Below are 60032 nucleotides of genomic sequence, written 5' to 3'. Positions count from 1 at the left end.
AAACAGTATTGTACTTTTATCGTAATGACTGTGACTAAATCATTTTAATAATGTAGATAATTCACTAAAAGATTATTCCTTTTATGAGTTATTATGAAAGCGAGTTATTTTTTCATTGATTGGAGGAAAGATCATAAACACACAAACATTTGTCCTGTCGACATTCGTGAATTTGTTTACATGATGGAAACGTTGTTTAAAAAGGAATTAGTCACAAAAGAAGTTTACCGACCCCTCAGACCTCTTTTTAGTGGTCTGAGACGACCCCACGTTGGAAGGTTAGGAATCGTATATGTACATAGGTCGTAAGTTAGTACAACTTTAGCTCTGGAATATGCGATCATGATCAGCGCTCCGTCACGTATTCGTCAATGGACTGATGATAGCTTATGCGTCTGATGAGATCTGAAGTAGCGAAGTCTTTGTACCTCAGTATATACTAGGATTTTTACGTATTCTTTTGTAACATCTCTGGCAACTTTTTCCAACAATTAATATTTTTGTCGCAAATAAATATGAATCATACACAAGACACAAGGAAAAGATTGCAATGTCACATGGATGGATGTATGTATGTATGTATGTATGTATGTATGTATGTAATGTAAGGGAGTGTCCATATTTTACTTCCAGGGGGTCCGGAGGATTTTCGGGGGGGGGGGGCATCACTGAATTTTTCACAGGAAAAATAGAGGGTGTCTAAAAAAAATTCACATTTTTTTAGGCGGGGTCATGGAAAAAACCCCCGATTATTTAATGTAATATCAATCGATCTGCAATTCTGGCACTTCTCAAAGTAACTTGTCCCTGAGGATGTGCAAGACTTGTTTCATCACAATCACTATCAGTGTTATCATCAGTACATGAATTTTCTGAGCTATCAGTATCACAATTGTCTCCACCACTGCCTAGAACATGCATTACAGAAGTGTCACTTTCAGTCTCAGAGTCACAACTATCTGTTTCACTCATACCCATGATATTAGTTTTAATTTTATTAGTTTTCATTTGCAGTCATTTTTTTAGATCTAAATTCTGGTGTTCCTATTATGTGAATGGATATTATGTCTAATTTTTCTCTTTTTAATTTTCTGTGTTTTGGTAATCAATGCTCATCAAGATATTTATTTAACGCTTTCACTTTCATTTTTTCATGAGTTCCATTCAAGAACAACTTCAACCAGTCATAGTCATTATATTTCTTGTTTTCTCATTTTTTTTGTTGCTGTTCCCAATGTTTTGATCTGATATTTTGCCAAGTGAAATCCCCTAATACTCGAAATAGAAATAAAACTTGTCTATCAAAGTATAACAACTAGCACAATACATGCATGCATGCATGCATGCATGCATACATGCATACATACATGTACACACACACACACACACACACACACACACACACACACACACACACACACTCAAGGACTTGGAAATCCTCCAGCGTCCCCCTGGAAGTAAAATCTGGACACTCCCTAAATATCAACCCATGCGAGCCAGGTGGAAAGTCTCTAGAAGTAATTAATTCTAAACTTTGCACGGAAGCCACACAAGCAATAATTATTCAAATAATGTCAAGAAAGTGGATGGTTGAGAGGATGTGGGGGCGGAAATCTACTTAATTAATGTCACTTTATAAGTGACATTGCCATTGTAATACATCTATCTCTGATTGTGTGATTTGAGTAATATAAGAATTGAATTTTCATTTTCAATTCATATCCTACTCCCAATATTCCTAACCTTCCAACTTGGACGGGTCGGTAAACTTCTTTCGAGAGTAGTTCCTTTTTAAACAACGTTTCCATCATGTAAACAAATTCAACACACGACGACAAATGTCGACAGGACAAATGTTTGTGTGTTTATGATCTTTCCTCCAATCAATGAAAAAATAACTTGCTTTCATAAAAACTCATTAAAGGAATCACCTTTTAGTGAATTGTCTACATTATTAAAATGATTTAGTCATAGTCATTACGATAAAAGTACAATACTGTTTATTAACATTTACAATTTAAAAGTTGTTTTCGAAATTTGAACTGAAAAAGGTCAGTTGCGGTCAGTTACCCGAATACGTTTACGTTTACGTTTTTGAATGTGTTTTCCAATTCGTTTTTGCAGACAACTTCAGCATCGTGTGCAGAGATAACAACAGGGATGTGTAGGATACCACTTGCTAAGACAGAATAATATCCGACCGATCAAACCCCTTGAAAAGGCATAATTTCTTCGTTCAGCCAAGGAATTTCAAAATGAATACGAGTGACCTATGAGTCGCTAGACGAGTAGTAACAACCCTTAGGTCACGAGCATTTTCCGGCTGATTGAAGAAAAACATTGGAGAATAACATAGTTATGCCATAGCTTTAACTATGTACTCTTCGGGACAATTAATACTCAACTCAACATCGCCAGAGAGACAGTAGTAAAGTGCATACCAGCGACTTACTGACAGAAAAGACGAAGTATAGTCTGGCAAATTTGACATTCCAGTGGAAACACATGCATCCGATTGAAGGGTGTATTTGTCGAGTTTGAGTACGTGTATCAATAATTATACCAGCACCAGTAGTGTCAAAGAAAATTGATGTAATGGCAATTGTGAACGTTTTGACTCACATTTCGAACACAGCAGAACCAGTGACGTAGACACGCGTTGTCATGACATAGAACGACCAGAGTATATATTCCATATTTTTGTTTGTTTAAAACTTGGATTGTGCATGGTAATTATTGTTCAAACTCTAAAGTTGTTCTACAACACCATTAGTGCTATTTATGTAATTATGTGCGTTAAAAGCACAGGACTGATCTGTGACCGTTTGTTATTTGAAGTAGAAAACATACAGTGCATAGATAGTAGTTGTTTTAATAATTCAAAATACGAAATAAATACCAAATTCTCATCAACCTGACTCTGTGAACTGATTGTATGAAATGATAAAGTAACCGGTGGAATATATGGCGGAACCGGTGGAATATATGGCGGAGCAGAGAACATAGGGTGGCCACAAAATAAATTGGAAGTGCAAAGTTTGTCATTGGACCTCTGATGGTCTGAAAGGGCCGGGAGAAATGAATTAGGCATGTACTCTTGGCTTGGTATGTGACTCTTTGACCCAAATTTCACCCTAGGGCCGGTCGTTTGATATACTAGTATTTACAACATTCATGTGGTTTTGTCGAATTAATGTACACTTATATTGTGCTCTGAATGACCCATACATGTCCTTATACAATTTTCAATTCACAACCTCCCCTAAGCAATGCTCAGTGAGGGAGGGGGGGGGGGCGGCTACGGAAGTTATGAAGTTCATTTAATTTGAGGGGACATTGACATTGCTTTAGAGCTTCGAAAATACAGTGTTATCACTTAGGGAAATATCAGTGTCAGATTTCTCACCAGGCATCTGCTTTTCTTTAATCAAGAACTACATTCTGACGTCCTCATAGATCAACAGATCGACACCTGATATTCTTCATCTTCTTCATACTCCGTCAGGACTCTCTTTAATACATATATATAGAGTGAACGGTAAAGATAGAACCATACATGATTGTTTTTGAGGACGCCAAAGGAAATTAACATTGTCAGACGGTTTTTCATGCTCCATCTAAAGAGATCTTCAGATTCAAACCCAACGGATTGTCTCTGAATTTATTTTTATTTTTTGAATTTATTTATTTTCACCAGAAACTTAAGATAATAACAATACAAAAGAAAATATCACTAATAAGAAATTTTTCTGGTGAGGACCATGGAAATAGTTCACCTGAAACTAATGTACTCCATGGTCCTGGCAAATATTGGAAATAACTAAATACAAGGTGTACATATCAATGATAAATAAATATTCAAATACACATACTTATTTACATTTGTATACATAACATAACAAATGAACAATACTAAACAAGAAACAAGATAGCAACAAGTTATCAAATCACACACAAAAAAGATATTTACATATTGACAGCAATGGGCAGGACGAGGATTTAGGAAATTTAAATACGATGTCACTCTCATTTTCATTTGTTTCATGTTCACTCTAATGGAAACAATATTTTAACATTTGGTCTATCCTTGAACAACCCCTTTCCATTGAAATCCATGTGGATTACAACCACATTGTTGTTTTCCTGAAACTGGCACAATCTGAAATCAAAGATCAAACTTTACTCTAATTGAAAATAATAAATGTAAACGGAAGTCTTCCGTAACACAATGTTGAAATTGATATGACCTCAGTGCCTAAAGTAAGGACAAAATACTTTTGACTTGTTACAATATTGTTTCAGAATGTGAACTTCAAAGTGAATGCCATGTACATTGTATACATAATTCTTTAATTTCAATCGTTATGCAAATGACTACAGACTAACTCAATACCACAACAAACTTCCATAGGACATTCTCCTGAATGGCTGTCCATGTATGTACAAAATCATCTTACGTTTGAAGCTAGTGTCACAGATGACATATTCATAATTTTAGTAATTTCAATATTTTAACTACAACGCTTATCCCACTTAGACTGAAAGGTCACCAGACTCTCTCAAGGATATCGGATTCAGACCACACAAGATTCCAAGCGTACTCGAGTACATGAGACGACAGTCTGCATTTCATAAATAACTAGGATTCATAGTGATCATTTATCAATGTTTTGAGAATAGTCTTTAGGGCATGGTAACATCTCTTGAAGACTTTAATATGGTTTGCATTAATTATTTGGCCATATATATACACATGCGTTGGGTAAATTTAGACCAAACGAGGCATATCCTAAGGGGTAGACCATTTGATATCCTGGAGGGGGCCTTGGAAGATTGTTGGAGAGTCATTATTTTTCCCACCTGTTTGCCTGTGAATTATTTTTTTCCTCCTTCGCCTATGCGGGCAACTTTTTTTCTTTCCTTCTTTGAGATGTCCGGATTTGTTTTATGTCAATGGTGAACTTGTGATGCCACAACTTTCTGTTTGGTTTTCGCACAGGGTAATACAGAGAGTAAAAAGATGCTGTTCTATCACACACAGATTATATTTAGAAAACTACATATTTCAATACATGTTTGATTTTTAATTAAATAAACATCATTGACAGTTTTTATGCCATGGTATGATGACACACTGAAAATGCAAATCGGAAACTTGATTGGTTAGCTCAAACATTCTGACAGACCGGTCAGTAATTATTGTTGAAATGTAGGCAGACATGATGCATATATGAATTAAGGAAGTAAATTCTTGAAATACTGTTGCCGTTTATTGATACTGCCACACTATACTGTACATGTATGTGTATACAAGTACATGTACCTTTGAATGTTAACTTTTGAGATTAACAGATTATACACTGCTTGCTATTGTGCACAATGTTAACTTGCAAGATATAAATGAGATGGCGAAAAGTAGTGATGCATGTTGGACCATGGAGGTGAATGTACAGTTGTCTATCTGTGTAATAACATCTTGTGATGCATAATTTACATAATTAATGATTTTTCGATAATTAGGATGCCTTCAAATTTCATATACATACTAGTAATTAACGATTTTCAAATTAAGGGCCACATCATTATGATAGCTATAGCTCAGAATTTTTAAGAAAAAAAACATGGAAAATCTATGGTTTGGCCTAGCGGGAAGGCATCAGTTCATTCTAGTTCATGCATGTTTTACTCATCATATTATGTGCAATAATCCTATTTTGATCATATTTATTCAAGAGGTGGGTGGTGGGTGGGGGGATGTTGGGTTTTACCGACTGCGTTCACTAATGCATTCATACTCGGAGTTTCGCTAAAGTATAAATATAGTATTGATTAACATGTGGAACTCGTAGGCTTTGAGAGAAATGAAACATTTTTACAGTAGAAGAAGACAGTACTAATAACTTGCCTGCTATTGTTTCCACCATTTAGAAAAATAACTGACTAAGGGAACTGGCGACTGCTTTCGTTCATTTGTTCACCGATTCGTTGCACTTTTAAAGTGTGTTTCTATTTGCACAATTTGCTAAACAAATGTGTACAATTATAGGTGAGATTAACTCAAAGGTATGGGTAAACAAAAAGTGGATCTTTGGTTATGCGAAACCGGATGCGAATGTATGGACATACATGTGTTGTCTTTCTTCATCAGAGTGTGACCGATTACCTCACTATCGACTACCGCATACTATATGTCATTTTGTACCCCTGATCAGGTATCACGCACGTATGACTATGTACAGCATACGATGGTGAAATACTTCACGTGATCAACTTTAAGTGTGACATGCATTACTAATGTGTCAGGAGTATTGTAAACAGGTAGTATATAAAGACGTACTGTGTATATCTCTCAGTACTTTTGTGGCCTGCAACAGTAACTCAAACTCAGTTCGGTGTCTATGAAGAACACAATCAACAGGTAAGTTCGACTGTTTTAATCAATCATTATTATTATATTATTCTTATATTAACATTATTATTATATTATCATTATATTAAAATATAACACTTGTACTTAAATTTTCTGAAGCCAGACAATTAAACTAGCAATGTAAGATTATTGTTGAGTCTGACCACGTTCCTGTTACTATTTTAATTGTATGAACAGCAGACACTGATAGCTCACAGACCTGTTATTGGTACATTATATCATGATTTGAACAGTAACGGCACTGTCCGCAATTCAACAAGTTACTGTGGTGGTTTATTTGTATCTATAATAAGGTAATTTGTGTCAGGTGTGTGTGTGTGTGTGTGTGTGTGTGTGTGTGTACGAACATACGTGTGCATGTAGGCAGGTATTTATTTAGGCATGTATGTGCGTGTGGCGTCTATAGTTTGTGTAAACAACTTTTCAGACATGTAGCATGATGTACTTGCTAGAGCAAGTTTTAACTAATAGTACATGAAATGATGAACTCATTATATGTCGTGGGTGAAGGGTGTGTGTGTGTGTGTGTGTGGTTGTATTTGGCAAGCTGCTTTACCCATCCTTAATGATTAAATGTTGCGTCTTGACAAGGAAAGCAAAGTAATCGCGACATCACGCATTATGTTTTTAACATAAAAAGCACTTCGTTCGGACGGAGTCAGGAGGGCCTCAGGAAACCTCAGAGGTGTCCTAATGTCAGGGCGGTTCAGGACATTTCAACGAGTTTACGTCTACACTGGCCTCCACTCTCCTACCTTAGTATAGGTAGGAGTTCTTTTGGTGCCGTCCAGTTAGGGCTGCTGATGACATACCAATCTTATGACACTATGCTTTATATAAAACGCCCATACAAGTTTCGTTTCCTGTTCTTGAGTCACGAGCTTGACTGCAGGTAAGCAAGTACATGATAAATCTGTTATCAGTCCAGCAAAGTCAGAAACCATATGCCTGAACATTGAAGTATAAGGGAAGCCTCCATGGTCTGAACTTGGAATAAGTATAATTACTCCAAGGTCTAAAGAATGAAATGCAAGTGTACGGCCGGCCCGGACCAAAAAAGTTTGCCGAAATTACGACGAGAACTTAATTACGGCAAAAAAATAGTTGTGGCGAGTAGTATCAAAAATACCGCCAATATAGCGTTGTAGCACAACTGTAGTTTTTAAAAATGTTATCCATATGGTAGTCCATGCTAACAATAAGTTGCCTATCCAACCATGTTGCTATCTTTGCGATATATGCTATCATTTGGCTGTTGCTATGAGCAAGGTCATGTTGTTAGATATATTTGCATACAATTTTTTGTATGTTTTTGTTCACTTCTGTATGAATTCCTGATATTATCTTTGCAATATACGTGATCATTTGGCTGTTGCTATGGGCGTGGTCTTGTTGCTAGGCATATTTACATACATTTTTTGAATGTTTATTCAATTGTCTATTAATCCCCGTTGTTATCTTCGCAATATATGTGATTATTTGGCTGTTGCTATGGGCGTGGTCTTGTTGCTAGGCAAATTTACATACATTTTTGAATGTTTACTCAATTGTCTATTAATCCCCATTGTTATCTTTGCAATATATGTGATAATTTGGCTGTTGCTATGGGCGTGGTCTTGTTGCTAGGCACATTTGCATACATTTTTCGAATGTTTACTCATTTGTCTTTCTATTCCTGTTGTCATCTTTGCAATATACGTGATTATTTGGCTGTTGCTATGGGCGTGGTCTTGTTGCTAGGCAAATTTACATACATTTTTTGAATGTATATTCAATTGTCTATCAATCCCTGTTGTTATCTTTGTGAAATCCACGACCGTTTGGCTGTTGCTATGGGCGTGGTCATGGTTGCTAGTGTATTTGCATACATTTTTTGAATGTTTACTCATTTGCCTACCAGATGATGTTGTTATTTGACCAAAATATACTGCCATTTGGTTGTTGCTAAGGGCTTGGTCATGGTCGCTAGGGCCAATTTTGTCAAAATGTTTTGAAGAAAATGTGCAGAATAACACTTTCATAAACAACTCACCAAGTTTCAGACTCGGTGACCAAGCAGTTTTTGAGATATAAGTTTTTGACCAAAAATGAACATTTTTACACCTAATTTGCATATCACTCATGGAATCATTGTATGCTTAATATTTCTTCATCCATACATCCCTAGATGCATTCCAATTAAATTTCAGCCCAATCTGCTTAGTAGTTTTGGAATTATAGCTTTTCAACCAAAAAGAAACATTTTTAGCCCTAATTTGCATATCACTGATGGAATCATCATGTCATGAACAAATCTTACTTTACATCCCCTTAAGAATGTTCCCACCAAATTTCGCACCAATCTGCCCAGTAGTTTCTGAGTTTAAGTTTTTTGACCAAAAATCACATTTTTTACCCAAATCCCACACCTGTGATGCAATCATTTTGATTTGAACAATTTCCCAACTAGACATCCAAGGTAATGGACCCACCAAATATCATGGCAATCGGTTCAGCGGTTTTTGACTTTAAGTTGTTTACACACACACACACACACACACACACACACACACACACACACACACACACACACACACACACACACACACACACACAGTCAGACAGACAGACACCGGGCGATCCCAATAGCACTACTGAACAGTTGTGCTAAAAATGGCCGAGTCTGCTGACAGGCGCCTGTCACCAGAACGTCGTGCTGGAACCCAGCGACGTGCTGGTGACAGGCGTGACCTTTGACCCAGGCTTTTGACGTCCTTTAGGGAGCGATCAGTTTTTTACGGCCGGGGGTGGGCCGGTGACTTTTTGTTCTTGTTGTCCTTAAAAATAGTGACCCCCCTGCAATTCATCCACAAAACAATCCAACCCCCCTCTCTGACAAATAAAAGAAACGCAATGACCCATCTGTTGACAAGAAACACTCTTTTTGTTCGTGCAAAAGACACTCTATTCTCAAAGCATAAACTGCACACTGCATAGTTCATTTTACATGTTACATTTTCAGTAATTTTAAGTGTATCTGGTAAATTGCTATCCCAAATCCATTGTTTCACATGTATAAAGCTCTTTAGATAGGAACCCTATGAGAAGTATGATTGTCTGTTCGATTCACTGACATACAAAATATTCATGTTTTAGTAACCAAAAGTTCTAGGATATCTCTTAGATTGAGTGAACTATTAATATTGATTAATTCAGCTAATTATCAAGTACAATATTATAAATGGAGATAACATACTTGTAAACCCATGTCAACTGTCACACATAATGTACTTGCATCATATAATGAATTGTTTACATCATATAAAGATATGTTCACATCATATTAGTCAATGTATTGTTTTCTTTAGACTTAACTCAACTGCGGCTTTCCATAAATGTACACGTTTGCACTCCTCAAGGCACTGGTTTGTCCTGTTCATAATTGGCACTGACTCAAAACCCCACCCACCCTTTCATTGACCACACTGCTAATTTTAACCAAAATAGTTTTGAAAGGTTTTGAATAATGAAATGTGATAAATGTCATTGGTTTCAAAATAGAAATTAAAAAATGTCATAAAAATGTTTTCTGTACTACAGCAGTTTCTAACTAGATTACTAATTTAATTCACTTACTATTGGCTATGTTGTCCAGTATATTGCTGATGATAGCCTTGAAAATAAATACATTCTAATACCAAGGAAATGTAATATTATGATCTGCTGACAAAATTGTACTTGCAGTATACAGTCACTCAATGTGGATACTAGATATTCCAGGGGAGATGTAAAATCTAATTTTCCTCATAACTTTGCACCATGTCAGTACTATAGAAGTCCTGGCTACTAGATCATCATCAAACAAATCTGTGTTTATAACTTTGTTTATCAGTCATTCACATAATATATATTCTCCGAGAATCCAATTAATATTGTGTTTACCTTGGAATTTCTTTCTTTCTTGGTAGTTTATGGTGTGAAAAACAAACACTGAAAAGACATTTTTGATAAGATATGTAGTTCGTACTATAGCTATGCAAAGTAACAGTTCAATAGTTTGTACATGTATGATAAATCAACACATTAGGGGTGAGGTCAGTAGGTAAAAAAACTAATTCTTTTTGTAAGGCCTCAGAACCACTTCCCCATCCCCTTCTAACTAAATTGGTAAAATTGTTTCACACAGCACAATCAATTTCAAATCAGTATGTAGTATTATGCAGTGCTATGAATACAAAGCCAGTATGTAGTAAGGAAAATATGCTCTTTTATTGGCCCAATAAATGTATTTTAGTGCCATGTATAACAATTTTTTTGCCATTTTTCAATCTGACATTTTTAGAATTGTTTGTGTTGGGCACAAAACAGATTTCATTATAAAAGACCTCCTCTCACCCCCACCCCACACAAAAAGAATTTAGTTTTTACCCTACATTGAACTATTAATCTCAACCATAAATCAATTTGGGACTACTAATGGAGATGATTGTAGTTATCATACTTTAGATGTACAAAAATATATAGGAACTAGACTAACTATATACATGGACATTGAATATCCAATATCTAGACACAGGCTGGGTCAGGCACTTTCAGTCACAGTGTTTGCCACATATTATTTCAAAGTGTCTTAAATTGGTTATGTTTGTGCACAATTCCACATGTTCAGGTCAATGAAGGAACAGATTTTAGAGCCAGTAAATCTTAAGGTATTTCATTTCTTATGTGCTACATGTACAGCTACACATGCAAGTTTTTCTACCACAAGATGACACAATGCAACTCATGGCATGCAATAGCGAGAAGTCATTTCTAACAAATAACTGTTGCTTAAAGGTGGCCATGGTGCAGTGTTGTGATGCCATACCATATGTATTGGATGTATCAAGAGACAGAGTTTTTGTTATATTTATTATTTATATGTATATCTATAGCTATTTGTCCCCAGTTTATTTTATGCACATACATTTTTTGTTTAACAGCTCGCACAGTGCCTGCAAGCTTCAGCATAGCGGCTCAACATGCGTGTCCTATATACTTTGCAATGTTTTTTGGTGGTTTTACCCAAGGATGCATTGCGGTACAATGACTACGCATGCACGTTCTATGTATGAAGTGCAATCTCCACACTGAGAGCGCTATCTATGATATCGTGAGGCAGCCGCTCACAAAAATGAATCTACCCAGCTGTGCGAGCTTAGGGGCTTTGGCCTAGTTATGATATCAAATGTAGGAGCGTGGCTCATGATTTTGTTTAGTTGAAAACATGGTGACTCCCCCCCCCTTTATTCACTTCGTAAAAATGATGACCCCCCCCTTCTTTGAGTCCCAAATTAAGGTGACCCCCCCCCCTCTGATTTGCCGGCCGTAAAAACTGATCGCTCCCTTAGGGACCGGTCAGTTTCTTCGGCCTGGGGGGTCACTCTGTTTTTGAAATTGGCAGTAGGGGGGGGGGTCATGTTGTTTTCAGAATTGTGGATAGGGGGGTCATTGTGTTTTGGATTGTGATGGAAGAAAAAATCCTTTTTCTACAATGGCATATAGCCTTGTCTGAAATGTGGTACATGTCAATATTTGTTCTTCTCCCTGTTTCTTACATGAATTCTTTAATATTACTTATTAGTTCAAGCATAACTATAAATATACATATACATGTATTACCGAGCTACCACACCACATGGACCCCCCCCCCCCACATGAGGTGGACATATCCCAGTCTCAAGTTCTTCCCCTCTTACTGTCAAGATGCTATCAACGTATATTTCAAAGGTATTTCAACCCTGTGTAGTTGTTTTTTACATGTTGATGCTGTCTTGTAAAGCTTGGAAATTATTGTCTGAAAGGGTCTGAATAGTCTCAAAATTGACTTTTCATAGTTAAAAACCTCCAGGACTTCTAGGGGGACACCCCCTAGGACCCCCACTACATGAGGTGTACACATCCCAGTTTCAAGTTCTTCCCCCTACCTCTTATTGTCAAGATGCTATCAAACTTAATATTTCAAAAATATTTTTCATTTTACATGTTGTTGCTGTCTTGTAAAGCTTGGAAATTATTCTCTGAAAGGGCTTGAATAGTCTCAAAATTGACTTTTCAGATTAAAAAACCTCCAGGGCTTCTAGGGGGAGACCCTAGGACCCCCCATAAGAGACATACATATTCCCTGCCCAAGCTTTCCTATACCTTTTACTGTCAAGATGCTATTAAACTCCTTTTGGAATATATTTACCTTGTGTAGTCAATAATTATAATTATGATAGTGCTAACCCGGGATCTTATAAAGTAGATGCAAGACAGTCAAGCAGTCCACACTGAGTCATGATCAAAACATACCTGTCATGTGAATATTATATATATGGGGGGGGGGGGGGTCATCATGTTTTAGAATTAAGTGATAGGGGGAGGTCAGCCTGTTTTTGGTTTTACAGATAGGGGGGGGTCAGTGACTTTTTGTCTGCCCAATTTAAGAATCCACCGCACCCCCCAGGCTGAAGAAACTGACCGGTCCCTTACGACGTGTTTCGGCGTCAAATACACGTTCTTATTACCCTTGAACAAAAATAAGTCATACCATGAATGGAGTAGCGACTGTACAGTAAGGCTTGAAGGAAGGAGGGCACAACTGTTACCATTCAAAAGAATTTTAGACAGGTATTGATATGAGCTACACTATAAGACACGTCTCGTTGTTCAACCCTATCAGGGCTTGTGAATGTTGCATGGCTTATTTGTTTTGCCGTGAACAATGCATGCTGTGTGTGTCCACATCCGAATGTGTACACTTTGATCTCAGTAATATCATCACCTAGCCTGGCAAGGGGTGAGGCAGTGGAGTGTATTGTGCGGGTTGCGGGCCGTTGCGGGTCACTTTGTTCAGGTTGCGGGCTGTTGCGGGTCACATTAATTTGTTCAGGTTGCAGGCTGCTGCGGGTCGCTGCAGGCCTGTAACTTGTGTGGGTTGCGGGCCGCTGCGGATTACTGTGGGGAAGTGAGTGTAACTATTGTGCGGGCTGTAGGTTGCTATTATTACTCACTTTTCAAAATCAAAGAAACTTGTTGGCTGGCCACTGGGGGTAACTTATTGTGCAGGTCACATGCGACATGCACTGTATTATTCGTTAGAACCTATGTGCTGGGCTAATTGAACACATAATTTTGTGTATTATACCCCCACCCCTAAACGTGGTGGCTATTTTTTTTAAATGATCATAGTTAGCATAGCACTGACCTCAGAAAATATCCCAATTCCACTATTACAATGTACTTTAAATGATTACATAACATTAACTATTTACTGTAACAGAGATGACAGTGGACCAACTTATCTCTGAAACAACTCTTACTGATAACAGGAAGTGGTCCTGTTGTTTAAAAAAAACATCAAGTAAAGATTATGGCTGAAATCTATCTTATACAATCAAATTAGTCTGACTAGTTACACAATGGCTTCCACACACTACCCTGACCACAGTAAGATGACAACCAGTAGTTAGGCCATAGTCACATCACTTAGGAACAGAAAGGAATAGTGGAGCGGCCACAATCTTGAAAGTGAATAATGAATAATTGAATAATCAGTACATCCAGTAATTTTGTCTCTATTATTGTCACAATAGAGCTCCCTGTACTGTATTCTATCCATGTCATTACTATAATACTAAAAGATGTAATCATCATCATAGTGAGGTTGATCACCATTGACGGAATACTTATGTACTTATATGGATTATTTGCGTGTATATGTATTCATTTGTCATTATTTTTGTAAACATATATATTTGGTTGATTTTATACAGATAATTGTCGTTTTGAACAACCCGCAAATTAACCTGCAAATTGACCCGCAGATCGACCCGCAGTTAGGCCTGTCGACCTGCAAAATAACGATACTGGAGGCAGTGAGTACTTTATTAGTATCTAAATCTAGTCTAGCCAGAGTGAGATCGACTAATCCTGCTATCCTGTGAACTTGTCGGGCATACCTACAATAGACACCGGTGGAAAGATAAACAACAATGTATGTATGTATGTATGTATGTATGTATGTATGTATGTATGTATGTATGTATGTATGTGCGCGCGCGTGTATGTAAAATTAGCCCCATTTGTTTATAAATAACACATTATATATTCACAGACTGAAGAACTATGAAAATGTATCAAATGGTGACAGATGGCCAAAAGGAGAAGGCCAAGTTCAAACGAGCTCGATTTTTTCTCGTAAGTGATCTGTCTGATTCCGAAATTGATGACGCAAAAGCCCATTACCATGAAGCAATAACAGAGGGACATATTGAGTCTGATAGAATCAACGTCGCAATACTTGGAGATACCGGTTCTGGTAAAAGAGCTCTATGGAAGAATCTGACTGGACAAAGTGTAGATGCTCTTGAGGAGACGAATAAATGTGATACAAACGTTCACCGGGCTGAGGTGGACACAAACTTTCGTGTTGTCCCAGAACGCTACTGTAAATACGAAGATAGACTAATAAAGTATGTGGCGAAGCAAATAGCAGATACCAGAGCTAAGGAAGATTTAGAACTGCAAGGCTTAAATAACTGGGAACTGAAGTATTATCTTGGTATATTTAGCTTATGTTTAATTGTATGGTTAATGTACCTTAGTGATCGGAATGTCTTCAACAGAAATATTGCTGCATTGGTTTGCCTGACTGGTTTATTTGTTGGAACGTTTATATACGGTCCAGTCGGGACATATATAATATCCGGCTGTCTTTCCATGTACCTGGTTACAATGGACCCAATATTACTTGTTAGTCACAAAATCTTCCTAAATGGTGATGCAGCAAGCCCGAGCACGTATATTTTGTTTATTCTGTTTCTCATGTCATTTGGGTTCATAAATGGAGTATTCTCAAAGTCAAGTCTTCATTATGGAGTAGTCATTGCGTTTTGCGGTATGCTAGCTCCCAAGATATCACATGAAAATGTCGACGACACATGCAGTGCATGTATACAGATGTCCGCGTGTTCATTGTGTCAACAGATAGTTGTAATGTTTGGGGCAATCCTAGGTGGTATGACAAACATTATCTTCCAAATAGGGACAGCTACGTGGCAAACTAAGCATAAGTTGATGGCGGCACTTAGTCTTCTGTTCTTCCCCATAATACACTACTGGAATGTTGATGCCCTCAATATTGGAGATCTAGGAACACTTTTGGTAGCCGGTTTCGTGCCTGGTTTCATCACTGGCATAACCCTACCATGTGGTGCCAGAGTGAACATTATCTGGCACTTTTCCGGTCTTCGTTATCTCCCATTAACGATCGCTGTTGGTGGATACTTTGGGCACTTGATCGGCTGGCAGTTGCCAACAAATTACTGTATCCAATCAGCTGTTGCTATAATAACATTTCTGATCATGCTCGTGGTCGAACTTTATCGACAACTGATTTTCAATAAGTCAATGCCCGTCGATGAAATTGCAAAGCATGTCACAATGTATCACAAAATGGGCAGAGAGCCTTTTCCTGTAACTCTGATGTTGACTTATTTCAGTGGGGGCGACCTACACTACCATACACATCGGGTGTTAATATCGACTTATGGTATATACCTCTTGACATTTGATCTCAGAAAATTCCAAAACGTAGGTGATAGAGATGGAGCACTGGATAGATTGATATTCTGGATGCATTCAATTTTGATGCACAGTCCAAATCCAAGTTCATTAATTTTCCTTGTTGGAACACACAGAGATAATGTCCCACATTGCGTTATTGATAGCATCTCCCAGTATCTCATGAAGAAACTGCATGGTGCAAACTCCACGTTTGACATTGGCTCCATTTATTGTCACAGACTAGCCATGAACTCGAAAACCGACACCCCGTTATTTGTTATTGATAGATTGAAATGTGAAAAACGATCCCATGATGTAGATAATCTACTGACGACGTTGAAGAGTAAGGTGCTGTCTTTAAGGAAAAGGATGCCCAGATCTCCTATTAGATGGTACAGCGTTTACGATCAGTTCTTGCGAGACAAACACAGATCAAGTGAAGGAACTTTGAGGAACATACGTAACCCTGACCCGATGAGGAAAGATGACCACACATCCCTTATCCTGCCCTTGGAAAGCGTACTTGAAACCTGTTTGAAAGTTGGTCATGTTTTGGAACGACAAGATGCATTAAACATGCTGGATTATCTAGACCAATGCGGCGAGGTGATTCACAGGACAAATCATCCTGTTCTCTCAAAATATGTCATATTGAATCCATTACTTCTGATCAAGGCTTTCGAAGCCATCCTGGCTATTCTAACGTCAATTGAGTGTGAACCTCATCTCGTCGACATGTCCAACCGTTTTAAATCACATGGCATCATCCACCATACCCTCCTAATCAGTGTACTTCAAAACCTATCAGGTGGCTATGTTGACGTACTGGTAGAACTCATGAAGGAGTATAGCCTTATTGTCCCGATTGAAAAACCTCAATCAAATAATGACGAGTATTTTGTCCCAGCAGCAAGACCCTTCTATCATCGATCAACAGAGTCTCTTTGTCCAAAAAGTCCATACCAAACATTTTATTTTGACTTTGGTTTCTCCAAGGCTGACATTATTCTCCACAAGCTGATGGCATGCTGTCTTGAAGTGTGCCAGTACTTCCGACTCTACCGTAATGTCGGCGCGTTCGTGATAGATGGCCAATTCTCATGTAGAATCGAAGTTGTTGATCATTTACCCGAACAGCACCTGATAAAATTATCAATGAAACCAACGAATAACACAAATCCGTTCTACTTCCTGGCAGAGCTTTGTGGTTACGTAGAAGAGTTTCGGACAAATAAACTTCCCACCTTACAATATACCTGTGGAATTCTGTGTAATTTACAGACACCCCCTCTCCATAACATTTGTCACAACGAAAAGATGTATCACATCCTTCCTTTGGCCTCTCCAAATATGGGCATTGAGTTTCCAATATGGAAAATAGGTTCAGAGGTCACCAAGCATTGTGGTGGATCCGAACAAGTCATCCTTCTCAAGTGAAAATTACACGCGGAAAAAAGATAGGTGTATAATAATCGTCAAGCATCTGACGTCTATCAATATATATACACTAAAGGTCAGAAAGGGTCATGTATCCATATATCTTTATTTACATTGGATGCCCCCCCTCAAGGGGCCCCGTGACAAGTGTGGCCCACAGGACGCCATGACACGCCAAAAAGGAGCTATGACGGAAATTTCACAAAAGAAGTTAGTTTTGAAAATGTATATTAACGTGAAGAGATGACTGAAGAAGTGAGAATTTGTGTATTGTGTTCTGTTGAAATATTCGACGTTTTAGAAGATTTCATAACTGAAGAATGCCAAAAACATTCAGCCATATCTGAAATGGACAAAAAAATAAGCGCTGACGAAAATGATGAAAATCCGGCAGAGAACGAAGTATTATTGTTCGAGATTGCGCCCTTTGTAAGCTCCAAGAGATGGCATGACTGTATACCAAATCGCTTCTTAAGTTACATATGCGAGAATAATGTATCCAGTATGGAATAAATTTATGGTCTATTATTTTAGGATAGCAGTGATGGTATCCTTCTTGTTCTTTGTATTTTTTGTGGTTAGGTCATTCGACATAAGGCCCATCACTGAAACATTCGTTGAAACGTTGTTGTTGTTGGGGGGGGGGGGGTTGAACCACACTTAACGCTTGAGCAAGGGGATTGGCAACACTGGGATTGTAGTACGTAATACGGTCCCTGTCAGAACCTAGACTACAGGAAGCCATTCTCTGTCAATCAGCGATAAAATCATTAATTCAGTTTTAGAGTATAAGCATAACCAAAATTAAAAGTCTAATAAATGATTACGTCACAGATACAGTGAGAAAAGAAAGTAACGATGCAAGCAGTAGTGTGAGTAATGTTACAAGCAATATGCACTGGCGTCCAATAACTGTTTCGACAGCAGTACTAGTAGGCTGCATATAGGATAATACTAAAGTAATTCACATGATTATAACTGCAACTGTAAGACAGAGAAGCACATATACCATGTGTAAGCTAAGTCTACACAATAAAATATCTCTATTGCCCACATGCCATAGGTGTCTAGACAGTAAGTATCACCTTACTACAGAAATCGAAATACCTTATACATTTTACTTGGCATTAGAAGTAATTGGATATAAGATCCTTATCAAATGCAAAGCTGGTCAGTTATCCTGAGTAACACAGTAGCAACACACACACAGTGTCACACAGTCTGGCAAATGTACTAAGATATACGCAGAGCAACTGAAGTATTAATGAAGCCACAGAACTTTACTCAACTTCGACATTTTCAGGTCAAAGTAGCAAATTTAAAGAAATGCCCAAAAAAAAACTTTCACTACAAAACACAGCTCAACTTCCTAGCTTATAGAAACAGTAAATTTATTACAAACCAATACTTTAATGTTTACTCCAAATCAAAACTTTAGTGCAACAACAAAATAGAAACTGTAAGTTCTAAACGAAAGAAAACGTTGATGTTTGTCACAAAATAAAAAAAAACAAATATAGAAACCATAACTTTAGAACGAACCAAAACTTTAATGTTTGTATCAAAATCAAAGCTTATTACGCTGACAAGTAGAGCTTTGATTTCGAGTAAACTTTATAGTTTTGGATTCTAACTTCTGTAGTTTTACATAAGTTAGAAATCAAAACTTTTAACATTTCAAATCAAAGCTCTACTTGTCAGGGTAATTTAGTCTGGCACAGTTACACTTGTAAACCATTGAACTTAAATATGTAAGCAAAAATTCGATCTAAAAATAAAGAATTTTGTAGTCACACAAAAGGCGTATTGATTTGTTTTTGTAAATTGTTTGTGAGTACGGTAGCAAACAAGCACACATGCTCAGGAGACTACTGGTAATCTCTGATTGACTGTAACGGCAAGATAAAGTGAAGACAAACGAAACGTTGCTAATTTCTCAAAGTAGAATTTTATTGTTGCAGCATTGAACAAAGAAAAGTGTCTCATCCAAGTAAAATAAATAAGGTATTAAATTCATTACATCACTCGCATAAAATCTGCTATTATAATATTACAATTAAATTTCCGATACATACAAAATGGGAAAAATCATCCATATATACATATTATTATTAAATTATAGAAAAGAATGAATTATACACTGTTATATATTACAAGAATTCTATACATGCAAAGACTCTGCACTCATTTCCCGAACGGACACTCGTATACGGTAAGTAATTTACATAATATACAAGGACAAACAGCAACAAATTTCACAATAAAATGAGATTAAAACCCTGTTATACTTCTTTCCATTGTATATATATATAGAGACATCAGGTATATGTTCATTTCTAAAATATTGAAATATACACATTTGTCAGCCTATGCTATCTTAATAACTATCAAAATACAGAAATACAGAGCAGCAATATGTAAAACTTACAGATTGTTCAAATCTTCGATTTCCAAATATATATAAAATTACTACATCCGTAACTTACAATAAAGGCAAAACAATTTCATGTACCCACATTGCGTTTTACTAGTACTGTTTGAATTATTTGTCTACTGGTCAGCTTTGTCAGCCAAGTCTTTGTTTGATTCTAAAATACAATCTTTAGGTTCTGTTTTGTCAGCAGCTACACCAATATATGATGGAAATCGGGGCGTTCCGCTGTTACTATACTCTTGGAATTTGTATACAATGATTGTACCCTTCTTGGGTGGATGTCTTCTGTCGGCGTTGTTGAGCCTTTGGTGAAAACGAAAGAATTTATAGTTATTACCACAGGATATATGCATCGTTGGTGAAAACGAAAGAATTTATAGTTATTAACACTGGATATAACACAAGGTTGGTGGAAACAAAAGAAAATTATTACCACTGGACATAACACATGGTTGGTGAAAACGAAAGAATTTACAGTTGCTACCACAGAACGTACCACACGATGTTGAAAACAAAAGATGAAGTTTACCACCACATATATAAATGTTATAACTCACGAAGTTCAGATTTTGTTCAAAACGTGTCAATCTGACTAAAATGTTGTTTTTATCTTTTAGTAACCTAGTGCCAACGCTTTTGATGAGTCACTTCCAAGACAGTTTCTATATTTCATTTGTTGATACCCGAACTTGCTAACAATGACAAGAGAGGAAAGTACTCATTCACTATCTCTAGTTTCAGGTCTAAAGAGTGCCAGAAAAAAACTGTTGTTGCTTTAAACGCTAAAATCTGATAAAGGGAAGTATATGTACATATGCATCATCTCTACTTACCCCGAACCAACTGCAAACACTTTTCCATTGGCCATCTGAACCATCAGGGCACCAGTAACGCCTGTGTTGTTACCTTTACCAGGCTTATAACCAACAACTCTTGCCTACAGAAGGGATCATACAATGTGGCATGTTATTTAACTTTTCAAAGAAAATTATATAGAGGGGGAAAAGACAACGATGGAAAAGTTGCTGTCGACAATTTTACCATGACATTTTATACAGAACCATGGTAACGACTAAATATGTAAACCATCCTTTAACGTTGTAGACGCAAACTCACCTCAGCATCGTGGAATGTTTTGATCTTGAGAAGTGTCTTCGATCGACAGTTTTCGTACTTTGATTTGGGTTCTCTGATCATAACACCCTCTCCACCTGCCTCGTTTATTCTCTTCAATTCAGCCATCAGATGATCTTTGCCTTTACATTTAGTTTGATCAACGACCTTCACTGTTGATACCCTGATAAAAGTGAAATTATTTTGTTAATATTAAAGACGAGCAGCTGCAGGAAGAAAGATTACGACCAAGAATTTTTAAAACTATGAATTGCATCACTGTTTTTCAAACTCCGATCACAGAGTTCAAATCCAATCCAATCCAATCAAATCCAAACAAATCAAATCAAAGATTTATTTTATCAAAGTTGTGTGTCGGTTTCAGTGTATACTCACTTGTGTTCATTGAAATAGTCCTCTAATTCTTCAATTCGTTTTTCAAATCCAAGAGTTTTCAGATTCGGTGCATCAAAAACATGAAAGGTAATTTTCTTCCATCGTTCGTCTGTTTCTGAAGACTTCACAATACTGACCGTAGACTGGAACATTCCCCTTCCTCCGAACAGTTCACCGTCTAATTCCATTTCAGTGGGAAAATCCTGGAAATAAAAATTGAAATAAATTCAAGGAATTGTGTCATAGTTTTATTTTCAAGGTTTTTATTTAATCAATAACATCGCTGTCGTATATTAACTGTCTCAAAACGACAGGCATGTATATATTTTTATTTCAACGCCATTCTGTCTTTCATGTGGGGGGGGGGGTTGTCACTGTTCTACGGGAAAATCGGTGTTCTCTTCATGTCACCATCCCTTTCCACACGAATGGTTCAGTCCACAAGATTTAAACAAAGAGAAAAGTCATAATCACCTTTGTGAACCACTTCGGTGCATAAAAGGTATTTCCCAACCGTGAACGGAATTTGTAGCCATCCCACCATGCCCTCACACCGTCCAGCTTTTCACTCATCCACCAACCAGTCGGATTAACACTAATGAAATAATGAAAAATACATGTGATTATTACACGGACAAAACTGAAAAAAAACCCATATAACTTAGTATGTCAAGGTGAACCGAAGTCGTACATGCACTGAGATATCGGCTATTGCTCAATGGTTTTATAATATTTTGTCGCCAAATGTTAACAATTCTAACAGATGTAGAGTATAATATACCTTTCTGTGTATTTGTGTGCGAGTAAAACTTGTATCATTGCTTTGCTTTTCTTTTTAGGTTGTTGTGGCTCGTCTTTGGCTACAGAAAGTCGTCGTGATCGGCGGGCAGAATACTCTCCTAGTCTCACATTTTCGAATTCTTCACCAAGGTATTCCTTTAAGTGTTTGCATGTTCGTTTGTCCACTGGATTTTTCTGGGTTTTCCATCCGACACACCTGAGATTGAACGTGATAAAAAAAATGACAATCAATTAATGATATATGTTTGGTATTTTAATTTCTGTAAGGATTGTGACACTGAGAAACTCGTATATTGAATTGATGACGTCATAGGTACTAATGTACAATCCAATATACATAGAGTGCAACGTGCTACAGCGGTCGCTAGGCAACGAGGATGAATCAAACTCTTGCGTTGTGTACATTGTGAAAATTTTACCGAGCGTGAACTAAAATAGGTCAACGTGCAATATAGGTCGGGTGTCAGTATAGTATTAAATAGAAAATATAACATTGACAAAACGTAAATACTTAGTGTAGTAACATAAGGGAATCCAGCCATCGTCCTTGCATCGCGTGACAGCGAAATGGCACTACGTTTTGTGGCCACGTTGACAGTGAAATGCAATGTCAGACTACAATTGAAGTATCGTGTATTGCATAAATTAAGGCGTGATATTGATATTTTACTTACGTGCAGTAATACGAATCACCCGTTCTCTTTATCGAGTATTTATCAACGTCGACAGAGTCCCCATCTGCCATTGTGTGCTTCGGTTTAACATCATCTGAAATAGTATTATTTTCGACATATTGAAATTTAAGAACGAAAAAAGTAGATTATGTTATTCATTAAAAAAATGACGACGATAAATATTAAAATATTAATATTAAAAATATATAAAAATACCTGGATGTAAAAATGCTTTAAGATGGGTCGGATTCTTCCTGTAACATTTATCCCAATAATTACATTTCGGTTTCTTGAGTGCAGGGATGCTAGTGGCTGCTGTACTTGTCGACGTATCTGCCGTGGTATCTGTCGTCGCTGACGGCGCTGCTGCTGCTGCCGGTTTCGTGGGGGTGATTGTTTTCGTAGTTGTAGTACCCTCGTCATCATCATCGCCTTCGCTATCACTCATGTCCCAGCCAGTAGCGTTTTTCGTCTTTTTCGCCTTTGTTTCATCGTCGCTGTCGTCCTCCGATTTTCTTTTCTTTGTCGCTACGGTAACAGCGGTCGTTTTGGGTTCGTCGTCTGTTTTCTTAACATCTGAAATATTCAATGACATTTATCAGTGTTAGTTACGGACTGAACTGGTCTGTACACAATCGCGATGTGGCTGTCTGGTGGACAATAGCCGATAACAATGGCTATTGAATAATCAATACCAGCACATACCTGACGCAAGTGATTTGTATACATAAATACACCCAACCTCAATACATACATTATTTTGATAAAAAAAATAATTGACAGACCAAATTAATTAATATTATAATAAACCAATACGATTAATTCGTTCAACACACGAGTTTTAACTGGGGACAAGGCAATAAAGCTGAGTAAATCGTAAATCGTAAGGCCGTATACCGCATATCCAAGTTACATGTAAGTGGGCGTGATAGGCCTACGTGTACGTGCCGAAGCCGTCTACTGTATTAATTTTAAATTTCTGCTTTATCGTATATGCTTATATAACGCTTATATTTGGACAACTCAAAATACACATACATAATTTTATCATTTGATATTCTTGCTTTTTAACTCTTTATATTATTGAAATATTAGATAATATATATCTGAATGACCCGAAATCTAAGGTCATCAGTAAATTGTGCACAGTCAGCCATATTTAAAAGGAAAACCATATAACACACACCGTTTTCGTCGTCTGTGTTGTCGCTTGCTGTCGTTTTTGTAGTTTTTACATCGCTTGGGTGTAAAAAGCTTGAGATATGTGTCGGTTCTTTCCTGTAGCACGAGTCCCAGTACTTGCATTTAGGTTTACTAGCCGTGGCCATCGTTATAAATGTATTTTGTTTCTCAAGGTATATCGTTGCTGTTCGCTAGTTGGCGATTATGACTTGGTATCCGACGCGCACTGCTTTTATACATTTTGTTGCTTAGTTCCAGCGACATGATCGTACATGCACCGGTATTGTTGCTATTTTTGTATATGGTGTGGGCGGAGCTATGCAAAGCTATATTTAACCTTAATGACGTCATATCAGTATCAGGGGATGTAGCTCCAAGTATCGTGATGAGAATAATTGGATGTACAAATGTATCTTTTTACGAACTTCAAAATCAAATCTGAATTACAAATATTACTCATCTATATCGTAGATTTGTTAACCGCACATTTTAATAGCACAGTATCTCTATTTCGGCAATATTTGAAGAGAGCGAGGGAAGAAATTTTCGCTGCCTGTCACGGTGGATGAACACCCCCAGAACTCTCAGCCGACATGTTCGAACAAGTTAGCGACATATACAAAACAAATGAACATCGACACTACTACGTCATCTCTTAATATGTATATTACATGTGACATTGGGTGTGTATTGTCTATTGTGACTACAATGAAGGAACAGGTTCAGTTTTGTTTCAGTTTTCCCAAGGGATTGTTGAAATAGTGTGACAGTCAAAATTACTGATTAACACGACACAAAGAGAAGGAAAAGTAAGAATCGGCATGTGTGATAATAACGAAAATCGGAGAGCGCCACTCACGACCAACCTTCGTTTATAATGAAGTCGGTCACATGGTTGAGCATATGTATACAATTTAGGCGCAAACTAAAAGAAATTATAAGCAATCAACGATGGAATAGACTTATGATATAAAAGTTTGACAGTTTATGTCCTAAACATAAGGAGGGTGGTCAAATTTACCAGTTCCTGAATTGTGTTCGAGCAGCTAGCGGCGTAGCAGAGATACGTACGTCGATGCTCGAACAAATCGAAGTTGGATTCTAAGCATTGAAGAGTTATTTTCTCAAAAGTAACGACTGCCTCTCAACATGCAGAAAACGAGTCGTAATTACAAACAAGATTTTTTTCCGTTTGTTTAGTAAGATGCTAGCTAAAGAAGACGGCTATAAACATGATTGAGTATCGAAATTGTCATTAAAATATTGAAATCCGAACAAAACATCTGTATGTCTTCCCTTTTCTTGCTTTGAGCTCACTCTCGTGTGAAAGAAACCCACCCGTACGTAGTCACCACATCAAAGTGTGTAAAGAAGACGTTCACTCCCGGAACAACATCGAAAACAAACGACAATAACGAAGACAATAAATGTGAATAAAGAAATCGAGCTGTATTCACCACATCAGATTTTAGCCATATTGGATGAAAGATGTACATAGGACATAATGTATGTATGTATATATATGTATGTATGTATGTATGTATGTATGTATGTATGTATGCATGTAATATATGTATGTACATGTATGTATGTATGTATGTATGTATGTATGTATGTATGTATGTATGTAATATATGTATGTACATGTATGTATGTATGTATGTGTATGTATGTATGTAATATATGTATGTACATCTATGTATGTATGGATGTATGTATGTATGTACGTATGTAATATATACTATATCATAACAATGTGCTGATGTCATCAGTTCTGTCATTGTTATACATTGTTCATGATGCGTGTCTATGTCATCAGTTCCGTTGTTATACACCGTGACAATCTGTGTCATCAAATCTGTTGTTATACATAATGATGACATGTCTTTGTCATCACTTCAGTAGGCCTACATTATGACAATCTGTGTCAAAGTCAGCAGTTCTATAGTGCTACCTCATGACAATATTTCTAGTTGTATGTTATGGCATGGCTTCAAATTTCAGTGTATATCTTAGTTTTGATTTGAGCATATACAAGTATCACTTCTTCCATTAGTTTAATTAAAGGTGTACTCTATATGTTTGTAAGAAGTAGATTTAATGAATCTGGAAAATAAGCACAGGTGGTCCATCCAATAGAGGACTTCCTACGAATGGACCATTTCCTAACATTAACTATTTCACACCAATGGATCACTGCACACCAATGGACCATTATCTACTAGCTGACCATTGCACACTAATAACCCATTTCCAAACAGTTGACCATACACACCAATGGAAATGAACCGTTTCCTACCACCCAACCACTGCGCAGAAATAAACCTTCTCCCAACACTTACATACCGATGGGCCATTTCCCACTAATGGACCATTCGCCATCCATCCATACATGCATTATTTTACAACAGTCAGCCATATAACACTAAATGGGGCATTCTACCAATGTACTATTACGTGTATCCAAACAATAAAAAATGTACCCATTCACCAAAGAGAAATCCTCCTGGAATAGCCAGTACAATGTACATTATGCAAGTCACTTGCTGGCATAGTTTTTTATTGCTCTTCTTTACAGAAGATAATTAGCACAGTGACATCAGATCACATTTTTCATATATTTTAAAATAAATCATGCAAAAAATACATAATTTACGATACTACATGTATAGGTACACTTGTTTCCACTTTAATATAAGGTCACTCACTGTACATGGTCTTCTACAAATGATATTTTGCAATTGTTGTATCTTTAATATCAGTGTTTCTTCCTAGCATAGATTCACAAGAAGCGTCAAAGACTCGACTGTAACACCCTCAATATTTGCTGGTTGACGACCAGGATAGGAAGGGAGAATCTTTGGTCTGCTGTTTACTTTGATATCATTACTTGAATATTAAGTGGTTTGGAATATGGTTTTCATTATCTCAACAGGTAGATTGGTTTCCAGTCCACAAGATCCTTGCTGGAGGGCGTCGGAAATGAGGACTGCAGTCATGGCTGCCATTTCTTGTCAGGATCCTGATTAAAATGGTGGATGACTACTTTATATATGATGTAACCTGATATTAAGGTCACATGATCAAATCTGGTACTGCAGCAATCTGGACATAAAATGACCTATTGCCAAATTTCAAACGTTAGTGAGCATATTTTCATATTTGGTCTGTAGTAGTCCCACTCAAACTATCTTCTTAGACAGCCATTCTGCTTTGCTCTGTAAAAAAAATTGTCATCGGCATCTTGCATTGATTGCTGTGTGTCCACATGTTTTCTAAATACACAAAAATTTGTAATTGATATCTTCACTGTGGGCTGGAATATTTATTTCCAAAAAGCAAATCAGATAAGTGCTTTGTCATTTGAAAATATATACTGAAATTATAGCCCATTACAGCAATGGATAAATTAGCCATTACCAGTCCCTATTCTCAAATTTGAGATGTGACCAGATCAGAAACCAGTTTACCTCAAGCGGGCGCTCTAACATTACAAGGTGGCACCTTACTATTTTGTTCAGAAAGAACACTGCTATCAATGACAGTATCATCATTATCATCATCATCAATACGCTACAATACAATAACAGTAGACTCACTGTATATTTAAAAAAAGGTGACATTTCTATCTTTCCAAACTTTTGAGTTTACCCTGATTCACGTATAAAAAAACTGACATACTTCTTAACTAACAACACAGGATTCATCTTGAAATATTATGAGTTTGGAATTCCATTTGTATTCTCATACAAACCTTTTGAAGACACTGAAGTCATTTACGTGTATGTAGCACCCCACCTCAAACACAAGACCAATATATGCTACAACCGTACCATTTAGTGCCCTCACTCCACAAGGTTTGGTTTTTGAAAAGATGCCCAGCCTAAAACATTTGACAAATCAGGAAAGGTTCTTTTATTTTTAAATTTAACCCAGCCAATTTGATGAAGTCAGTTTTACTCTACAGAGCAAATGGATGCAGCCATTTTTAAATGGCTATCCATGTAAAAAATTACCACATTGGATAAAATGTTGATTGCCACAGGTCATCTTGGGCCTTGTGAGGGTGTGCTCACATTGGCCATATAAGGGCATACTCACATGGCCATATAAGGGCATGCTCACATTGGCCATATAAGGGCATACTCACATTGGCCATATGAGGGCATGCTCACATTGGCCATGTGAGAGCATGCTCACATTGGCCATGTGAGAGCATGCTCACATTGGCCATATGAGGGCGGGTTCACATTGGCCAAATGAGGGTGTGCTCACAGTAGCCTTGTGAGGGCGTGCTCACATTGGCCACGTGAGGGCATGCTTTATATAGAAAAATCACACTAGTGCATTCAAAGGTTTGTATATAAAATAAAATACACGACGTATCTGTATAAATACATTGAATAACCAATAACTGGCATATAATTACTTAAATGATAATAATAATTACGTGTGAATGATTCAAACTGAACTTGGTGACAGATTTGACACAATTTTGTAATTACAAAACTCAATTTTACATCACAAAATCCAATTAATTGTTTCATCACAGATGGTAACGATAAAATAACATGATTTGGTGAAATTACTTCTTTCACTGATTGCATCCTAAGTAAAGTGTATACAAAAGACACTGATTGATTGAATGCAAACTATTAATCACTCCTAGTCATAATCTGGGTTGGTTGAATTAAAGTGGCCATGTGGATGAAAAATAGGTATTTCTGACTATGGAATGATAAATTGAAAAACGCCCACACAGAGAGACATAGTCTACTTCCTGACATCTGTATTCTGATTTTATGCTACGTTATCTTCACACGTTACATCTAGTCAATCTTGTTACTCTCGCACAGAATTCTATGCCCCCCCTCCCACAGCGTTCATATATATACATCGTATGATGTTGTTCGCGTCCCCACGTGATTTTAGTTTCAACAGATGGAGTTCAGTTGGATATTTGCATATCACTTCAGTCCAAGAAAGATCAATAATGTTTGACCTTTGATTTCCCGCTAATCGACTTGACAATGCTTTATGACAGCCTGTCAATTTGTGATGGGTTATGCTTCACCAAGCATGGGGCTTAACCACATTTAACACCTAGGGTAACGAGATTGACTAGACGTAATGTATGAAGATAACAGTGTAAAATCAGGAAAAAGACTATCTTGTACACTACTTTATTGAGAATCAAATCCTGGCCTAAGTAATTGAACTACAGACAGAAGGAATCAGAACAACAGCAAATGACAGTGATTTAAAACATTTACACATATGTGGTCATTTTTTTTTACATGTATTTGCCTAAATACCAGACTGACAGCTCTCTGATAACCTTATGACAGTGTGAGGGCACTCTATACAGATCTACAACAACAACAACAGCAGACGACGTTTTTGGGGAAAAAGGATAGCATCCATTATACCATGCACAAGTCAAAGTGGAACAAAAAATATGGAATATATACTCTGGTCATGTTTTATCACAACAAAGCGTGTCTTTGTCACTGGTTCTGCTGTATTTGAAATATGAGTCAAAATGTTCAATATTGCCATTACTTTCCCCGTCTTTTCCTCGATATTACTGGCGCTGGTATAATTATGTTATTCCCCAATATTATCTTTGTTCTGCTGGAAAATACTTGTAACCTAAGGGTTGTCACTACTCCTTTATCGACTCATAGTGACAAAGGCCCCTTAGGTCACTCATAATTTCCTTGACTGAATGAAGAAAAATATTGGGAATAATATCTAAATATTGAACATTTTATTACGGTCATGCAGTCTGGTCAACCTATTTGGGGGATGTAATGTCACAGAAAAAGACAAACGTTGAACTACAAGAACACTGGATGTGGGTGTGTTTAAGAGATATTAGTTTCACATTTCATAGTGTCTCTAAAAACTGTTTTTATAGATTGAGCCCTGCTAACATCCCTAACCCTAACATTGCAGTCTCCTTCATTTTTGTCCGAGTTCAAAAACATGCAATGGTACACAACATACATATATTGGGTCAAGTTTTCTTCTTGCCAAAAACACTATTATTTCAGTGAAATAGTCAAATACATTATCATGTGCTCACTACAAATCCTACGGTCACAACGCGGCCTCTACACCTACACATATTATATATAGCAGTGACATTTTGAAATTCAGTTTTTTAATCAATGTGATGCACTCTATCTAAAGCTACATAGAACTGTGTTTTGTTCCTCAAGTCATGCCATCCTATGGGTCCAACTTCACAGTCAGCACATGTTAGATACTTGATGCCGTCCACTGTGTTTGTAAATCCCACGTTCTCAAAAGTATACATGTCATCGACGAGCCAGAAGTCATTTAAGGTTTCACCACTGGACTGGTCGGATTCACTCTTCTTCTTCATGTGTGGAAGGTATAGCTGTGTGAAAAATGTGTGACGTAAAAATGTATTTTAGTGAACTTCAAGAAATATAGCGATTTCAAGATTTTGGAAATTTTCGAATTCAAGATCTTAGGTAAATTTCAGTAAATTTCTAGAAATACTGTAATTTCAACTCTGCATATCAAATATGATGCTGTACAGTCGTGTGCATAAAGAAGGACATTTGAAATTATGAACATTTTTTATTTCAAGATTTTTGGTAAATTTCAAGAAATATTTGTGATTTCGAGAATTTCATAATTTCAATCATTCCTCTCTCCAATATGATGACATATGCTTCTTGTGTACATGCCTTATTAAGTAAATAAATATGTATGTATGTGTATAAGGAAGGACATTTGAAATTATGAAAATTTTCTATTTTGAGATTTTTGGTTATCCTAGTGCTGGGCCTTGTCAAATGTTTGAAAGATATCATGACCAATTGCCAATATTAGACTGCATGCTGGGCCTGGTTACATGTATTCTTTGATATTAGACACATCAGCACATAATCAGTACAGGGCTGACAGGTTCTGGCCACAACGCTTCACAGGATGGAGAAGAAAAAGAAAGCAATCACAGAATTGTGTCCCTGCTGACTGAAAGTGTGTGTGTAGCCATAAGAGAGAAAGTTTTCAAACTTGACAATTCTCTATAATTCTAATTAATTACAACTGTATTTGTAGTCCTGCTTGCAGAGAGTAAGTCATGACTAGATTCAGTCCCTCCTCATAGACTGGCATCGTAGAAACAATGTCAGAATCGAGTCCTGGCTTAATTTAATAATTAAACAGGACTACATTTTGAAGAACAAATTGTGGAATTGGATAAAATGTACATGATTGACAATGAATTATACAAAAACACTTAAAATGACCTATGAAAAATATAAATAATTCTGAAGATCTCCACACACGTCTGCCAATATACTTGAACAAGGTCAAATAATCGCCAATATTATTAATACATGCAGAGTTGATTAATTATGATAATAAACATGCGAGGTAAATGCCCAGGTAAATGATACACACTGTACATGTATAAATTAATAAATAATGTTGACGGTATATAATTATGGAAAATTTAGGATGCATAGAAAACAAGAAACATTCGAATAGGGCGTTTTTGTTATGTTGTACCTCTTTCTGAGCAAAAACAGCTGATCCCGGCTTCAGAACTTTGGATTGACATCGCTGGCAAACCACAAATTTCGTATTTTTCCCATCGGCATCTTTCAGATCGGCTCCTTTTTGATCTTGAGTGGCAACCGCTTCTTCGGCACCATCTCCCCTTTCCGCCATTGCAAATTTTGTTTATACTGGCCTTAATAAATCTATATGCACTCGTTTATACAATGCTTGTGTCAAATTCGGAAAGTCATTTCAAGCATAACATTTGTAGCGGCGTGTGTTGTATTTCCAATGGCCAGTGTATTCATCTGTTACTCATTGCGCATGCGGAAGTCGCAGGGAAACGGAAAAAGGAACGAGGCTTGGGTCAGGTCAGGTCAGGTCAAGCTAGACCGCTCAGCAAACGACACATTTGTGCGTTTGTGTACGAGTGTGAATGTACGTGTGGGTATGAAGATTTAAAGTGAGCGGGCTGCAGTTTTCTGAATCCGTCTAGGTAAGTATTATGTGATATAGTTATGGCTAAGTTATGATAGAATGTGGTTTTAATGCAAGTAAGTTTGTCAACCAAACCTAACTTTGAAAGTACTTCGTTGTTTTCCACAGCAGCTGTGCACACTTGGTGTGACACTAATACTGACCATGGATGTATTAGTAATACATCCATGTACTGACTTAGTCCTGCTTGCATACGGAGTAAGTCGTCCCATCTTTCTCTAGACCCGTGCACCGTCTGCAAGCAGGACTATGTGACACTGTACACAGTGTGTCACAGTACAGCCTACAGCCTACAGGTAATATAATTATTGATAATCGCACACGTCCATCTTTATTTCGTCTCAAAGGAGTACACTATTCACAATTTAATTGAAATCCATCGATCATAGACATTCCTTTAATTCTGAGGGTGGTACAGTGGTGGTGAGATATAGATAGTGATGATGACAATGATGGTAATGACGAAAACGATGACAATTCTTTGACAAGGATGGTGACAATGATGATGATGATGATGATGATGATGATGATGATGATGATGATGATGATGATGATAATGATGATTGATGATGATGATGATGATGATGATGATGATGATGATGATGATGATGATGATGATGATGATGGTGATTGATGATGATGATGATGATGATTGCAGTGGTTGTTGGGGCAGACATGGTGTTGATAACTATGATATTACATGTACATTATTGTAGCTCCAAGTTTGCAGAGTACGCTAGTACATGGAATTACTTACAACCATTGCATCAGTCATCTAGAGATGCCTCTTATCAGAACATCGTTTATTTATTAGTAGAGGACATTTAAACCTGGCTTTTAACGTGCCAAAAAGTATTTTCCTATCACACTATCAAACTGGTACACATTGATACAGAAACAACAGCAATGCATTATCAGTTTCTGTTTGTCAGTGGATGTTAGTTATATGGTGTACAACAACAACAACAACAACAACAACAGCAACATGACTAACTTTCATAGACATTAAAACATGGCATGAACCTACATCACAGGCACCCCCTGTTGTTTTGTTTCAATGTTTGTCAATTGGATAGTGTGATAAAGCAATTCTAAAACAAAAGACTGTGTATGCACTCTCCCTATAACAATGCACTGATAAAATAATGCTCAGATCAGAGGCATCTCTAGAAAATAACTGCAACAGTTGTGAATTATGTTAAATGTGATGTGATTAAGTGATGTTGGAATAGCACTCTGTCTCTGCCTCAACAGTGAAAATTAACTTTTTTTTTCTCTAAATATTGGTGAGGAGATATAGCTAAAATGATGTACGCTTGGTGTTTCACTCATGGGACATTACGCTTTTGACACAAAGATAGACATATTTCAACTCAACAAACGATAACAGCGACACAATAAAAACCGCAAGATCCTTTGCCCAATCACATTGAACACTGCTAAACATTGCTATTCATTCACAGTGCAGTAAAAACAGGCTTCTAATGAAAATATTACACATGGACTTGATGATTTTAATGGCTGCAATTGTTTATTTTCTAACTGATAATCAATATTTCAACTTGACTACTCCTACATCCCAACTGTGCACAGCACCTATGTAACTTGTAATTGTTTCTTTTGCATTAGAAGTTGTCTGAGGGTGTGTATTAAATGTCATGTTACATGAGTGAAAGTTGAAACACCAAGCCTACATCAGTTTAGCTGTAAATGTCATATGAGTGAAACACCAAGCCTACATCATTTTAACCGTAGAACAATTTATGCAGTTAGATAACTACCTAAATCAACCTCAACTCAAGATCTGAAGAAATTTAGATTTTAAGTTTTGAGCTCCTACAACAATCTGGGGATGTCTCTAAGCCAGAATTGGTCTATTTTATAGGTCATAAGTGATAAAGCAAGAGGTCACAGGTTAAAGGTCACAAAGTCAGTACTTCAATCATGGCAGAAGGTATCAGCTTCCGATCATTTGTCTCTGAGACTGAATTGGATGAAAAAAGACAGAAACGACAAGAAGAATGGGAAAAAGTAAGAAATGAAGATCAACCAGAAGGTAATCGTAATTTTGAATTATGTAATCCATTTTTGAAATTACAGATGAACATTTTGCAATTCATGTTACTATAATAATTGTATTCTACACTCATATTTTGACAGTTTTCACATACAAAAAAATGTACAAGTCCATTGTTTTGCAAATAACAGTTGAACAGAAATACAAACTTTCAAATTTTGAGGACACTTCCCTCCACCTTGTTTAGCTGTGTCTGCTATTGATCAAAATGGATCATGACATTCAGACTCGGCTGACAGGATGTGTATGCACTCTCCCTATAACAAACATTGTAGCATCACACAATTAAATTGAATTGACATACATTGTACATCTCACGAAACTGCAGTAATTTCTTATCCTACAGTCATTTACTGGTTCACTATATGTACATGTTGAAGATTCTATTGCAGGAAGCTTGTACGTTTGATACCAGTGGTACTATTAATTATGCTGTCATATTGTGGGTTGACCAGAGGACACCGGTGTAGAGCATGATGGGTAAACAACAACTGTGAAAGCCCATTATGCTGCGAGCCTCCATTGTGTACACTTCAGTCACGCAGTGCGTTTTCAACAGTGGCTGCTCAGTACTCACCAGCCATATTTTGGGGTTTATATAACAGAGTATTAAAATCTACCCTATTTTATTCATTTTTCAGAGTGTCCTGATGAAGAGTATGATCCTAGATCATTGTTTGAAAGACTTCAAGAACAGAAAGATAAGAAGCAAGAAGAATTTGAAGAAAAGTTTAAATTCAGTAAGCAAATTACATGCATTGTTAGTTTGCAGTGTGTTTTTTCAACCCTTTGCATGATGTGTGTTGATAATCATATCCTACCCACCTTCCCATGGCTAATGTAGTGGGCTAAGCATCTTGATTCATATATACTGCAGTACCATGATTTTCGTGATTTTGAGAAAAAAAAGTTTAAATTCAGTAAGGGACGATCACATCATGTCACACAAGTTCGACAAACAAATAAACATTTTTCATTCAGGTCAACCCCCCTCTCCCCTTCCCCTAAATGAACATTCACAAGTGCGACATCACATGTTTATATATGATGTAAACTATGATGAAAACTGTAGCAGTCACACCACTATGATCGATGTAATGTAAAAACATGATTGTACCAGAAACCCAGCACCATACCTCACATTAGAAGTAAAATTTTATCAACTTATCAACATCTCAGTAGTAAATACAAAAGCTGTTATTGAAGGAGTGAAAGTTTTCCTTCGAAATGTAGCTAGAAGTACAAAAATGAAGTTTAGCAATCGCATTGACGCCAGACCCCCTCCCTCCCTAAACGAACGAAGTTCACTTACTGAGTTTGTGTGACATTGTGCGATTGTCCCTAAGCAAACTACTACTGTCAGTTACTGTTAAATGTTGAGTCTAAATTGATTGTATAGGTAGTATGAAATATGACAAGCTCATCTTAATACTATATACCCCAAAATAAAAGATGTGATACTTGCGATAATGTTGTGCATTTCAAAAATACAAGTAACATACACTTGTGTGCTTTCTAAGCCAATTTGATGCGCCGCTGAGACATAGCAAGTTCTGGTAATGTACTATAATTGAGTGCTTGCTCCCCTATCACTTACTATAATATGGTAACTCATGAGAAAATCCAATTTTTATCATTTTGACCCACAGCAAATAATTTCTGACTGATGCGTTTTTTTTTTTTTTTACAGAAAATATGATTTATAAAGGTCTTGATGATGGAGAAGCTGAATTCCTGGACCATGTCTCTGATAGACAAATACAAATACAGAAGGAAAGAATGACAGAAGAGAAAGAAATCCTCAAAGAATATAAAATATCCTTTAAAAATGAAACACAAAATTTGCATAATCAGACAATGTGTCAAGTTACATTAGTTTTATCGACCAATCCCTTCTCACGGTTCGTATTTAGATTTTACAACTGGTCTCTCACCGAGTGACATGATACAAGGTGAAGGTCAACAGAAGTGTACATTACTAATGTAGATCATTGCACACAATTTTATTCTGACATTTTTTAGAATGACAGGCTGACAGTGTTTCATTTGTCAATGCCGTGAATAGCATTTTACCTCATGCTAGAGAGTCAAAATATAGAAGAAGAAAGTAACTTATGAATCTGGTAATTGAGGCTTTGGTTTACTAAGATAGACACCAACTAAAACTGTTGTAGCTCAATGCGGTAGATTACACAAGTGGGTGAGAGTGGTCCCTCTGTTGTGCAAATCTAATAAACCTGTAATCAAGATACAAAATGTAGTGTATTGAGAGTCTATACACAGTCCATAAACATACACAGCAAGTTTATGGAAGCAGTTTTCAGATACGCCTCCCTACTGAGACTATAATTAAACCAATGTCCATTCAGTAGCTTATCACATTTGTATCAACATGTTTTGACAATAGTTTTAGTTTGTGTCTATCGTAATATCGAAGCCTTGAGTACCAGAGTAATATTCTCATGTGTGCAAATGTGGTAAAACCTATATCATTTGAGGCTAAAGTCGTGGTGTCAACCAATAAATTTAATGATTATTATTTTCTGATCCACCTAGGTGGTAAAATTGCATTTCGGCTTACAAGAGTTTGTACCTGAGAGATGCCAATGATGGTGAGCAGACTTTATTTAGATATCTGGAAGCATGAATATAAACCTATTAAACAAAACTTTTTTAAAAGTACATTTTGTACTTAAAAAAGTTGCGTCTGTCCTTCCAAGTTCCAATAGTTCAAAGTAGTAAAAGATACATGAAAAAATTTCTTAACTCTTTTTCTAAGAGTCAGTGTCAGCGCTGACTCAAGACAAAGTGAACACTACCCCTAAACCTGCTGATAAGAAACCTATCATTGGAGGAAAGAAATCACAAATGGCACTACTTGCTGGAGCAGTGAAAAGGAAAAGGTAATATCATATATTTTGGTCTAGAAAATGAAAATGTTTTATAAGATTCTGTCATAATGTGAACACATCTGATTAATGCTGGAAAAAATGATTTTATAACAAATTTAGTAATTTATTAACATTTTAAAATAATGAAGTAATACATGATGCAAAGTCAGTTATAGTGGTAACTTTTCAAGATTTTTATGTTACTTTTCACACATTCCAAAATACACCAACGTTTATTGGAAACAGTAATAATAGTAAGTTCTTGTACCACAACCAAGGTTTCTTATTATTTAATACTAACGTTTTGACTGTTCAGGTCAACAGGCTTTGACAACCTTGCACAGACTTCACCCGTATCAATTTTTGCCAATTCTCCAGAAATCATGTGTAAAAATTTTGTTTGAATTGATTGGGGCATTATTGTGAAAATGATGACACAGACAGACAAACGGACACATAGACACAGAGACAGACTGACAACGTTATCACAAAACCTATCCCATCATATATGTGTGAGGTAAAAATGTCAAATAAAATCTTCAACTGTAATTGGGAACTTGTTTTTTTTTAAACAACAGAAGCAGCAGTGATGATATCCCAGACAAGAAGACAAAGTCATCTGAAAAGCCAACAGATGGAAAACAACAAGAAACATCGGATATACAGAAACCTGAAAACACAGCCAAAGAAGGAAGCACTGCCTCAGCCACAACACAATCAACATCTACCCAGAAAAGTCCCACAGCTACATACATCGGTGTCTTACCAGGATTAGGAGTATACTCAGAAAGTAGTGATTCAGACTCGTCAAGCAGTGATTCAGAAATTGTTGTTGTTTCTAACCTCGTCAGTGGCCTTAGGAAGTAATCAAGTCATGATTCAGGAATTGCTGTTGACTCAGATCTCGTCGGCAGCCTTAGGAAGTAACCACATCATGATTTAGTAATTGCTGTTGACTCAAATCTCGTTGGCGGCCTTAGAAAGTAACCACATTGTGATTCAGGAATTGCTGTTAACTCTAGTCTTGTCAGTGGCCTTAGGATGTAACTACATGTACATCAAGATTTAGTAATTGCTGTTGACCCTAATCTTGTCAGAGGCCTTTGAAAGTAACCACACCGTGAAAGAGAAATTTTGGTGGTCCTAACCTTATCAGTGGTGTTAGAAAGTAACTGCACCATGAGACATAAATTGCTTACATCTCTAATCTTGTCAGCAGCCTTTGGAAGTAGTATCATATTCGGAAAGTAATATCATAATTCACAAATTGCTGTTGACTCTAATCTCATCAGCGGCCTTAGGAAGTAACCACACAAAGAATCACAAATTGCTGTTGACTCAACTTGTCTCTCAGAGTGATCTTGTTAGTGGCCTTACGGAGTAACCACTCAATATTAACAGGGATGTACATGAGATTTCCTTTCTGCCAATTTTGTAAAATATATCTGCTCAAATGCTGACTAGAGAAAGGGGAATTGTAATTCATATCATATTTGTATATAAGAAATGAAAGAATAAGCTTTTCTTTGATGAGTTAATATGTTCTTTTATGTTCATAAGTGCAACTGATTGGTTTTTTTCTTATCTTTGAATTAACTTAATCTCTTTCCTTTGATTGAAAGAGTTTTTACATAATAAAAAAGGTGATAATTTATTTGAGGTGTATTGTCAAAAATTAGGTTCATACAAAGCATTGATTCAAATTGTTTCTTGTTTTGTTAACTTTCATATGTTACTGTGAATGGGTGTATTTTTGTGCTTTGTCGGAAAAAAAAATTTCACACTGCTCTGAGTCTTAAGTTTGACAATAGAGTATAACATATAACTTTTGTTAGTTAGTTTATTGATTCACAGCAAATTACAAAAATGTGTGTTTATTACCTGTATTAATTTAGAATGTAGCAGTCAAAGTGATTCTGAATCCATTTTCACACTGATTTATCTTTTGAGCCAACATTCAACGAAAGTGTGATCGTATAAACCATAAGTAAACAGACATAATGGGTGATACAAATTTCCAGGCACATATGACCTCATGTATGCATGAAGTCACATGTTCTGATCAGCTGAATGGTGGGTCAGTAAGTTGATAAAGGCTGAAGTGGACAGTCAAAACTTCTGATAAACAATCTTCATGTTTATGTTTGCAACAAAATTATACTTGAATACAAAGCTGAATTAAGTTAAGAACCAAAACACATCAGGGCTTGAAATAGATAGTAGTCCTGTGCCTACAGTCTAGTACAGACTACAAATTTTTGTCATGGGGCTACCATAATTTGCAGCTGGTAGCTCACTCAGGCTACCACTGATTATGTGATGATTTAAAAGATGGAAAATTTACGGGCATAAATTTAAAGTATTTTAATATCAAACATATTTCCAATAGAAGAACTGCGTTTTCAGTTCAGGAATATAGAACTATTGGTCACAGTCCTTGGGCTACCACTTTCTGAAATTGTTAGCACATTGGGACTACCAAGAAACAAGTTAATTCAAGCCCTGAATGTCACATCCATTCACACTTCTTTAAGTTACTATATGTCTACATGCTACTGTACTTCTTGTGGGCTAATGGTTTTGTCAGATCATAGACCCTACACGAAGAGTTTCGTGTAGGGTCTATTGTCAGATATAATTATCTTCTTTACAAAGACTTCCAAATATTTACTGTACTATATTTCAAATAGTGTACGTATTCTTATACACATGATAAAAGTAGCCTGTCTAATACACCGGAAACAGTATGTTTGGCATTTCGTTGATGGAACTCAGTTTTTTACATGAAGATAGACACATTTTAACCCTACACTAACAATAACAACACACAGCAACATCCTGTACCTCTGACATCATCACATTTTCAAGTGATAAGCATTGCTATACTTTTACAAAATGCACTAAACTGTTGAAATGATTTATATACATGGCATGATTAAATTAATGGGTTTCAATTGTGTACTTTTCTACTGATGAGCAATTACAATGTCTGCTTCTACAACCCGTGTTGGGGCACCTTCATAATTCTTTATTTGGGTTAGATATTGTTTGTGTAAAAAATATTGCATCCCATTAGTGAAATGCCACCAACCTTGTTTCTGCTGTACAGTGATAAATGACTCTGCAATGATGTTCCATCATCATAGCCTGTACTGCTATATCTATATCGTGGAAATTTATATTATCATGGCCATCTCCATCGGTTGTCCTTAGAAGACTACTAATCAACCAGGAGCAAACTTAATGCCTTCCATAAGACAAAAAAAGGAATCCTAACTTATGATTGTTGTTCCTAAACGCATTGTCTGTACATGAATATTTACATGGCATTGAAGTGTGAAGGAATGAGGACAGCGCCCTCTATTAATGACTTTTGCAATAGCTTTAAAAATGTGAGCTCCAAATTTCATATACTAGTAGTAAGGTGCATACTTGTATATCGATGATAATAAAATGCACATAAGCTTGTGATAGCTTTTAATTTTTTCCTGAATCATTTGTATAATGAGGGATTTACCGTAATTAGGCAGTATCTTAAGAATGCAACTTAACTTGCGTTCATGTATGGTAATTTGGTCTGACATGCATGTATTGGCGACATACAAAGTGTGTGTATGTCCTATAAAGCATGTTGCTTTAGCTTTTACTTTTAAAAAAGTCATTAGCATAATTTATTTCAATTAAAGTGGCCATATGGATGTGGATTGGGGTAGTTAGTTTGGATTGTGGCTTCCTACTTGAAAAATCAATATGAAACGATTTATGCCAAGACCTTGGTTGTAACTCAATAAATTGCAAAAGCATAATAAACGTGTAACGTGTTTGTTATTGTATGTACAATAGAGCCATGATAATTTTTTTATAAATTAAAAACCAAACTCCTCATCCATATGGCCACTTGAACAAATTGAGTATTTAGTAGCCTTGAAATTGCATATTTACCATTTCATGTATTGTTTAGCCGTCAAAGTAGGCATTTATATCCTTACGTCAGACATTACGTTTACATCAGGTTGAAATAGTAATACGGGCATCGATGGATCTGGAGTTACTCATTTATACCAGAAGACAGGCTAGACAAAAGTCTTAGAGTGTATCCAAGAATCCTGCTATGTACATGTACCGGTATATTATTATTAAAGGTAGAATTTCTAGAAAACAGAAAAGGTGTAATTTTATTTATGAAAAATTCCTCATTTTGATTCTTTTACCAACTGTAGTATTTTGACGATCAAGTCACTAAGTTCAAAGATTTTTTGCGATTTGAAACTGCAGCTGCATGATATCATACCAAAGTTTTCAGTTGTAACTTTGCAGCAATATGTGTAGTTTGATAAAGATATTGAATGAAAATCAACGATTGGTTGGGGTTATTCTATTCTGTGCTTGAAACAAGTGAATGAACAGATGTGTGCAACGGTAGTAGAACATGCAATGATTGCAGTCATTTGATTCAGGGGTGTCGCTAATTTTTTTTGAGTATTTGAAAGATCTTAACTTAAACCCCTGTTTGATAAGACTGAGGGTGCTGTTCCAATTGCTGGATGCCTCAACACACCGTCTCTGCCAATTCTTCATCCTACACCGCAGATCATGGGAAATATGCCTTCATCTTGTGGCATCATCTCTTTAGACAGCTCAAGTAACAGCATCATCATCAAAGTTTTCCTGACATATTTTGCAATCTGAAGTTGAATGAAACTGAAAACTTTGTTTCCATGAGTTGGACTGCCATGGAAATGCATGATTTCTTTGTTCGACATAAATTGCCAGTCTTTGAAGCCCATGTTCTTGGATTATTGCTATCTTTATGGAGCCATAGAAAATGCATGTGATCATTCTTTATTTTAGAACTAAAGCCTTGTCGACGTTTTTTTTTTATCTGATATTGGCTGTAACAAAGTGGAGTGATAAAATGCTATACAATGTAGATGTAGGGCTTAAACAATGATTTTGTAAGGATTCTTAGCAGAGGCTAACTTACTGTAGCTGTATGATGGGGACCTGGTAGGACAGTTTGTTATGTGAATGTGCTTACAGATGCTACAATGGGTTGTATGCTCCCTCAGGGAGTTGAGAAGTTGTAAATTGAGTTGTGCCAATATGGCTCTGTGTCCTGGCTAATTGTAAAGTGCTATGATCACATCCACCGTGGAAGGTAATTTATAAATGTGTGCTACTGTGATTGTTGTCATTCTATCTGGGTATAGAGATCTCTGAGTTTGCATTTACTCCATGCATACTAACCTCACTCAGACATGCCATCACAAAGACAACACGATAACTGACAGAAATTTTGTTGTAAACTTTGTTTTAATTCCACACGCTACATGGCTTGCCCATATTGAAATCTATTTTATACACAAGTTAACAATGAAAGCAAATTGATGGCTTGTTTTAAAACATTCCAAGCACATACACACACACACACTCAACTGTGATACACTGTCAGTTCAGTTCAAATGCAAGTATAATAACAATGGCATATCTACTGCAGATTTTGGAAATATGAAATCTTACGTCTATACACGTACGCCAAGTGACACAAGACGAGTATTGGTTTGGTCGCCAACTTAAACTTGGGAGTTTCCTATTCAATTCAATATTCACTGAGCAGTAGAAAAAATTTTAACCTAACAACTGAACTGTCCATAGTGCCTGAGAAACTGCACGGATCTGATTTCTATGCAACGACGGAGTCAGTACAGTATAGTATGATTTGGGTATGTGAATCAAAAATTTTGACAAATTTCAAACTACAGCTTTTATTTGGTTTGCTGACGCTCAAGTATTGCGTTCTCTTCTTCGACAAGTCTGTCCCATCTTTCTTTTTCCCATTGTTTTCTTTTTTCATACTTGGCAAAATATGTTGGATACTTTGCTCTTTCTGAAGGATGCCAGTAATCTAAGACCTGTGGAAAAGAATAAAAATGTACGCTTGATGTTAGTTGACGAGTTTTGTCTTTTCTCAAATAAAACAATGAATGTACATATCATGTTGAGATGAAGACTACGTTCATGAAGTCCGAGGGTATTATAGATACAGGAAGTGATTCTCACTTTTTAATCAAACCAGTTGGAACTGGGGAGGTTCAAACTAAAAGTAGTGGTAAGAGGCATAACAAGCTAAAAACTTGGCCACTTGCAACCTCAAGCCAACTGACTCTTGAGTGCACTAAGCAATGGCAGGGAAAATCTTGTGTGTGGAATAGATGAGATAACAGAGCATATTATTTGAGGGGTTCTTTTAAATTCACTCAAATATTCATATGCACACACACACACACTGAACATATATGCAACTCATCAGATGTTCTGATCTGACAATAGAAAGTTAATATCAAAGTTGCCCTTTCATACACATACAGACACACATTCAACTTACACTTGCAAACACACTCACAAATATGCAAGCATGCACACACATACACACACAAATACTGATGATATACACATGTATACACATTCAAGACATCAGCTCAGTCTCCGGTTTGCATCATGTACCCATTCAGACACACACACACACACACACACACACACACACACACACTGAAGGCACACATGCACATGCACGCACACACTGAACACATATTCAACTAATCAGCTGTGCTGCTCAGATGCCAGTAAGTTACATGTAGTATCAAGAGTTACCCTTTCACACCTAGACACACATTCAACTTATCACCTGTATGTACATGTAGTTCTACTCATGTCTACAGTTAGTATCAAACTTACCCATTCAGGAGGCGGCAAGTCCCTTTCAAATCTTGTACCTCCAGGTGAGTCAATAACTACAGAAACAGAAACAGAAACAAGGAGTGAATCTACTTAGTCCAAGTAAGTTTCACAGCAGTTAAATTCCTATAAGGCAACTTTATACACCATCTATGTAATCCTTGGTTTATATACCTTTGAGCTGAGCACTTACAATTGAACCAGCATTTGCTATGAATTACAATTAACTTCATGAAAATGTATGTCTCACAGTCAACAAAATCAAAATAGGATTCCATAATAGTTCTACCAGCAAGATTTACCCCTGGGGTGGGGGAGGGGGCTTTTGGTTTGCACTCAAAAAACATAAGTTTGGAAAAACAGGATTAATGCTATACAAATCTACAGGTTTTACTGGCTATAACATTTCATCCCCCCTCTCTCCCGGGTCCCCATGGCAGACAAACGATATTTTCTATTTCCAATAACTTACATATATATGGCTGTGGATGTTGGTTTCTCCAGAATTCTTCCTGGCCATCTTTTAAGATCCGGGCTGCTTTCACCATATCTTTTTCATCTTTCTTTTCATCAAAACGAGCCCTCAAAAGTGTGGCTTGGTATCTAAACCTATGCCTGTAGACACATACATGTAATAATTTGGCAATTACTCACTGTGTCCTAAGACTTTCAAGTTATTCAAATTGTGTATTGGATTTCTCTGTTATATATATATATATCTGGCATACATCTCAGAAACATGAAACAGAAATTGAAAATATATAATGACATAAAAGTTATAGATATATATTAACTTTATGGACTTTATCAGCTTTTATAACATAATTACATCGTATACTGTTAACCTTATATGTACAGTATAGCTCAAGTTACTTTTCTGAATGAGAAAGCATGAGACTTGCTAAGTGCTAACACATGGCTGGCACCATGTATCCATGCTGGCACTAACACTTCAGCAGTATGTGTTGACAATTTGAAGGGTTACCACCTGCATCAATTCAGTGCACTGCATACTAATACACTAATATTAGTAATGACATTAGACTCACACTAGAAGAGCAAATCAGATACTAGGTATTCTTGAGCTGCACCAGTGTGCAGAAGCCCAGACATTGGAGAGAGAAAGATCTCCAATGCCAATGTCTATGGCATATGTATAACTATGTAAGTACCAGCCACTTCCATTGTATAACAGTCTGTTGAAATTATATGCTATTAGAAACTGTTCGCACCCATAGATCTAAGTGTCAATGGACCTGGAAGATGTTGGTACATTTTGTATTGTCACTACTGACAGTGAATGTCAAATGACAGTTGAGTAGTATGGACAAGACAAAATGACACTTTCTAATCCCAGACATTGTCATGGTGCAACATTTTTCTCACTGAACATAGGTTTAAGGTTCTAAACAATATTTTGGTTTATCATGTTCACACTACATTATTTTCAGTACAGACCAAAAATTTAGAAAAAAAATGCAACAGCTGTGTGGTTGTGATAGTCAATTCTGTCTGGAACTGCCATGTCAACAACATAACTGTATTGCTATATCTCCTATTAGCTGTCTTTTCCTCTCCCAAAGTTTGAAGAAATGCGATGGATGTACTGATGTACATCCATAGTAATACGGATTCTGAGATTACTATGGCTATCCTGCAATGTAGATTCAAGAGATAGATGTACATGTATTGAGATAGATCTACCAATAAAAAATTTATAATTTAATTAATAAATGTAGAATTATTTTGAGTTGTACAATGGTCAAGACGTCATGATGTGTGAATATATGACTACAAAAAGCCACGGGTATCACAACACTAACAGACCCAAAAATCTACAGTTGAACTTCAAAACAGACATCATGTTGTCAATGTGTAATCACCACTGCAGTCTGTCTGGTGCACCGTGTCAATTACATGAATATTGATGCATCATTAAAACATATATTCCATCACTAAATGATCAATAATGGAGCGTGGTATTACACTTGTGATTTCCCTAACTGTATCGTAAACTTTACGGCGGTATTCTATGGTGTACGTGACAACAATAATAGGAAAATATAATAGAGGTCCCCGGTGATGTTTGGGTCATCGGAGTCATAGTATCTTTCATGAAGCCGGTGGTTTTGAAAACACAGTTGCAGAGATACAGTGGATGCAAAATAAATTAACACGTAAGATTATGGAACAAGCTTTCTCTGTGCCTACCTTGAAGGACAAAATGACTCTAAATGTCTCAGCGATTTCTTGTACAACCGCAAGACTTTTTGAGCATGGGTCAAAGTATTGCCAGCCGACATCTTGAAACCACCACGGCCTTCTGGGAAGGTATTGTCGCTAGGGGGCGCTGTTTACAACCTTTCACCTCCCTGCCGCGCCGACTGCCGAGGCTCTCCATTCGATCATCGCGTTTGGAGCGCGACGCTTGAAATATGGAAAAAATGTGAGAAAGTGTTGGAAGAAGACATTAAAGATGGCAAAGAGGGTTACCTCAGACAAGCTAGGAATTGCCAGTAGCAGAAATAAACGGACATTTAAAGATCTTCTGGGTGAGGATTTTTGCGACTTGTATTTTGTAAGGGAACCTTCAGTCATAAGTTACGTACGGGGGGGGGGGGGGCATAAAATATGACCCTCTCTTATTGTTAATTTTCATTTCTGTAAAATGTTCAAAAAATTTTATAAAAAAATGTTAAAATGCTGTCAAAAATGAAAAACGAGACGCAAGACATGAGACAATCCTCACCACTGGCATGCCACCACATTTGTAGCAGTGTGTTGTACTATAGAAGTATAACCCACTTATATTTCCATGGTTGTACTTATGGCACCATGATGCTGCAGCAGTTTTTTTGCTGACAAGGAGTGGATGGTTGTCTGCCCAATATCGAATTCAAAGCGTGGCTATGTTAGATCAGTAGATGGGTTTAAACGTAACAACCATCAGATTTTCTTTTTGTAAGAAAGTTCTCAGAGCAGAGACCAGACAGATCGATTGATTGATTGACAACTAAAAGATACAGGGCAAAGCCTGGGATGAAAACAATGTCAACCATATCACTGTTATAACAACTAAAGCAATGTAATAATAGTGTACACACATGATTTATGCTTTCAAGTCATGCATGCCTGAATTCCATGTTTTAATATCATTACACAAATTTGTTTCATGTTTTCCCTAGAAAATAACAGCAGAGTGATTAACCTGTCATATAAAATGAAATTAAAAAAAAAATAAAAAAAATTGGTAGATTAGTTCAACTTAATTTTATTTTCTTGTTGTCATGGCACTATCATTTATATTATTGCTTAGTTGACAGTTTGTGTTATGATATTAGTTATTTGTACTATTACAGCATCAAGACGTCATGCTGATCATTTATCAGAAAGTAGTAAAGGTCTTTTACAGGAAGCAGTCTTTCAACTTGTTGACCATCACCAAGATATCAATAGACTCATCAAAGAGGTAAGAAGGCAACATATTGCTGTAAAGGTACTTTATCTTGCGTTGTGGATATTGCAGTATTCTAACCATTCAGTGCGTAATGGAAAGGATAACTTGTGGATTTGCTATGTTTAATAAAATCTCAGATGTTCTATTAAAGGTATATTAGCTGCAATGGGGACTATTTTTTTGGGTATTTTCTTTCATTTAAAAGTATGTTAAAACTAAACTGTAAATGGTCCAATCCATCTAATTAGAAGATTTACCTGTCTATTGGTCGTCAATATTACTCCAAAGTGACATACAGGAGCTGTAAAACATTCGGCCGATTTACTTCTTTTCAAACCGCCCGCCATATTTGTTGACATCGCTAGAGGCAAGTCATGTGATAGTGATGTCATCATTACGCAATATATTGAGCAGTTTAGTGACATATGGGCCTTAATTGCCATTAAAGGGTAAGGAAACTTTGATGTTAAATGCAATAAAATGCATTAATTTTTATTTTTATTCTTATTCACTTTCACCTATCAGTGTTGGCACTGATCAGAACTTGATGTGTTGGCCTTGCTTAGGAATGTGTTGTTGACTACTTGTATTGTTTTGCAATTACCAAAAAATAACAGTTACCGAGTAGAACAGTTCACATCAAGTTTACAGCACTTACCTATCAAGGCCCATACGTCACTTTTGCCTCTGTTCGGACCCATGCCAGCTCTATACTGATATTAAGTGAAAGTGAATGAAACCAATGCATTTGATATCCAAGTTTGTATTAAACATATCACAATGCATCCTTTCCTTCAAGTATTATGGAGACCCACATTTGGTACATTGAATACATGCTTTTCAAAGTAAAGCAAGAATCAAATATTGAAGCCACAAAGGAATGTGGTAATGTTATTTATTTTCTTCCAACTCACAAAATTTCCAATTCTCCTAAAGGTGTTTAAAGGGCTATATTTCAACCCCAGATTGTTGCATTAGTGTTATCTTAATCTGGGTCAACTTTTTCTAAAGCTCCGCCAAACAAACATATTTTACACCAGACACCAAGATTTTAATCCAAAACTAATCTATGAATACAATGTTAGTATAGTTCAGTAAATTATCATGAGTCACTATTACCATGTATGGTTGTATGGATTTGTTTTCAGGCAAGTTTTGGGAACAGACATCAAGCAGTGATATCTGATGATGATGGTGTATATGATAAAGCAAACAACAATAAGGAAACTGAGTTGAGTGTAGCAGGTAAAGTCTTATTTGTGTATCTTACTGAATTCTTTAGGACACAGAATATTGTCCATTTATATACAACCCTAAAAAAATAACAGTGCATTTGCTTGAATGAAGTGAGCCAAGGAAAGACTTCAAACAAAGACAAAATTAGGTAAACACAACCGTACAACTAATACAAAAACAACAGCACTGCCGGTGCTGTAGGTTAACAGATATTTTACAAACTTGCTTATATCTGTGGAAGTCATAATGTAACACGAACAGTCAAACTCAATTGTTGTAATATGTAACATTTTATCAGTAATGAACAATCATGAGATCCAGGTTCCTGTGGTGTTTATACTAGCTAAGATAAGTTACTAGCACTAAATACAATTTATATGTCTTTGTCTGAACCTTCTCTCATTCCTGCTTACCACAAGCAAATGCATCGGTGTTTTTTCATGAGTTGTAATTTGTTGTTCCAACCGAATGGAGCCAACCACTCTTGACTACTACTACATGTACCTATGTCTAATCCAACATTGCTTATGTTAGGAAAGTGTTCTGGAAGGTCAGTATACTATAGCTTGGACACCTACTATGTTTCCAGTTACAGCTGTCAAAACACACATACTCTTCATATTTGTTAGGTTGTATATCAGCTTTGAAGTCGCAGAGTAAGAACACAGGAGTGCCATTACACATCGGAGCAGCAAACACATGCGCTTCCAAATTTTGTGAGTTATTATGCACTGACACAAGAGAAGATGGAAAGGATATTTTGTTATCTCCTGAGCAACAGGTAAGTTTTTCAGTTAGAAGAATGAGGCAGCACTTAGTTGTTGAGATTAAGAAACTTGGAGGATGTTTCTCTGATAAATACCAGCGTCATGATTAATCCAGTGGGTAACAGTTGTGGTAGACTGTAAAATGTCGCTCAGCCCTCGTTGGTCTTCCTCGTATTTGAAAGGGGCTGCTTGATGCATGTCACTGCATACCTTACAGAATATACAGTCATGCACTGTTGTGTCATCTACTTCCATAAACTGAAGTGTGCTATTGAGAGGCAATTTTTGATGTGGTACGGTATGATTTTTGAATGTAAGGAATAACAGAGAGTAACTCAATATGTAATTGCCGAATAAATGCTTTTTAATGTTAGTTGTTTGTATTAAAGTCTCTTTAAATACATAGTCAAGATCCTTCATAGATCCATCATAGATTCAACACAGATCCCTTGCCTGACATAAATCATGATGCAATACATGTAATAGTATAGCATAGTGCAAAAGGAACAGTTGAGTCCTTCACTCCAGAGGTATTGTCATCCTCGGCTTATATTCAGCAACCTTTAATAGCTTCTGAGTTCAGAGATCTGAGGTCTTACAACAAGACTATCTTATAGATGTACGGTACAATGCAGTTGTCCAAACCCTACATGTTTGTCTGTTTATAGCATGTTATAAGCTTTTTTAATGTGTACACATGATTGTATTCTTTGGAAACCTCTTTCAGAATTGTAGCAGCATACTAGTATCAGTAATACGACAGTTATCGTCGAAACAATCTTTTCACAGAAGTCGTTTCATCGATCAACTAAACAAACAGGTGGGAAGTTTATTGTATATAATCATGTGAACATGTACATACAGTTTAAGTTATCAGTGTTTTCTGCTAATCTCTTTTCGGTTTGAATTATTCAAAGAACTGCAGTGCATAATAAGTGTAACCCAAACAATAAATAAGAATATACGGAAAGAAAAGAGAAGATTATTGAAACTGATTCTAGTGCAAAGGAAAAATTATTCCAGAATGAACTGAAGACATTGAGGTGGTACAGGCTGAGTCTTCTATGATACATAAAACCTTTGATTTAACTATTCTAGTATAATATCAATGTCGACATATGTCTTCTAGGACATTACAATCGACTTCTGGCATTACTAGAACAAGTGATTATATAGTACAGATTTCATTGAAATTGTTTGTACTTATAAAAATGTGCACCATGGGATTGTTTATAACAGGATTGAGTTCAGTCAATCGTAAATGATAGTTGAGTAAAGTAAGAAGATATATGGTGAGTATGTTTTACATATGCAGCAAAAATTATAGAGACACCCAAAAACTTATAATAATATCAGCTTGTATCCCTTTAACAATTGATGATACTTTCTTCGCAGTGTTCAAATCTACCTCTTGAGTTGCTATGGCGACTACATTCAGCCTCCATCATGCCATTAGAGAGTTTTATCACTGTCAACTTAAAGAAGCCAAATGTTATAGCAAAGTTTACAGAAAACTTGGCCAGTGTTTGTGAGCTTGACTGTAAGGAGAATATAAGTGTTGTCAAAGACATTCTAGGAGGTAAGTATGATACAGGATGATGTGTAATTGATCATGAAGGCCTGTTATGAAACTATGCTCATACTAGTATTACAAAATCCTCCCCACACTGCTTGGTATTTGGGTCAGCACCAAACAGTATTCACTGAATCTAATCTTAATATGTATTCTATCACTTTTATTGTTTGAATTACGCATGATAGCTACCTGCAATCGATATCCTTTCATATTAATTAACAAAATCCATATTCATGCTTATGAATATTAATTGGATATAAGTACTCCTGGGGAGAACTTTGATCATTTACTTTGTTGATGTTTTATTATTATCAGAGATGCATTATCGCTGATATTGACTTTGTACAATTTATATTATATTATTACACTGCATTTTTAGCTCCGCTGTCAGCGAAAGCTGAAAGCGTAGCTTTAGGTATAGGTGGGTATTGAGGTATAGAGAGTAGAGTGAATCATAGGTGTCCGTCAAACTTTTATATTTTTACTATCTACTCCGGAAGTGACAGTCGGAATTCTTCGATATTTGGTGTGCATGTTCCCTGGGGGGAGGCTATTCAGATTTGTTCATGCCAAGTTGATCTGTGCCATTTTCAATTTTTTATGATTTTTTTTCATAAAATGTCATTTTCATCAACTCCTTGAAAACCTCTTATTAGATTGCTTTGATATCTGGCGTGTTGATGCGCAGGGGGTAGCTTACTCAGATTTGTTAATTTCAAGTCAGCACATCCTCATTTTTATTTTTTATGATTTTTTTTTTGTAATTTGAAAAAAAAATGAATATGTTAATGAGCATAATGACCGACGCCATATTGGAAATCAGTCGACGAGACTTTAAGTAAACTGCCACTTTTCAAAAGACACTATTGACGTCAAACAAGCAATGTAATATGTGCTATAGTCATAATTCTACGCATTGGGCGCCCAAATGACAAGCGTTTGTTCGAAACAGGGTTGTACACTTCAAATCAGTCCGCAACATCCTCATTTGCATACTCTATCCTGATTCGACCAGAAGCTGAAGGTGACCTCATTTGACCGAGCGATTTTCCACAGCAAGCATCTTGAGTATCAACACAGGACGTTCTTGGTACTCACTAAAATCACACTTCAGACCCACTATAAAAGTGTGATGTTTTCAGATAACATGTAACTTGTGGTTAATTCTATATTGTCGTGCAATTTGGAATGACAGTGAACCAGAATTCAGACAACTTGCGTAAGGAAGGGCATGCCAGACATGCGGTTGAAGTTATGGCCGACAGTTCACATGTAAAGTTAAACGACATGAACGTGTCTTGCCTTTCCAAAATGCAAATATTTGGCAAGTAAAAATAATTAAAATAATTACAACTTTAATTTGGCTTCAGACTTTGCATTATGTTTTGCGTATCTTTCCCCGTTTTACATGTAAATCCGAAAAGGTTCTCTCTCATCATGTCATCAGTGTCAGTGATCATACCGCGCGGGGCTGCTTTGAGTACGAGCGAAGTGAGGCATGTTGAGGTATTTTGTTGAGAATTATAAATATTGCGAAATGTCAAGTACAAGGTTTAAATACAATGGAATGATGAAAAAAATGGCAAAGTCTGCTGACAGGCGCCGGTCACAAGAAACACTGTGAATTAAAATATCAGACGATGTATGTATTAATCGCCGACAATCGTATGCACGAGGGACTAACCCGGAAGCAAGTCGTTGTCAGCTATACGTTACAGTGGTAACATCGTCCGAGAAATCGCTGCGTTCAGAGTGTCATTATTCACAGAATTGTTGTTTTCGAGTGAAAACCCGTCTTGAATTGTATAACTCTAACAAATGAAGACATGTCAAGTTATATTTTGAAAGTTGTATCGCTAGTTTGAGACGATTTTCTCACGTACTATAGTACTATCGAGGCTTACTTGGAAGTAGTAGGACCTTACTCCAGTTCATCGGGAAGTTTAGCCAGTCCGATAATTCTTTCTGGTTTAGTTTACAACACTTTTGATCAATCACGCAGATTTTGTTGTTGTGATGAAAAGAAATAAAAAAAAAGATCATTTCAACCATTTCGTTGTGTTTTCTTTGTGAAAGGTAACCGAACATGAACGAGTGTTACCACTGTAACGTATGGCTGAAAATGACTCTCTTCCGGGTACTTAACTTGAGATTGTCGCCGTACCGTACGGAAACTAAGATGGCGATTAATACATTTCTTCCCTATATATATCTACCACAACTAGTACAAGTTGAATGTTGTTGACTTTGTAAATTTGTTAGAAAATTGAAATTCAAATTGCCTCAAAATTATTTTAGATCCCTAGTTTATTTCATTCATCATTAAAATTTTCCAGGGTTACAGCTGTAAGACACTGGAATTATTTATAGCCAACCTCAAAATCCTCTTTTTTTCTTTTTCTTGTGTGTGTATTTCCCAGTCATTTTTTCCCTGAGATTTTGTGCAATTTTTCATAACAGTAGATTTCTGTTATAAAATGGTGACTATGGTATAAAAGTACAATACATTACCAACTTCTGTGTAAAATGTGTTTTATAGTAAGACATCATATGAAACCACTAACCACTTTATTGCATCGCTAAAACAAAACTGCATAGTGAAGACCTGAACCACTTCTACATGTCACCAAAATAAAAAATTAAATTAAAAAAAAAACCAGCGGAGCTATTCTGACCGATAGGTCGCTTGTTAGTTGTAATTGTGACAATCAAAATAACCTTGGAAAGAAATTATGACAACTCTCATATGTCCAATATAGAACTTTTTTTTTTCTAGAGTTAAAAATTAAAAGATATTAGTAATAAAATGATGATCATAGTGTTTATATACACTGTTGGGCTCATAAATTACACACTTATAACCACAGGCACAAACTTTAGCACAACAAGTACACAGAGGGGTCAGACTTGACTAGCATTATGCTATATTTCAGACTCCCATTATCCATCAATCAACCTCTGAGTACTATCAATCAAATTGTAAAAAAAAAAATTCTTTATATGGGTAGTAAATTTAAAATCAACTAAAAACAGAAAATAATTGAAGATAAGTGAAGAAGTGATGATAACAAACCTAACTATATTTTCTATTTTAGATCTTCTTTCAGTTTTGGTAAACTATGGATTCTATGATAAACGACAACCAGGTGAAGATGATGGGGAAATGAGCAAGGGTCTACAAAAGGTATGTCTTAAGTTAAAAATGGCTATAAATAGTTAGATAAACAAAGTGATTGTAACAGAACCAGTGAGTGCCAGTGTGGGTAATGGGGGGGGGGGGGAGTATTTGCACCGTAAGTATGGCACACTTGCACTTGTGGAATTCAGTCATAGAACTGTCTAATTTTATGTCTAATTTTTTTTAAATAGGTCTTTATTGGATAACACATTAAACTTCCTCCTATCCACTATGGAGTCAAAATTACAATGAATCAACATTGAGTACATGCCAGTCACTGCAGGTTCAATTTGGCAACCACTCAATAAATATTCACCATATTTAGATTAGGACCTAATTTATTTTCTTTTGAAATTCTTAAGCAATTTCTCTCTTCCAGTAAAAATAAAAACCCAGAGAAAATACAAATTTAAGAAGGATTTTTATTTTCTCTTCTTGATAATTACGTAATACATTATATATACATGTATACAGATTAAAATACAACAATTTCACCTTTTTTTTGTCACAGTATACAAAATATACATATACTTCTAAAATATAAAATCCACTGTGTACAAACGGATGACAGTAAAATTTGTCAATGAGTAACTTAGGCCCCCAAAAAAGAAGTCAGTGCTCGCATCACTTAAATACCCCTGCGTCGGTCTTTTTTTGTGTGTGTTTGTCTGGCCCATGCAGTCTGCAGATCTGTGGGGAAACACAAAAATAACCCTCCCTACTTCAGTGTAGAAAATTAACTGAATTCATGAACAAGCAAATGACATCTGCCTGGGCCCACATAAACACTTGCTCTAAAGTACTAAATAAAAAGTAGAGCAACTGCATACAGTGAAATATTGAAATTTCATTTTCAATTTTTATCACTCCCCACAATTTCAGGGTCTCAAATATCTATCGACTTTATACAAATGTCTTCATAGAATGGATAGTTAATTAATTATAATTATAATGTAATTATATGTTTGATCTTCGGAAATGTGTAAGAAAAAAAAATCTGAACTATTACATTTGTCAAAATATGAACTCTAATACTTGATGGCTAGAAGTATACAGTGAAATACTGAAATTTCAACTCGGAATTTATTTTCATTTTAAAATTACTGTTTATTCATACATAGCATCAAGTCATAGAATGTGAAAATTAGGCCCAGGCATTGCAGTTAATTTGTCTTTTTAGTGATAATGAAATCCATTAAAAACAGTATTTGACAATATTATTAAAAAGACAAAGTTATGTTTTTAATATTTAAGCCAGTGTTTAAAATATGTACAGACTTTGAGTCAGATTGAGTCAGATAAAGAGAAATAATGAAATCTTACCAATGTTTTACAAAGATATATCAAGCACTAAAGTTGTAAAATGTCAAAAATATATACATATTCAAATCAATTCAAATTATGTTCAAACTTGAACCTTACAACTCTTTATATTTGTCATGACAAAACGTTCAGGGTATTCATGACATCATCACAAGGGGTTTACCCCATAAACCTTTGCGGGAAATCCTCCCAATGGCCAAACACATGTCAAGTGCAGTATGCTGTAGGGCTTCTTTGCTAAAGCTTGTATCTTTTTGACCTGGTATTTGTCAAGACAAAGAGTGAAAGGTATTCTTGATGTCATCACAAGGGGTTTCCCACAAACCCTTGCAGGAAATCCACCCCCACCCCGGTAGCTGAACAAGAACATGTAAAGTGCAGTAGGGTTTCTTTACTCAAATGTGTATCTTGCATCTTTCTGACTTGGTATTTCTCAAGAAAAGAGAATAGGGTAGTAGTGATGTCATCACTACAGGTTTTCCAATAAACCCTTGCAGGAAATCCTTAAAAATGAACACTTGTCAAGTGAAGTAGAGCTTTTCCATAACATGATTTCAAAGTTTAATGTGCTATCATGTACCTAAAGTCAAATGTAAGTTGATAGCAGTAATCATTACAGGTGCACTAAAGGCAGCAATAAGTTTGACTGCACATATCTGTCATGTCATCGCAAAGGCTTTTCCCCAAAAACCATTGCAGGAAGTCCTCAAAATGAACACATGTCATTTGAAGTAGTGCTCTAAACATGACATTCAAGTTTAATACAAGTAATTTATAAAGGCTCTATGTTATGGTCTAAATTCATTTCATGTATGTATTAAAATCAATAGCAGTTATCAATACAAATACGTAAAGGCAAAAATAAGTTTGACTGGACTTTTCCTTTTAATAAAGTATAAGCAAAAGGCACAGGCACAACTGCCTAACATAACAATGAGTTTAATGTACCGTTGAAGCATAATGCACAAAATTATGTGCAATTTTATATTTTATAAAATTAAGTGATCCACTTTGAAATGCCATTTGTGTGCTTAAAATCTGGACCAGGTATAATTGAATACACTTAAGATTCATATAGCTAGACATTGGCTACTCTATTGACTCTGTTGTCAGATCTTAATTCAACTTTTAATTTCTCCCAGAAAAGTCTCCTACCCATTGCATTATTTGTCCACTTAATGTATTTTTTAGTCAGGAAGAGTGTACGTAAGACTCTAGGCATCACATCATCAGGGATTTCTTTTAATAAAACTAAAACAAGAACATCTCTGTTGCCCGTAAATAGATGATCTTGAGCCATTCTCATTTCAAAGTAACACCACTCACTTTCTGCAAAGTTAGGTGACAGTATCAACATAGTTTTGTGACTGTTCTTGATACTGTCTAGTATATTTTCAAAAATATCAACACCTGGCATGAAATCACGATCATGTAAACAGAGTTTGAAATTAGGTGGATCAATATTTTCTAAGTGAGGAACTAATTGTTCCATGACCCAGGGTCTGTCATGTTCATTAAAACAAACAAAAGCATCATATTTCTTGTTTAGTGGTTCTTCTTCTTCATCATTGTTGACTTGAAGTTGATATCTTCCACATTTCAGTTTTATCAAGAAGATAGCATGTCGGATGTACCAGCGAAATTTAACACAAAGGGTTATACAGATTGTAAAAAAGGCAAAAATACATGCGATTGTCACACCAACAATCAGTAACACATTACATTCCCACCCAAACTCTAATTCATAAAGACGTGTTCCTGCTTTTTTTTTTGGTGTTGCACAGGACAATAAGTAAGGATTTTTCAAGCTTACAACTTTATCAGTTTTCATCCAGTTAACAAATGTTTCCATGTTGCATTTTGAGCAGTCAAATGGGCTGTTCTGTATATTCAAATATTGCAGGTTTGGGATCAATTGTGGATTTATATTTGATACTTTGTTGCCTGTCAGTTCAAGTGTACGGAGGTGAGTCAGCTCACCGGGATGAATGTCAAAATATTGTAAGTTTCCCGCGAGGACAGAAAGCTCTTCTAAATTTGGAAAAAAACTTAGAAATTTAGAGTCTCTCAATTTGTCTTGAAAATACAATGAGATTCGAAACATTCCTATGAATGTAATGTTAAGAAAGGTCACATCTGTGATGTCAAAATCAACACAGTGAGAGAAAAAAGCAAGTTTGGTCAGTGAGGGTGGATGATGTTCTACTAACTGACTCATTTCAAGGCACAGTAAGGTGTCATCTCCAATTATATATAATTCCTGTAGAGATGGTAATTCATCTGTATGTAAATAGGTCATACAACTTAAGGGCAAATTCAATGTCTTAAGGTTTTTTAGGTTAGTCAGAAGATGTGTATTTTCAATTTCAAATGGGTCTACATCAGAACCACTTAGTTCGAGGAACTCTAATGACACTAAATCTGAAAATACATTTTGTGGAAACGACCGAATAGAGTTATAAGAAATATCTAAATGTTGAAGCTGAGACAGGTTACTGAAGCTGTCGGTATTCAAACTAAGTCTGTTACTTGCAAGATCCAAATATTTCAGAGAGCTAAATTTAGCAAATGCATGTGAAGGAATTTCACCTGTAAGTTTAATGTCCCGAAAAGAGAGATTCTCTAAAGCTGACAATCCACTTATGGCTTCTAAGAGGTTAGCAACATCAACTGACTCAGCCTCGCGATTGTTGAACTTCATATTCAAAGTGACTAAGTTGTGAAGGCCTTCAAACGCTTTCATTGAAAGACTGACTAGTTTGTTTGCACTGATGTCCAGTAACTTCAAGTGTGGTAACCATTGGAAACCTCCATCAGGAAGACTCGTCAAGTTATTCTTATTAAGATATAGTTCTTCCAATGAAGTGTCCCTAAGACCTCTGAAGGTGTTGTTAGTTATGAAGTTGAGTGGTAGGCGTTGGTTGTTTAACTTTAAGATTTTGATGCTAGAATTTTTGAAGACATAAAAAACATCAAGAATCTCAATCAATATAGTTGTAAGTAAATTATTTGAGAGATCAAGCGACATAACATGATTTAGATTTGTGAAAACTTCTGGTCTGAGAGCCACTATGCCGTTTGAATTTAAATTGAGTGTGGTGAGTTCTATATCACCAAATTGAATTCTGCTTAAAATATCATCATCAACACCACAATTATGAAGTGACACACTTTGGAGTTTCCTGAAACTTTGGAAGTTGATATCAGTACAGTTTCCAGATATTATGTTGGAATCAAAGTAAATAACCTCAACGTTGATGAGCTGTTGAAGAGGTACAAGTGGGAAGCATAAGAATTTGTTACTTGATAAGCTAATCTTTCGTAACTTTGTGAGATCTACTAATATATCATTTGGTAGTTCAGATAAGTTATTTTGAAACAAATACAGTTCTTTTAAGTTGTGTAGTCCAGAGAAAGTTGACGATGATAACATTGTCAGTTGATTTGAAGATAAATCCAGTACTTCTAACTTTACCAGAGAAGAGAAAACATGTTCAGCAAGAGTTGAAATACTGCTGTGGTTGAGTCTCAGATCTACCAAATTTCCAAGGCCTCGGAAACTGTCTGGTGATAGATTTGAGATGGTGTTGTAGGATAGTTCCAAGTGAGTTGTAGATGGTGGCAGATCATTGGGTAGATGGTACAGCTCCCTATGTGTACAATCAATGTATGTGTAGTTGTATATTTTACATGGTAATGATCCTGATGTAGACACTATGAATCCAGATACCAGTAATACATACAGCATGGATAGGTAACAGAATTCCATTTGTGTAGGCATAATCCTATTGTCAGAATAAACATATTTTACCGAATTATTTTTTGTAGTCATATTAAGAAATTAACATTTGAAAGAAAAACAAGGCCAGTGTCTGTCCAGGGATTTTGTTGTGTTCCTCTGTGTATGTGCATGCGCGCTCGCGCGCGTTTGTGTGTGTTTGTGTGTGTGCGTGTGTGTGTGTGTGTGTGTGTGAGTGAATGCCTGTCCATCTGTCTGTCTGTCTGTGTCTGTATACATACAAAATAAAATCTATATTCACTGTAAGTGATTTATTTTGTCTGAGGTTTATAAAAAGTCTGAAAGTATGAAAACACTTTGAATTATTAAATATTTAAGATTTAAAAGTATCTAAGATGTTGATAAACTAAATTTCTGATAGACTTTTGGCAAAATAATTACTAATTGTAGTATAACCTGTGTTATAACAATGAGTGTTGGTAAAAAAACAAAGTAATGTGGGGATATGATTTGGAATAATTGCTTTTGAAGGTCATCCCCTTGTTTATAAAACAATTTGAAAAACGGTGGTGATTTGTCATTAAGTGTTAAGTATGTCCTAAAAATGTGTAAAGTGGTCAAAAAAAAGAAAGAAACAGCCTGCAAAGATGTCCATGTACATGTATATACACCATGTCTTGTAATGTGTGCTTCTGAGTGAACACGCTATGGATTCAACGTTAATGGAATGTAAAGGTAAAAGTTGTATTGATATTCAAATCAGGCGTAAAAACCCACTTTGAATTGCAGACGTCATACAATAGACCCAGTGTATAGTGTTTTTGTATGTATCTCACCATGTAGTACAATGGTAAAATAGTGGTCTGAGGTGACATGGAAGTCAAAAAGCGTACCAAGTAGGAAGAAGTTTTTCACCTTCTTGTGATATTATACAATTGTATCTTGATTAAGTTCATGTATATAAAGTGTTCGGTGGAAG

General features: G+C 36.2%; 6 protein-coding genes across 6 annotated transcripts; 2 read left to right on the top strand and 4 right to left on the bottom strand.

The window, feature by feature from the left end:
• Window positions 1-19393: 19393 nt before the first annotated feature.
• Window positions 19394-24271, bottom strand: LOC144437642 (uncharacterized). The gene is made up of 9 exons (XM_078126628.1): window positions 24039-24271; window positions 23069-23428; window positions 22853-22946; window positions 22159-22374; window positions 21852-21972; window positions 21378-21580; window positions 20985-21165; window positions 20702-20805; window positions 19394-20171 (listed from the first exon to the last, which is right to left on the bottom strand). Exons 1-9 carry the CDS (start codon window positions 24178-24180, stop codon window positions 19985-19987), a joined length of 1608 nt encoding a protein of 535 aa, XP_077982754.1. The 5' UTR covers window positions 24181-24271; the 3' UTR covers window positions 19394-19984.
• Window positions 24272-29842: 5571 nt separating this feature from the next.
• On the bottom strand, window positions 29843-31836 carry LOC144437858 (guanine nucleotide exchange factor MSS4-like). Its single transcript, XM_078126889.1, has 2 exons — window positions 31586-31836; window positions 29843-30440 (listed from the first exon to the last, which is right to left on the bottom strand). The coding sequence occupies exons 1-2, from the start codon at window positions 31745-31747 to the stop codon at window positions 30201-30203; spliced, it is 402 nt and encodes a 133-aa protein (XP_077983015.1). The 5' UTR covers window positions 31748-31836; the 3' UTR covers window positions 29843-30200.
• A 141-nt stretch (window positions 31837-31977) lies between these two features.
• On the top strand, window positions 31978-38570 carry LOC144438173 (PSME3-interacting protein-like). Its single transcript, XM_078127210.1, has 6 exons — window positions 31978-32072; window positions 33960-34130; window positions 34793-34891; window positions 35842-35964; window positions 36928-37054; window positions 37621-38570. The coding sequence occupies exons 2-6, from the start codon at window positions 34019-34021 to the stop codon at window positions 37907-37909; spliced, it is 750 nt and encodes a 249-aa protein (XP_077983336.1). The 5' UTR covers window positions 31978-32072; window positions 33960-34018; the 3' UTR covers window positions 37910-38570.
• A 3777-nt stretch (window positions 38571-42347) lies between these two features.
• On the bottom strand, window positions 42348-46093 carry LOC144437602 (NADH dehydrogenase [ubiquinone] 1 beta subcomplex subunit 9-like). The gene is made up of 4 exons (XM_078126574.1): window positions 45989-46093; window positions 44250-44392; window positions 43778-43833; window positions 42348-42954 (listed from the first exon to the last, which is right to left on the bottom strand). Exons 1-4 carry the CDS (start codon window positions 46078-46080, stop codon window positions 42808-42810), a joined length of 438 nt encoding a protein of 145 aa, XP_077982700.1. The 5' UTR covers window positions 46081-46093; the 3' UTR covers window positions 42348-42807.
• Window positions 46094-46253: 160 nt separating this feature from the next.
• On the top strand, window positions 46254-54197 carry LOC144438010 (Fanconi anemia group A protein homolog). Its single transcript, XM_078127041.1, has 7 exons — window positions 46254-46329; window positions 47137-47246; window positions 48383-48479; window positions 49100-49251; window positions 50633-50816; window positions 53921-53997; window positions 54183-54197. Exons 1-7 carry the CDS (start codon window positions 46254-46256, stop codon window positions 54195-54197), a joined length of 711 nt encoding a protein of 236 aa, XP_077983167.1.
• A 2160-nt stretch (window positions 54198-56357) lies between these two features.
• Window positions 56358-59095, bottom strand: LOC144438009 (toll-like receptor 2 type-2). The gene has a single exon (XM_078127040.1). It carries the CDS (start codon window positions 59093-59095, stop codon window positions 56393-56395), a length of 2703 nt encoding a protein of 900 aa, XP_077983166.1. The 3' UTR covers window positions 56358-56392.
• Window positions 59096-60032: the final 937 nt, after the last annotated feature.

The sequence above is a fragment of the Glandiceps talaboti genome, chromosome 7, assembly GCF_964340395.1.
Source record: "Glandiceps talaboti chromosome 7, keGlaTala1.1, whole genome shotgun sequence".
NCBI lineage: Eukaryota > Metazoa > Hemichordata > Enteropneusta > Spengelidae > Glandiceps > Glandiceps talaboti.
The sequence above is the reverse complement of the archived record's forward strand: the minus strand, read 5'-3'. Positions and strand labels throughout refer to the sequence as shown.

Excerpts from the sequence above, each read along its gene's own strand:
- LOC144437642 (XM_078126628.1), bottom strand. The coding sequence starts at position 24,180 with ATGGCCACGGCTAGTAAACCTAAATGCAAGTACTGGGACTCGTGCTAC. Across the intron at positions 22,947-23,068 it reads TAAAGCATTTTTACATCCAG|ATGATGTTAAACCGAAGCAC; the intron begins GTATTTTTATAT and ends ATACTATTTCAG. Across the intron at positions 20,172-20,701 it reads GTGTTTGCAGTTGGTTCGGG|GCTCAACAACGCCGACAGAA; the intron begins GTAAGTAGAGAT and ends TTTTCACCAAAG.
- LOC144437858 (XM_078126889.1), bottom strand. The coding sequence starts at position 31,747 with ATGGCGGAAAGGGGAGATGGTGCCGAAGAAGCGGTTGCCACTCAAGAT. Across the intron at positions 30,441-31,585 it reads CTGTTTTTGCTCAGAAAGAG|CTATACCTTCCACACATGAA; the intron begins GTACAACATAAC and ends TTTTTCACACAG.
- LOC144438173 (XM_078127210.1), top strand. The coding sequence starts at position 34,019 with ATGGCAGAAGGTATCAGCTTCCGATCATTTGTCTCTGAGACTGAATTG. Across the intron at positions 34,131-34,792 it reads AAATGAAGATCAACCAGAAG|AGTGTCCTGATGAAGAGTAT; the intron begins GTAATCGTAATT and ends TTCATTTTTCAG. Across the intron at positions 37,055-37,620 it reads GGAGCAGTGAAAAGGAAAAG|AAGCAGCAGTGATGATATCC; the intron begins GTAATATCATAT and ends TTTAAACAACAG.
- LOC144437602 (XM_078126574.1), bottom strand. The coding sequence starts at position 46,080 with ATGTCGGCTGGCAATACTTTGACCCATGCTCAAAAAGTCTTGCGGTTG. Across the intron at positions 44,393-45,988 it reads GAGTCATTTTGTCCTTCAAG|GCATAGGTTTAGATACCAAG; the intron begins GTAGGCACAGAG and ends ATGTGTCTACAG. Across the intron at positions 42,955-43,777 it reads ACTTGCCGCCTCCTGAATGG|GTCTTAGATTACTGGCATCC; the intron begins GTAAGTTTGATA and ends TCTTTTCCACAG.
- LOC144438010 (XM_078127041.1), top strand. The coding sequence starts at position 46,254 with ATGGCAAAGAGGGTTACCTCAGACAAGCTAGGAATTGCCAGTAGCAGA. Across the intron at positions 47,247-48,382 it reads TCAATAGACTCATCAAAGAG|GCAAGTTTTGGGAACAGACA; the intron begins GTAAGAAGGCAA and ends ATTTGTTTTCAG. Across the intron at positions 49,252-50,632 it reads TGTTATCTCCTGAGCAACAG|TGTTCAAATCTACCTCTTGA; the intron begins GTAAGTTTTTCA and ends CTTTCTTCGCAG.
- LOC144438009 (XM_078127040.1), bottom strand. The coding sequence starts at position 59,095 with ATGCCTACACAAATGGAATTCTGTTACCTATCCATGCTGTATGTATTA.